Below are 67,438 nucleotides of genomic sequence, written 5' to 3'. Positions count from 1 at the left end.
GTGCAAAATTATTTTTTCCTCTTGCAGGTGACCGATTTTCTCTGGTTGACGCATAAATTGACAACAGTTTCTTTATTTCCAAAACTAGCTAACGTGAAACGAAAAACACCCCGAAACGGCTCGTAAAACAATGTTGCTGCTTAGGAGGCCGTGAACAAATTCTAGCGTCCAGTTTTCCAGTCCAACAATTCGGATCGTGTTAATGTGTGAGCAAATTTCCAGAATCGGTCACAGCATGTAAGCAAATAATTTGAAATTTATGTTTGAAATTTAATAAGCATGTCTCTTTGAAATATAGCCTTTTCCGAATAAATTTCAAAGTAACGTCATCGCTGCAGTAACGCTGCTTCCCATCACCATACAACAGGCAATTTACAAGCGCCTATAGATTTCCAATGAATATTTCCCAACTCGGACCGGAGCGGTCTCCAGCATCAAATATGGGCTCATTCCAGGCGGTTGTTGTCCACCAGCGAACCATGGTTCACGGAAGTGATTGTCATCGCAAGAACTGATGGTTACTCGTGCCGTGATGGTCACTTCGCATGCTAGCACCACATAACACACGGTGGCACCATTCGCCATGAGTATTCCCATGCGTACGCTGGCCACTATAACGCAGGGCGCGATATCAGGATGGGCAATCAATTGCAGAGTGGCCCTCTTTCGCTCGGCTCCAGTTCACCATGGATACCGAAAACGGAACCACTTCCAATCACTGGTTCGGCCGTGTGATGAGAAGCCACCATTCGCAGGAAAGCGACGGTTCTGCCGGAATATGGGATTTTGAAATTGATGGCAGCGCTGTAACGGCAGCGTGAATAATGTGCCCCCCAAGGGCACAGCGCCATGTATCTTTGGGATTGTTTTAGGGCCCTGACATATGAGTAATGTTGCGCACGGAAACGGAAACAATTTCAGCAACAATGCATGGAAAAACGGGTGCATTTTACCCCCTTTTTTCAATAAGGTGTCGTTCACTTCCGTATCTAGCTATAGTCAATGCAACGGAACTCGTTGCAATGTTCAAAAAAGCGCCTTTTGGCGACAAGTTTCATTAAAACTAAACTTTCATTAAAAGAGTTTCAAATGCCAATCAAATGCCACAACGAAATCTTTGGCCATTGACGTTCGATTCAATTTCATACCAACTTTGTGCCCTACAAAATTGGCTTGACTTTTGTTTTTTTTTGTGCGTAATTCACCGACCTCGCTACCACCGATTTACCAAAAACTCTTTCGATGTTATGAAGTAGAGTCCCAACATGACAGTCAATTGTGTAAATTTCCATTTAATAATGGTGCGATCAAATAATAATAATGGATTGGCTGTTCGGGCATATGTCACAGCTGCAGCAGCTCAATCGTTTCACAGTGCTCGGTTTACTTCTTCCCATTTGCCGACCTTTCAGGCTTCACGTCGAGAAACTGAATCCTTTGGAAAGATCGGGCCAACTGTTGGGAGAACCCTCGAAGCAAGGAGCAGTGAGATTTGTCATTTTGATTTCCATTCAATTTCGATAATATTTAAATTGGATCCATTCATTCCAGTCGCAAGCACAACGGAAGCACAAATTCATCCCAACATTAGGAGGATATAAATGTTAGCCTTTAAATCTGCCTTTTGACGGAAGGACGATGCCATAAGCACGGATGAAATGAACGTTTTACACGTTTCGTCTGTATCCCCGAACGCAATGAGAAAACGTCCCGTCTCGACCATAAACGATATTAGATTTCCTTCGCTGTAGGACAGCTTTCGTGAACTGCTGGCCGGCACATGAAATGGTGTAAAAAACACTAAGCGGAACGGCGATGACGACCAATGACGCATTTGAGATGACCTTTTTCATGTCAATTAAATTTACGAAATTGAAATCGGTCTCATGCTTGTGACGGGAGGAATTACTTTTCCGTGTCGGTATGCCACGGATTGAGTACGGTACGGCCAAAATTAATGTTCCCCCGAAACGTTCGATAGCAAAATCCAGATACCCATTTGTCTTCATTTTTGAAAAACCATTTCGTTTCCCAACGCACCAAACATTAACCTGATTCGAGGATATCCAAAGCAGCACCAGTCAGACTTAAAGTATAGTGGAATGGTGGCTTGTATTATTGAGGAAACCGAAGGACCAAAGCTAAATCGAATACCGTTCCCATTTTCGGTCCCGATGAATGGTGAATCGGGACAGCGGTGCGACCTCACCTAAATGGAAGGATCACACCATTCTTCACAACCCAAGTTTCTGGCACCGTAAGTCCCTTGTACTCAAGTTTGAACTGAAAAGAGTGGGTTAATGCAGAACCGAACCGAGCCCTGTTATAGCTTTTCGATCCCGAACCGCGTATGAAGGGCCGACGGTCAAGGTGTGACCCTGTGAAAGACCCGTTTTTGAAATGGAAATTTCAATCGATTCACAGCCCAAGCTACAAATGAGAATCCTCGACGAGCGAGCCTCTCCCGTTCGCGAGCAGCACTCGATCCACTGATTGATTCGCGTAAACTCATCGTTATTCATGGGCCTTGGCATGGCATGCAGCTGCGGTTTATCCTGTTCTTCACAAGAAGGGGCTGCACCTGACCGAGGCCGAGGAGATTATCGGTTCACGCGGCAGACTCGCGGCACTACACTGCTGCGGCCCCGCGACGTGAAGTAGATTTAACTGGGAAGAGCATATAAAATCCCATTAAGTTGTTGATTGATGACAACCCCGAACGGACGAGATGGTGCTTTGTGGCACTTTCTTCTCGCGCGACCCGCATAATGGAACGGCAATTATTTTTTTCAGTTTTTTATTACACCTCCAGATCGGAAGTTAGTTAAGACCCACTCGCGTGAAGGAAGTGTGGCTGACTACTGACCGAGCGAAGTACATCACGTCACGAGAGAACCGCGGTCCCACCGCGGAAGATGCCGCTGGCATCGTGGAAGGAATAGAAAATAAAGCCATTCGTGTGCCATTCGTGGGTCGCCAGAGTGACACCGTGCAGCCAGTGGTACCGTGAACTGTTGATCGTTTTATCGTACGACGATGGAAAAGTGAAAAAACGGTCACCACGTGCGCGAACGATGATTACCGCTGGCTGCCGGTGTCATAAAATGCAAATTTTTCACTCCTATGCTCCGCGCGACGACCGACGATATGGTCGGCGCAAGGAGCTCGGCATTGTTTTCCGCACTTCCGTTATCTTCACTCTTTTTGTGCGGATGTTTTAGAAGCCACCAGGCGCCTCCATCGTACTATCGTTGTCGGATATTAAAAGAGATTTTGTGTCGAAATGTTTTAAATGTCCCCACAATTGTTGAGTGTAATTTTAAACGATCTAACTTTCGCCTCGGGTACAATCCCCGTTCGCCCTAATGTCGTCCCCGGTTCATGTCCGGTTGAAAATTAAATTGAATTTGCATCCCTACGTGCGTAACAAGGCCATGTACATGCTGGCTAAGGATCCTGCCCCGGCACGGGCTGTCTCTTCGCTCGCCTCGTTCGAAAATTAAAAGTAATAGGCATCGCCCTTCACGAGAGCCGGTCCCGTGAGGGCAATCTTCTCCACACCCAGAACATGGTACCGACCATAAACGTTTGACCTGCTCTCGTCGTAAGCAAAGGTCGGTTTGTGTCGGTAATCTAAATTGACATAGTTTTCCACAGTTACACCGACGGTTCCCTTAGAGATCGTGTGGTGGCTGAAACGTCGGCACAGGTCGGGTGTGAAATATTTGGTCCAATTTGCTTACGGAATTCGAAGTGCAATTTGTTTTGCCATTCTTCGGATGCTCCGTCGGGTGGGAGAAATGTAGTAACATTAATTAAACTACTCGTTGCCTAGGAATGTTATCCTTCCAGCTGGAATCAAATCCTGACGCCGATGGTAGTGCATGAGATGGATGATTCTGTCGATGTCAAACACTTAGGAAATTCCTCTCCAAAGGGCTACGAATGACAGTTTATTCACCACGGCTCCGCATACTTTCATTTGTTGAATGGTTACATCATCCGTCGGACGGTGGAGCAGTTTGAGTGAAACAAACCGAAAAAGGGGGCCAGAATTGACGACTTCCCACAAATCTTGTCCCGCGTCCCGCGAATGTAAACACAATCGAAGCTGTGCCGTGAAATGGATTCAATCAGTGCGCTCACCCACGGGACCATCCATTTTCCCGCTGACCTTGGCCCGGAAGCCGTCTTCTTAAGTAATCGATTTACGAGCCACGGCCACCGAAGGAACGCGCACGAACCTTGCCCCAAAAATCAAGCCTCCCGAATGCGTATTTTATTCACTTCTCACCCGCTTTTGGCCTGTCGACATGATTAATGTGGCTTCCGCTACTCGTTTGCATTATTTGTCTATCCGTCGACGACCAGTCATTGTCGACCTCGAAGCATTCTGTCGTTCTGCGATCGAAACTTTATACGTCCCCGATGTCCCCGGTCCCCAACGGGGGCTCGATTCGGTTCCATTTCGAGTGCAAACGTCAGTGTCATCAGTTGGGATTTTTTGTCCAGCCACCCTCACCCAGCGTGGCGGGTCGGTCCATTCGACTAGTCCCACTGGGGAAATGCAAATTCGCTTCCCCAAATGGATGAATAATTCATCCGTCGTGATGGTGCCACTTTATTCCCGGTCGAGATATCGGTTGCCGATGCGATGTTTGCCGACTGGCGGAGGAGTGTTTAGACTTTTCGTTGTGCGCTGGAGACGGACTTCTTCGACGACACCGAAGCGCTCTCGGTGGTTTTGTGGTGATTGATTTACAAGGTAAACGTCCTCCAGAACCGATGACCCACTCCAAACGTCTGTGTCCCTGGGAACTGTCAGTTTAGTCGCATTTTACTCCAGTTTACGTAGCATTCCAATGAACCGCGAGAGGCGAAAGAGCCAAACATTAATCCCCACGTGTTTTTGCAGCATCCAAGCTCTCCGGAGCAGTGACCGGAGCCAGAACAGGGGACCCCGGCCGTAGATCGTTAATCATATGCCGGCCGCGTGGATTGAATAATTTTTAACCCTCCGGCCTGCTGAACTTCGCGCTCCGCGATTCCTCCGCGTAAATCCGCAGTCCGCAATCAACCTTTACAAACAATCCTTAATCCGGCGAGTTTCGGGATCCCCAAGAGTGGGGCGTGAGTTTCCCCTCCTTTGTTTTGCATATCGAACCACGAGGGTCACAAAGGTCCGTCGGGTGCGAAGGTTCGTCATTACTGTGGCAAAAGTGGCGAAGACCATCGAGAGGTCGAGACTATCGGGAGACTTCGGCCTGGTGCTGACATAGGTCTGACAGGCGTCCTTGGGACAAACCGGAACCAGGCGCGTCAGGAGGGAGAGAGAGAAACAGGGATCCATCATCGAAAAACGGAAGAAGATGCAAAACAAACAGAACAACCGATGCCGTCGGCAGGGTCTGGGAACTTACGCATCAGAGACGGTGCGATACAAAACCGGAAGAAGCGACAAAGCGGGCCGGCAAACGGAAACAACGGACCCGCCGGCTTTCACTTCCGCTTAATGAGAAATATCGATCCGGCGAGGCGGGTCGGCGGCTGCGGGTCGGTTGGCCTCGTTATGGAGTGGCATTAGATAAACATTGATTTTCCGATTTCGCAACGATTGTTGAGGGTGGCGTACATGATATCATAACGCTGGGTTGGCGTCCAAATTGGGATAAACCATTTTCGCTGGAATCACTCACTGGGGAACTTGGGTGTTTCGAGTGCACAACTTTTTAAATTATGTGGTTTCGGCAAATTATTCACAAAACTGATCACAGAACTTATTAACAAGTACTTACACCAGCACAGGCCGCTAGAACAAGTCCGGTAAACTTTATCGGTAAACTGGACGTAGGAAGAAAAACCCACGCTTCAAGTGAATTAGGGGGGCAGGGCCTGTGAACAAAAAAGAACTCATCAACAATTTTTCAACGCCTTTCATCGGCCGTGGCTTGGGCCGAGAAAAGTTCATGAATAATGTTAAACACCGTGTTGGCACGATGTTTCCCGGTAGCACCATCGACTCGCAGGACCGCTCGATGGACGTTGGTGTGGACGTTGCGAAAACGCGTTAATCGAAACGAACCAAAGGCGAAAAGTTCTGTGTCTCGTTCTCATCAGATTCATTTGGTTTTCTGTTCCTCTTTTTGGCTTTTACTCATTGACTTCGTTAAAAGGTGTAAAACACAAATTTGCATCCTGCCTTTGGTGCGCAGAAGTTTGCGGCTTGCGGGAATTGACCTGGTGGAGGCTACAAATCGAGCCGGAAGAGGTCTGAAGGACCCTTCCGGGGCGCTACAAGTGAAACCTCCACCCAGTGTTCGAAGTGTTGAAAGGTTTGTTTACTTTTCTAATTTGTCAATAGCTCTTCGTGCTTTCTATTCCAACTTTTTCTTTCGCTTAATTTGTATCGCCCTTTAAGTGACCGCAGCTCCACTTTGGCGTTTGGTTCGCTCGCCGACCGCTCGGACACCGGCAAAAAGAGCACTAGTTTTTAATTGAAACCGTTCCGGGTGTTCAGTGCGCGAACGGTTGTAAATTTGAAGAGCAAACCGTAACACTTTACGATAATAGCCGACCATTAGGCGGCAAGATTCCGGTCCAAAACTGTGCCGTGCCGTACGGTCGAGTGACTTTCTTCCGGTCGGGCGGTGGGAAGCAAGAGTCAGCTTCGGGAGCCATTGGAAAATATAGTTATGGTCAAAAATTAACTTCGATGAAGAGATTATCACCGGGGCTGAGAGTTCGACGTTCCACCGGCTGGCTCTTCGTGTCTTCGGCGTTTTAAGCCGGGCTTGTGGAGGCTGGAGCTCCCGTTTGGAGCTCATTGAAATGTCGAACCATTTTAATCACAGCTTCCGCCGCGTTCCAGCTGTTCGTAAAGTTTCCTTCCCCCAGACAGGGTATCGCTTTTCAGCGGGTCGGACGATTGGTATCGGCAAGTTCTCGGCCGGCTATCGATTATTCAACTTCTTCATTTTCTGTCCGAAACTGGAACAAATGGATTGCTTGGAGCATCACCACAATCTCGGTCTCACGTGGCCGCTTGGCAGCTTCTGCGATGCTATCCGAATGGTCCGACACAACATCATCCGATCCGATTCTTGGACCAACATTTCTTCGGAATCGGAATTCCTGCGATTCGTTTGACATCTTCGCAGCCCACACACTGCCAGCGCCGCTGGGTGTGTCCGTTTCCGGCCCACTGAACCATCCGGACCATAAAATGTTCGGGATACGGGAAGTGAAACGAACCATAAAACGAGCTCTCCGGCCATCGGATGGTCGGATCGCGTGTTTTCTCGTTGCGGTTCCTCCGGCTGGCCATCTTGTCGCCCAATCGACCGGAAGCGAAATGCGGGAAAATCAGTTCGGGTAAAAGGGCCCGACTTAATGGGGAACACGTGCTCCGGGGCTCGTCACGTTGCCATCACCGTGTCACAGCGTTAGTGAGAGAGAGAGGGGGCTTTGAACCAACGGCAATTATAAATCTGACACGTAGTTCGGATCCATTTACCCCGCGTCGACTGTGGTCGGGGCCGAGCACGTGACGTAGTTTTTTCCACGTAAGTGACACTTCATTTTCACTCATTTTCACGACGATCGACTCCGGTCACCCGGTGCACGTTTCTGGTGTCATTGTGGCTGGAGAAGCTTGCAGTCTGGCTGACGAACTGCTGGAGTGTGATGGGAAGTTCAAGCAAACTGAACTATTTAAATAATATTCCGTCTAGTAGATGGAACTTTCAAACCCCGTTTTCCGGCCATGAGCAGAATATTCCAATTATCACCAAATTGCTACTCCACATAATTTATCCCTGTCCGCTGGTCCACTTCGCTCCGACTGATCTTGCTGACTCAATTTATGGACCCTCCTACGGTGGCATCCTAAAACATCGAATTGGGTCCGCAGACCGTGCGGTGATATTCATTTTCGGGGATCGTATTTTCCCGAGCTTAGCCGACCGAAACCGCCATCCACCCGAAGGGCGTCCGTGGCCATGGGAGCCAGAAACACTTGAAAAACTATCTTCCCGCCTTTACCGGTCCTCCCGTGGGTTAGTTTCGGATTCGCAGACCCTCCGTCCTTGGTCGCTCGGGCGAATGTCTTCATCTTCGAAGTTACCGACGCGTGACCATGGCTCGGTCGGGCTGAGTCGTTGAAATATCTTACGGTTAACCCATGGTCATGGTCCCTGGTCTATGGAGGGTACCCAGCTTCAACCTAGAGATTTCACTTGGCGCGGTTGCAGTCGAGTCTTTGCCGGCGCTACCCATCGTAGAGGCCGTCGCGTCATGGACTGTCATTACCGTTTCAACTTTATCGTCCACTCACGATCGTTGGGCCAACGTTGAATGCGACGGGCCAGCAGCCATATGAAAGTAATGAGCGTTAAAAACCTACTCACATAGGCGTCCTGTAGAATGGGGTGCATTTTGATGGTAGCTTGTTGGCGATTCGGCCCAGAGAAGCCGAACCCGAAGCCACTGGCTGACGTAATACAGCCCAATCCGACATTTACCAACCCAACACATTTATAACCCATCTTTTCGGGTGGTTAAATAATTTCCTTAGAAAAGATCGTTAACCTAGCATTGCATCCGTCCCTTAGAGGAGCTTAAAGACGAAAATATAAAATTGCCATTTCACATCTTTTATGTATCAAGCCAACGATGATAAAAACAAAATATTCAAAGGTGTTTGAATAGTTGATGAACACCAATATAATATTGGACTAGCATAAGCTGGAATAGAGTTTTTTCAAAAAAGGTTGAAAATTATTTACACACATTTCTTTCACATTTTCTTTCATTTTCACATTTCACATTACATTTCTTCTTGTTTGCTTGCTATACACTACTAAAAATATCCTCTAAGACCACTGCCTGGTTGAAGAAGTTTTCTTTTTAGCACAGCAAAAATTTTCTCTCTTGCACAATAGTCGTGTTGGGTTTCATTCATGTTCATCTCGGGTTTTCTTTCAGAATTTCGAATCAAACAAGCATAAGCTCGAAGGACACCGGTAAAGTGAACGCAAAGCGGCCCGGCAGACTGGTGTGGCTTGGGAGTATGATGATAGGTCTGACCTTATGCTTGACCCTGGCGCCGGCCGACAAGGTGACAGTGAGATATCACCATGCTTACGGTGCACTCTTGGTATGCTCGCTGCATATTCGATGCGATCGGCTTTCATCCTGTATTTCTCTCTTTCCACGAACACTTCTGTAGAGCTGCACGCCCGTAGAGTCGCTGCAAGGATGCATCCCTGATGCTGCGGTTGCGGTTGCCCTTGCAAATCGGGCCAGATAATCCCGGTTCGTGTGTCTGCTACAGCAGATTATCCATTCAGTAATCTTTCCCCAAACGAACACATCCACACGCACGCACTATACGAGGACAGTGATGATGATGCCGGTATTCATGAGGTACCCTGCCTGCACGCACCATGCATCCCGATAGGTGCATGCGAGTGGGAAATTAATTTCCAACCCCAACCGGCGCATGTTAATTTTTCTGCCATTCAATAACGTCTCGCAAGTGCATCGGATGACGCTGCCAGGTCCGAGGCTGAGTTGGCACGCTTTAATCAATCATCGTTTAATCGATGTCGTTGGTGGGCACTATTGGTGAGTAGTTATGATTGAACACGATAATGGGCTTTGGTGTCCCATTCGTTGGCCACAACGCCCAAGGGCTCCCGAGTGTCAAGTTAGTCTAACCATGGCCTGACATCGCATCAATGGTCGTCTGATTCCGACCCGAAAAAGTTTCCAACAAACCGGACAGCGTGACGGACAGCGTGTCTGTTCGGGATTTGCTGCGTTGGCATAAACATAATTATCAACAAAACCTTCAACGTCCTCCGAGAGTCGAAGAAAGTCGGCCCGTCACGCTCTCGGTTGGCCACCGTCGAAGGATGCCATCTTTCCGTTGCGTGCTGTTCACAAAGTTTACACGCAAAGCTTCGTCATTAGTCATCCGGGCATTGGGAAATTCTTCTCCATTGGGGCAAAAAAGAATCTCGTGTCCACCGAAGCGGGGTTTCAAGAGACCGGCAAGTGATTTGCGTAATTTGTGATGTTGTGCCAATGAAGCTGAGTCTCTTCTGTCACCATCATCGTCAAGCGCGGCCAACGCTTTCGACGAGCGCGACCGTCATTTGTTATCGTCCCGTCATTAACGACACTTTGAACACGCCAAATTCGCCGATAGTTCGACGGTTAAAGTGTTTGCGCGAAATTTAAAGATCTGCCGTTCACGCTTTTGATTCTCTCTCTCTCTCGGGGGTCTGGCCCCGCCACGGTCGGTGGGTTATAAAAAGAAGTTTTTGGTGGGAAAAACTTTTTCTCTCCTTGGTCGCCGATCTCGGTGGCGCCACGGCGACGTGTAGACAGATTGTAGTCACAAGGCATGTCAATTAGTGACACCGTTTGCTAATAAGCGGCGGCCAAGTAGAGCTCCAAAGAAAGCGCCAGACTCTATAAAGTTTACTCCGTGGGCGACAGGGTTCAGCTTGGAGTGGCGTTGGTCTGTCTATTGTTGAGCTTTATTTGCCATTGACAGCGGTGGCCTGAATTCGGTGGCGCTACGTTGGACTTAAATTGTAGAACCGTTTCTGGAGTACCTTTTTATGTTGAGCAGAGACAGTAAAAGGCAGATTGGTGAGGCTTTATTACTTTTTGTAGATAATTAAACGGAGAATTACGGGCCTTTGTGCGCTCGATGCTTTTGGGAAGACATTTTGGCAGCAAACATTCCGCACTTTTAATGAAAGCGAACGTATGTGAGGTTTAGGAGATGTCACAATTCGGTGCGCTTTCATTCAAGATTCCCTTTGAAGACGCCCCTTTTTTTGCTTCAACAATTGTCACCCGGCTTTCAGAGGAAGACGCATTCTTTCCGCTTATGGAGGACGTTTCCTTCGTCGATGCGAACGAAACCCTTTTTAATTACTGTGCTGTAAAGTGTATTTAAAACGACGAATTTGTGAGCCTCCGGTTTGGGCCGGAGTCTTACAAGTTGGCTTTCTCATTAACTTGGCTGGGCTTGCCTGAGATGGCTGTTGGCTGTCGAGGACGGCCTCACGGCCAACAGCGAAAGGATAATGAAACGAGTATCGCAAATCCGACCAAATCCAACAGACAGCTTGGCACCATTCCCGAAGAGCCCACGGATAGGATCCCAAGGATGGCGATAATTGACTGCCATTGCCTCGGGACCTCCGTGGGTGCGCGCCCGATCCGAGGAATGAAGTACGGTTTGAAGTGGTATTTAATAGAACACTCGCAGCGGATTGGTTTCTACAATTCAACAGCGCCTAAAACCGGTAAACATTAAACGCAAACCCCGGTGGATGGTCGACACCAGCGGGTGTAGTGCTTTAATCGGATTAATTTGCACTCCTGACCTCCCCGAGTTCCAGGATTGTTTCCCTTTCGTCGCCGCCAGGATCGCAGCAAATCGATCTCAATAAATTTCACATCACATCAACCGGGCTGGGCCTGTCATGTTCAGGCGTGTTCGTGAGGCCGGACTACTTCCGGAGCAAACGCCAAGATCGTCGGTGCTTGTTTCGCGATCCATCAATTTCGCATCGTCGCCCCCCGGGCTCGGACTTTGACCAGGCCGAAGGGCACCGCAGCGAATCGGAAGATGATGGGAAAATTAATTTAGCTTTACGCTCCTCGTTTCATGTCTGCCCGTTGCCGCACTGCTCTTATTAATATTGATGGTTCTAATATTACTTCCGGCCCGCCTTCTTCGCAGCGGAACTTGCTTGTTGTTCTGCAATAATACTTGGCACGATTGCAGCCGTCTTCGCGATCTTGCTGCGAGTCAAAATCGCGTGAAGCACCAGGCGCCTCCATCGGAGCACAAGTACCGGTGTCTTCGAATAATTCTACACTTTTATACTATTTCAATCGGAACGACGGCTTATGTCGTACTTGGAACAAAAAGGCGCCGGTTCTCAAGTGGTGCCACGCTTCCATCAGCGTGCGGCAGCACTTAAGTAGCACTCCGCCAGGCCATTGTTACTGCCATGCGATGCGGCGGCTGGCATTCCTACTAAAATTACTGACAAAATAATGTACTTCCCGGCAGCCGCTAGGAGCACTCTCTGGGAGCAAAACTTCGTCTTCGTGAGGGTTGATCGCGCCGCAGACAGCACGCTGCTCCATTTCCTAGACACCCGGCCAACGTCTGGGTCCTTTCGGGCGAACCGGCAAACATGACAGCAAAGCACCAACAACCGGCAACACCACACGCGCCAGTCGGCCCTTCGTTGGCACAGATAGTTCCAGTGAAATCGAAACCGAACGAACCGGGCCGGGGAATGGACTCCCTCGAGGGGCCACTCGAGCGGAAACTCTCCTGAAACTACTCTTCACGACACGAACAAACACGACGTTAACGATGTTGCCGATTCATTGTTCCAGGCCCTGTCATAGGCAGGCAAGGCACTGGCGGGCAGACAGCGACTTTCGGTGGTGTGCCGTTGGCAGCATCCGGAAATGCGACTGATTTGTCCCGCCGCGTGCGCCACCAGCTAGCACCAGCCGTGGTTGGTCCATAATTTCCGTAATGAAGTGCCTGAGTAAAACTCGTCCGTTCCAGTCGCACTTCATCGAGCGAAGTAGTAGCAGCTTTGTGTCGAAAGTATCACTCCTCGGTCCTGGGCCCCGAAAACTCACCGTAGTATGTGTTTGTGGCTGTCGGTTGGAAAAGGCGCTGACTCTGACTGAGAAGGATTTGAAGTCGCTGCTCGAAAACTTCGTAGCTTCTTACAGAGCACCTCATTTAAATGACAATCTGTCCCACCCGTTCTGAGGCCCCCCGGAGCACACTGGCTCCGGGAGCGGGAAAAAACCAATTTCAACCCGGAGCGTTTTAGTGTGTGCGAATATTTCCATCGGGTGATCGGGATGGCACCTCGGTTAAGCACACAAATGAAAAGCGTAAGCTCTGGCGAACACTCTGCCACATGCTTAATGGGTTTTCGGGCCAAAGCAATGGGGCCCCAGGCGCCAGGAGAGAGCACTAAACGTAGCTCAACTCATCACCGGATTCGGGTTCGCAGCTACACGTGACACACGCGGCGCACTGTTGCGCACTCCGTTTCTTCGCGTTCTCGCTAAGCTTTAATCGATACCCGTTATCGCCCCGCGGGGAGAGTTCTAGTCCTTAACGTTCGCCGCGCTTCTTTCTGTAATACTGATACCCTCTCTCTCTCTCAAGAGGTTGTTGGACGGTGGAATGAAGTCGATCGGTCGATTTCATTTTCGTTTAACACGACTACGAAGCGGTTGTCGTAACCTGATTGGTTCGGCAACAAGTGAACGTTCCATAACGGCAGACAAGCAGTCGCGAAAGTAGTCATTTAAACTTTTAAACAAGAATTGTACAATTGGCCAACCCCGATGGCGTTTAACGTACTTTGTATGTTCTGGGCAGATTCTCTGGCCAGAAAAAAGATAAATTACCATTCATTCTGCGAACTGCAATTAAGCCTCTCACACACCGACATAATTGGCAATTGGAAACGATTTGAGTGGCGATTGGTATGCCTGGCTCGGACACACGAACTGAATGATACAATTCTGGGTATTTCACTTATATGGTTCCATATTGGATCTGTAATCAGCACGGCTGTCGCTTCCGGCTGTTTTCTCGGTTCAGTGTGTGACGACCACCAACAATTATCAATCGTTTTCCATACCAGCCATTATCAATTAACCGATTTCGCTGTTCAGCAGTTTCCGAGAAGTGAGATGTTCGGGTTTGTAATCGAATAAATGTAATAAATGTGGCCGGCACCTGTTTCGGCGTTAGGTATGAGTGGTTGCCGCACTCGCACTCACGGTGTTGAAGCCATAGTTAGGATCAGGATCATAATTATATGTTCTCGTATTGCACTAATCACAGGACTTGCAAGTCCCACCTTCGGGCTAGTCTTTGATGTTCGGCTGAATGAAAGAACTCGGGAACAGAAAGGCCTCTAGGAAAGCTATTTGATAAAACCATTCAGACAACCGAATTCGCCAACAATTTCCAATCCAGCCTCAATCTTGGCCTCATAAGCCGTAGAACAAAAGCGGAAAGTCAGTGAAAAGTTTCCAATGCAAGCGTTTCTTTTATCATTCCCTGTGCACTTCTTGGCTTTCTGTCGCTCTTTTTTACAAACTCCAACCCGTAATGGTATTGCCATTAGATATTTTCCTCCATTTACTTTCTGGCTTCCTTTTTACACACTTATCGAGTTTTTTTCCACTGCCCCTGGTTCGCAACAACTGCGGCCGCTGTTACTTTGGGTGTAATCACGATGAAGAAGTTCCTATCTTTGGAATGTACACTGGATGCTGCCCTTCTAGAGTATCCCGTGCTAATGCTTCTTTCTGTCATTTTCTTGTGAAAATTCCAAGCATTTTCCGCTTTTCCTTCGAACTGGGGCAACTTGCTTGAAGTTTTTTTCCGCGCCGATCGCCTTCTGTCGGGATCACTTCCTTTTTTATCTTCCCACACTGTACTTAACCTCCTGTGGCCACTTTCGCACTTTCCTGTTTGCTACCAGCCCTCACCTCCTATCGTTTAGCCCCCCACGTTTGATCAACCCGTTTGTAGAGAGAACCGGGCAGAAACAGAGTGTTTTTTGTCTGTGCGGCTAAAGCATAAATCATTATAAAACTTCTCACCTGAAAGGTGCCTGCGTGGTGCCGTGGAGAGCGTGAGAGAGTTCTGTGTTCCCGGAAACAATTTCTGTGGAACGTGGCAGACTTCTAGAAATGTGCTGGAGCAAAAGTTCGCAACACTGGCCGGCTCTGGGAACAAGTTCTGCGAACACGAACAGCAAACATGCAGAGCCAGCCGGCGACACCGTTCGGTGCAACAAGTTCACGGTGCGGTAGGGTCCAATCAAGAACTGAGAGCTTCAAATAAAAGAGAAAAGTAACAGCAAAAAACTGTGGCCTTGTTTTGGAAGAATAAAAATGTACGACAATTTCAGTGGGCAGATACATTTTTAAAATACAAGCATTCGACAAATGGCCAAATGCCAATCTCATCCAATCTCAAATTTATTACAAAATGTCACAACTTATCAGAAGGTTGTCGTGAAACGAACGGCAAAATCGCTAATCAGCATCTCTGCATTATTTCAGTCCTTTTAAAAAATCTTATTTTCCCCTTTTTACGCCAAGCTGAGCTAAAGCATCCGGTTAATTAAAAATAAACAACAGGAAAACTGAAAACCCGACACTTGGCCGGCAAAAAAGGCGTAGAATAAAATGCGAACCGAGCTCAGCGGGCCCAGCCCTGCCGTTCATTAACCTTTGCGCAGGCGGAAAGGCCCTCTAGGCTTTCCATTTCCTTCCCGTTTCGTAAGCCCCAAGAAATCCCGCTGACCGGAAACCCCTTTCCCCGTTGCTGGCAGGCGTCGTATCTCTCCGCGGGCCAATCAAAGTGTCATCGCCTGGCCAATCCTTTGCCGAAGCCCTGACACCAGCAACGAAAATCCCCCGGCGGGCTCCAGTTAGTTGCGGTTGCGGTGACGATGATGAAGGACACCGAGATGGCGCATTTCGTTAAATTATTTGCGACATTGTACGAGGACGACAAACTTTCGTACTACTTCACGCGCAAGGACCCGCAGCGACCCGGAAGGGGCTGGGCTCCTCCTCCGCTGTTCACACCAACGGCAGAGGGGCATCAATCCGTGAAACAGAATTTCGTACCACTTGCCCAAGACAGCCAACGAGGGCAGAGGTAACGGGGCGGGGGAGCAGCAGGAACAACCACTCCCACCGAAGTGGCCGGCCCGTTACCGACACTAATGGGGCACACTTTTTCATTCATTTACCGACCGCCAAATGTCGCTGAACAAGAAACCCCTCGACACGGAGCCTGCGATGTCGGCGAGACAGCGCAAAGGGTCCGTAATGTACTTCCGTTTTTTTGTTTGTCGGCCAACTGCTGCTCCCTTCGCGAAAAGACGGTGACGAATCTGACGGCGGCGATGGCGGCGATGGGGAAATGTAATTTGTAGAGGATTACTGGGGGAAATTGTTTTGTCCGTGATTTTTCGGCTCTCCGAAGCCCGGGGCCGGGCAGACCGGCAATGTCATCTGGTCGGAGAGCAACAAAAGTTTGGCTTTATGTGAGCACTCGCCTTCCGTTTCGTCCTGTTTTTTATCTGTTGTTTGTTTCTTCTTGAGCTGCCCACCATCCATTTGATGGGGCGTAAACTATCACCCCCGGGATGCTACCTTCCTGTCGGTGTAATGTATCACGCCGGATCGATAGCAAACAAGGAGCTCCTGCCAGTCCGGAAGAAAGTTGCCATAGGAAACATTTTTCGGCCCTTAGCCATCTGCCACCGATCGAAGCGTCTCGAATTCAAACGACGTCGCTTATCGGAGCCACCAAAAGGACCCATCGATTGTTTCCGGCGAAGGCGTTGTTAGGTTTCTGTGTCCTCAGATCAGCGCCCCGGTCCGCTGGTCAGCCGGAGGCCCAATTACGCCGTCCTTGCGTGGCAAGGATCCCGCGCACGGCCACCGTTGCCACGTCGCGCGCCCGAAAGGCCAATTAACTCAATTGGGTCTATTAATCAAATTTAATGAAGTTTTTCCGACAATTTACGACCCCACCCTGGCCGGCTGTCTGCCGGAAGGACCCCCGGCCCATTAACCCCGGCCCAGCGATGGGCAAGATTTGACGCGAGACATGATTGGTATTGTGCTATCCGGAGCGATCGCTGTTCCCCGTTTGAGGGCAGTAAAGGCAGTAAAGGGTGAGTGTTACAATTTAAGTGAAGTTTTCTTAAATTGTTTCCATCGATTGGTGGCCCCCGGGGAGGGCTCCCCTGCCCCGTTTCACCAGGCGTCAATCCAATCGGCGAGCTAATGGTTTGATATTAAAACCCGGCCCCGCGGCAAGGGGGATAAGAAGAAGTACTCACCAACTCACACTTACGGAACCAACCGATCGGCGGGGCGCACGGACGAAAGGAAGCGAGAAAACTTCTACCACTGGTGCCGGCGATTGGGTGGTTTACGATGCGAGCGATAAGCGTTTTATGATTTTATGTTCCTCCGCAGGGAACACTCTTAATCCGCTTGTTCTCTGCCTCTCTCGACCGATCGATAGGGGGTCCCAATGGGATAAAAGCGCAAAAAAAGGAAAGGAATCGAAAGTTTCGGAACAATTGTAAATCTGGTCAGCAATATTTTATTGATGTTCATGCCTGTGTGTATAAAATGCAACCTGAATGTTGTTGCCCACTCTTTGTCGTTCCGTAAACGGACGTTCAACCTTCCACGAAAACGGTATCGAATTTCGTCAGTTCAAAAATGTACCAACAGTTCCTATTGGTTACGACATTTTTCTTATTCAACCATTATTCCCTCATAAGCAATCGTGTTCTCGTCAACCTCTCCGTGTTGGTAAAAGTTACAGGATAAGAAAATTCCCCCTCAAGGAAACACGCAGAGGACAAGAGGACACTTGTTGAAGCGCAACGGATCCTGCCCGAAAGACAAAAAAAATCCTCATCTACCTTTAAAGCATCGCACGAAACACAGGAACGCCTTTCCGTGGCCATGACGTTAAGGCTCGGCACCGTCGAGGTAATAAGGACCGGTGGTACTCAGTCAGGCTCAGTCTCTGCCCTCCCTTGGCTGGCCTCTTCGTACCTGAGGCCGGGCGAAAACGAAAAATACACCCGTAACGGCCCACACCGTCAGGATCAGCATCTCGCACCGAAAATCGCACAAACAAACCGCCAAACGCTCGGCGCTTGTACTAAAACCGAACTGCGCCGGCTCAGAGCTTCGTGCCGAGTGAGTGCCGGGGAATGAATTAAAACCGGCAACCATCGACCGTGGCTGGTTCAGTGAACATCGGGCTCGCCAGCGAGGAAAAGCCAAGCCAGGCCACGCTCCGGTTCCGAGATTTTCCGCGGTCGCCAAGTCGTCGTTGTCCACCCGCCGGACGGGAACATCTCTCTCTCTCTCTCTCTCTATCTCGTGTCGTGTTCGTTTCGTTGGAACAAATAATCAATTATTGGTGGGTGCTTTTGGTTGTTCTTTTGGGCGACACCGGCTTGCCTGTAAGGATGTCACCGGCTGCGATTCCAAGACATTTCAACGCATTCCGATGTCGGTGAAGCATCAAAACAATACGCAAACGACGATTTCGTCCTCGTCCGCGGTGTGTGTTAGTCAAAATTGAATTAGAAACTTGGCCGGCCTCTCTGCTCCGAAAAAAGAAAACCGTGAAAGGAACCTCCAGAAAAGGTGTGTCCGGTTGATTGCGTCCGGTCCGGCCACCAAAACTTCCGCTCCCTTCTTTGACTGGACTATGGGGGAAAGGGGCCACCGGATGAGGGTGGATCGATTCCGGGTGGCAGATAGCGCCAGTGATATATAGCGTCAGAGGAGCACCCTCACGCGAGTGATAAGAAGATAAATTGCGGTGCCATTATCATATGCGTGGGGATCCTCAATGAGTGTGTTTGTTGTGGTGGCCTACTAGAGAGGAGTTCCATATCCGGTGCTATTCGTGACCAACCAACCCGCCCCGCCCCGGATGGCAGTGCGAAAGTGCTACTCGTGTCGGCAAAATAAAGGTCCATCTCTAGAGTCGAGCCCCAAATAAACCGGAAATGATGGGCGAAGCCACATACACACATGCACAGGACCTCTTGTGGAGCTTTTATTGCTCCCGGAATGTGGCAAACATCACCGGGTGTGCTGGTTGGCAATCGATACAGTGAGCCGCTCCAATGCCAACATAATTATGCTGCTGTCGTCGCCGGCTATCGAAGTGTTAAAAGACGTCACTTTATCCCCAAAATCAACACTCCGAACCGAAAATCGTCGACAATTTTTCCAATCATCAGCACCATCGGTTGCCATCAGTCGACTCCCAACCCCCCCTCCGGCCGTGGCTCGGATGACTTATCGCTTCGTGAAACGGAACGGTTTGAAAAGTAAACGAAAGTTCCGTCGCTCCTTCCAGGGGCCGGCCTACTTTCTAGCCATGGTGGCTGGTGGGTGTATGTTGTGATAAAGCTAATACTTCCGCCGAAGGCTTCTCGCGTGAGGCTTCCGGCACGATTCGTGGGGCTGACATTTTTAACCCGCACGTCAAAAACAACCAATAAAAAGCAAAGGATAAAAAAAAGCCTGGGGTCCCCCGGTCGAGTCATGTAAGTGGAAGACAACATCCTGCGAATCGGAGCCAAACGCTCACCCAGACATTAGAGGGTACACGTTTCTCCGGGGAGCTGCCTTAGTGTTTCCCTGCCGCGACAGGCGATGCTTTTGGGTGGTGATGCTTCGCCTTTCATCTCTAGCAGGGTGCCCTCTGCGCCAAAAGATGCTAACGATGATGATGTTAACGGGGGATGACAGTGATTCCGTCGGGCCACGGGGGCCATGGTTTATTGAGGATGTCACCCGTGAGATTCCGAAATACCTGGCGGGCTTGGATCGAGAAACGATTTGATTTGAATTTCTCGGATCACTAGAACCGATAGCCCGGTCCAACGTAACGATAAACCTTGCGGTTATGACTTCATGTGTTCCCCATGTTGCCGACCCCGCTCACCGGAAGCCGCCAGCCACTTTAGGGACTTTAAAACATATTAACTCCACACTCCGATCGATCGGGGCTACAACGGCTTCCGGGAGGGGCAAATAAAGTGCCTCTGGCACGGAGCCGAACCTAGCTCTGGTTTTGTTTTCCGGTCGTTACTCCGTGCCCCATCATCCATTCCGCTGACACTGACTGGCGGCACCGTGCCAAACCGCAAACAGGTGGTCTGTCGCTCCCGTCCCGTCGCCCGCCATAGTTTATGCAAATCCTGCCAATTTTCAGCCGAAACCATCAATCATGCGTAATAATTCAATCATCGTGCACCATGCCCCGTGAATTGGGAATTTGGTCGACTCACGTGCCTGACCGTGAAGCGGCGCAATCCTATTTGATCGGTTTCGACTCGGTTCCGAACGGATCGATTTTGCTCGGTCTGGTAATGTGGCTATTGCTTTTGGGGAGAAAGTGCTCATCGTGCGTGCGGCACATTAATCGATGTTACCGGTATGCCTCTGTGCTTACTCTTAAGCCATCAAACATCTGAATAGATTGTGCGTGCCAAATAGCCATCTGACACTCTGCTCTTTGGACATCAGTTCTGATAAAAAAGATTGTGCTGTTCTTACGAGATACCGATGAACCAGGCAGTTAGTGGCAAGGTTCTTACAGTGAAATCATCCAGATTTATAAACGGCCCCACCTCGAGAATTAAACAGCTACAGTCGCTCCGACAGCCAGAGAACTTTAAACGAGACTTTAAAGTGGATATACCATTGATGGCTCAAATTCTAGCATTTTCTGTGCTTAGAAATGTGCTAATGAACTCGTATTCAAGACCGTCAACAAGATCACGGGTACGGATCATCCCTACAAGGGACGGTTGCTTGTCATGTCGTTCCATTGTAGAATATATATTTTCTTTAAAAAAACCCTTCGATTACCTATAGACCTTGGGACAAGCTTTGCATAAAAAAGCGTTCGCTGCTGGCCTCTCTTATCAAACCACTCCATTTATTAGCGCTCGCTGGTCCGAACACAGTGGAATTGATTGGATTATTATTGGGGACCCTTCGCTCTTAGCTGTCCTTTTCACAACATATTTCCCCTTTTGTCCGGTTCAGGTCCGGTATCGTACAAAAAGTGGAATAAATATGGGATTATTTCGCGCGTCACGCGACAGCCTTCAATCGATTCGTTGATGTTGTTTCTTCGCTACTAATGACTTTTGTGTTTTGTTTGGTTATTTTTTTGTGTGCCTCCGTGAAAGGACCTGCCTCGTGCAGGTTTCGTTTGACAGCAAAACTTTAATCCCGATTGCCGGTTGCATGGCCCGCTCGCTGTTGGTTCTTCGCCGCGCTGATGACCTTCCCGTCCTGTGCGCTGCAATGTTTTCTTTTCCCGCATCCTTCGCAAGCAGACTCAAACTCCACGCGGATTCAGCGGTTCAGGCAGTTCCGTTTCTCCGTGGTGCCCTGCGGAGCGGAGAAACGAACCGGCCTAACGCAAATAAAACACCCGACAACGGCCCGGCCCGACCATGTTTGCGCCACCGGTCTGTTCCGCTTCTCGCTTTCCTCCCCGAGGGTTCGTGCGGGAACCGGAAATCGTTTGGGCTTGGAATTGGTTTTTCGGGTGCGAAAAAGATTGTCCCTCCCGGCGGCCATGGCGGCTGGGGAAGGAAATAAAGGAGAGAGAAAAAAAAACCATGCCCAACCCTGAGAGAGATATCAAAGAAGGGCCAGCGTTAGCCGAGACCTCAGGATCACCTGCACCGTAAGGTGTTCGTTTTGCTTTAGTCAACAGTTACGATAAGCGAAAGCGAGCGCAAAAAAGGCCCTTAGGGTGTTATATTTAAAGGATGTAATGCAGTAAAAACCATGGCCGTCCCTTGCCGATGGCTCGTTTAGAAAACTATTAACACAAAAAATACATCATAAATTGTGCTCAATTTTAAGCTTTATCTAACGTCCGCCCGGAGTTCCCGGGAGGGCATTCTTTTTCTCATAACACAAAACCTCGCCAACCAAAAACCGAAAGCACGGCCCCCTGATCGGATGATAACGAATCCAACGCCCCTCGGGGAGCCTTGAGGTGCATAAAAGTCGTCTGCAAAAAATTACGACGATTCCCCGATGACCCTCCCGGTTTAGCCTGCAATGCAAAGTCGCCCGAGATAATCCCGCTCAGCCACGGTTATAGGACAGCCCAGTGAAGCGTATATTTTCTACCTTTTTCGCTGGAGCAATCACAACTAACCTGTGAGCCACCGGGACCGAGCCCACAACTTTCACCGTGACGGCTATGGTCAACGTAACTAAAGTTTATCATGTTCAACCCGTGAAGACGAAAGGCCTCCAGTGCGCCATTTCTAATTGCTCTAGAGACCCGGTGTGCAGCAGGCAAAGTCCTGCCACGCTCCGCGGCACACCGTCAAAAGGAAACTTTGGCCCAAAGTTTGCCGGAAATTGATTCCCGTTCCTTTCGGCCCCTAGGCTCGGTTCCTTTCGCTCTGCCCTGGGTTACTTCTGTTTAATCGATACGACTTGAGTATCACACGGCACGGACCCCCCGGGCGGTGTCAGCAAAACAAATTTCATCTATTCGGACGTCCACGTCCGAACAAACCGGACGTCGGGAAGGTCACTGGCACCGCTTGACCACCGAACACCCGTCACTTTCATTCCGGCGTTATTGCCGGCGGCTTCCGGCAGTGGATAGACACCGGTACGAAAGAAGATACGGATTTCCGTCCCTGGAAAAACCACGGCCCATTCCCAGTGGTCGGTGAATATCCGGCGGCGCGGACGAACAAGCGAAGGCTCGATTTCATCAGCGAATAATACATCCTGTCATGGCCGGTGTGGGCTGCCACGAAACGGAACGGGTGTGTCCGGTGCTGCTGCTGTGAGACCACAAACACCACCACGGCAGCCCTGCAGGACGTGCCCTCGGAGTCGATTCGTTTCTCCTTTCAACGCCGACGTGGACATCGTCGCCGGCTTTCAACACCCGCCCTTGAACTGGAGTCTTCCGCGAACCGGCCGCCCGGAAAGTGGGGAGCGTCTTTGGGGACAATTTTGAGGTTTCATTTCGGTCGGCTTCCGAGGAATCCCTCTCCCAGTGGGCCTACTCCGTGTGTGAGTGTCCTTCCAGCGGCACCCAAGTATTTTCATTTTTAAACGCCCGTGTCCTTGGTGTGGGTTCTTCTAGGAAAAGGGGCCCAGGAACGGTGCGGTCCGGGAAGGATGCGCTGCGACTTGAACATGTTTGCCGTGGTGAAGATTTTGTTTACATTTCGCAATGCTTGATTCCCCGCACCGGGAGGACCGGCCCACCAGCATTTCATAATTCCCTTAGTCAACTTCACTCTCTGGGACGCCCTGAGACGCTTGAAATGGCTTGATGACAGTTGTTGACTCGTGCTTGTGCCGTGCTTCCAGGTTCGCGCTGGCCGTCCACTCACATGCGGGCTGACCTAGCTCCCCGATAACCCCGGTGACAGCTCCCTCGACAGGCCAAAGGATACCGCTGGAGATGCTCTCGTTTCGGTGGTTGCCGTAAACGTTTTGCGGTCGCTCTTAAGTAGGGCAGGGCTACGAAGAAACCCACAACTTGGAGCCTGACTTCGGACCAAGATTCCGATTGATTGATGGTGGCCCTAATTGAAATCGATTGCGCGTGCCAGCGCTGTCCCGGCTAGACCTTTTCGAGGCTTCAAATGCTCCACATGAGCCAATACTTTAATGCCGAAAGCATCGCACGTTAACAGCTTTAAATTGGGCTTCGAAAAAATCCATTATAACAGCTGGCAAAAGTCAACCGTTGGCCAAGCCTAATCGACGCGCCCGCGTGTGTCAATTGAATTTGCAGTAAATTATCGGCTTTGCCCGAATGGCCGCCAATGGTGGGCCCGTGCCTTTCACCATGTGCCTGCCTCGCCAGACATGACAAATGGCTGCAAAATACATCCTACCCCGCTCGGCCGTAGTCACATTAATCGCCATCGGCCCGTCGTCCGTCTGTTTCGTTTATTATCCTCGCCACCGGGATCCAGGGATCCAGGGATCATCGGCCCTGCCCTGGAGTGCCTCGAACTTCCTTCCCGTGACACAAACTGGTGCTGCACTGCATCACCTCGCGTGGAGCGCACCATAAATCTTGCATGACTCTCCCGGACTGGACCGGCGACCGGTGCCCGGAGCCCTAAACGCATCCCGGGGATACCCGTATGGGGGGTGATCCAGCTGTCCGGTCGAGTTACCGAGCCGGAGCTTCGTAGCTTGCTGATCTCGCAACCCAATTTATTGACTCTGACCGACCCACCCGACCCCGGACCCAGGCGAAAGGCATGCGTGAAATCAAACCAGACCAGACCGTCGGATTCGTGGGCGCCGGATCGGGGCAGAGTGGAGGTTATGTTGACGATGCTGGCGCAACATTTCCAATTTGTGTACGTTTGACAGTGAACCGGATAATGGGAGCAACAATACGGTGGTCTGGTACTGACAGGACACGTCGGGCGCGTGTGTCGTGGCAACAGTTGAATTACATTTCCGATTTCCGTCCACACCCAGAAGAGTGCAACTATTAAGTCGCGCGATTAAATACATTTGACAATTCTTTGAAACAAGTTTTGAGTAGGTAAAGCGTACGAATTCCGTTCCGTCCAGACCAGATCCGGAGCGATCCACGTTGAGCACGAGCGGATGGCTTCTGATGTGGAACGTTGGTTCCATTTATCAGAAAATGATATCTTCCATCCGGAACTGCCCGGATCCGACATCGAAACTAAGCTCGTAACTTTAGGTTCCAAAGGATCCTGGCAGCACAAACGATTTCTGCAAACACTGCACAAGACGAAAATTCCCCGAGCGCGCTCGCTCGAGTAGTAAATCAACAGGGCCGAGGAAAAAGTAATTGCTCACCCGACGGCGGGATAGGTCCTTAAACCGGGCTGATGAGTTTGATCGAATCAGTTTGAAGTGGCGCCGGCAGCACCCGACCCGTACATGCGAGCGACCGATCGATCGGCCGAACGAACGGCCGCATAGAATTTCATCCTTTTTCTTTCTGCCATTCCGCCAAAGCACCGAGATTGGAATCTTCGCTCGAGCAGTCCACTCCTGATTTGCTTCTGCCACTTTGTTGCACACATGCCAGCGCTCGCTCGGACAGGGTTGTGGAAGGACCCTTAAGTATGGACCCTCTCGACTCAAGAAGAGGCGCTGCAATCCACCAAATGGATGGTGGAAGTCGCCGACACAAACACATACTACCTGGGGCATTATTTAAAAGGAAGGCTCGAAAATGTGATCAACCGGATCTGACACGTGTGGCGCCGTAACTTTGTTGATGAATGGCACCAACTTTGCGTCTACTCCATCACTCAGCACAGGCTCAGGACGGCTTTTTTCCCCCCTGGTGGAAAGCTAATGCCGTCGCGTCCATCCATCATTCTGTGCTCATCTGGGACGGGACACTTTGGAGACCGGACCCATCCATTCAAATTCATCACCTTTGCTGTGCGTCTTATCGTTGGCCTTCGGGCCAAACTTCGATAGAGGTAAGAAATTCATAAAAAGGGTCTTAATTTAATGGACTTACTTGAGGCGGTGGCACGTCTGGTACCGTTTTACGAATTAATTTGGCATTTTATATGGTTTGTTAAGAGAAAAGAACTATTCAAATTTGACTCGGTTCACAGTGGCCTGAAGAGGAAGAAGTGTGTGTTGAAGTGCCCAAAAACTTTTCCAAGAGCAACAGTCGAGAGCGTCGGAGTTAATTAAAAACTTTTTCGGAGCCGAATGTCTTCGAATGCAGACGCTCGTGAAGATTTTTACATAACTTTATCATTCTTCTACTATGCTCTTTCGTTTTTTTTTCTTTATCACTCACCGTCTGAAGGAAAAAATTATACGAAAACCAAACCTGGGCCGCCTTTTTTTATAACTTTCGACTTTGTTTCCGAGTCAGTCCGCCGCAGGTGAGAGAAAGGTTGGTGGAAAAGGTGTCCCAAGTTCGCCTTTTCGCCCCCTGATCCCGGAAGTACGGTGATTTGAGGTGATCGCAAATCGCGTTCCGGGCGCCCGAAGCGTTACCAAGAAGAATGGATTTTTATTGGGTCACTTTACGTCCTTATTTCGTCGTTTCATTTGCCGGGGCTTAAAATGCTCTGTGATGTGCCAGCAAACTTCCCAGCCCTGGAAGCTGGAGAGAAAGGGTAACCGGTTTCCGGTCATCCGCGGTGGAGATAGAGATAATCTCGCCCGGTGCAGGATCAGCTGTCAGGTTTCTCGCGGTTCCTCCCCGCAAAAGTTACTTCTCAACCAGTTGGGAACTAAACCCGGCACCACCATATGTCGCCGGTGGTGCACGGACAGGGGAAGGAAAGCCAAACCAACACACGGCTTCCTTTAATATTCGTATCCCGCATCGCATGTGAAAATTTTACGTCACGGTCCACGGCGTTCGTTTTGTGGTCCAAAAATAGAAAAAGGGTGTCCGCTTGAGCCCTCAAAGCCCACTTCCGGACACTAGGACACTAGGGGCGGATCGTTCGTATATATTACGGGGATATACCGATGGACCGATGGATCCACTTCCCATGACGGCATGGGGCTGAGATAATCCAGCTGGGCCAGCTCCCGGTGGGAACCGATTGGTCAATGAATCGGCCTGGAACGGTAGTTCTTTTTTTAGAGCCCTTTCGAGTGTGAGAACCTGATATCCGTCACCGTAGGGATAGTATTTTGGATTACTTGTACCGTTTGTGTCAGCTCCGGTGGAGAGCACGCCAGAAACGATTTAAGGACCCCTGTTTGCTGGTGAGGAGAAACTAAAACTTCATTTCAAAGCTAGATACGTTAACCTCGAAAAATTCCATTGAGTATTCCAAACAATTGTCCGGCTTTTTCACAAAATCCTGGTCCCCTACAAAGCGCGAACCAATTAATTACAAACAAAAAAGTCGTCGTCGACTCTGCCTTGCTCGAAACTTGCTCGAAAGCGAATTGGGGGCTTGACACTTTTGCCGGGCCCGCCAAAAACTCGCTCGGCACCATTCATTATGCGAAATGCATAATTTTAAGTCCTCCCCCCGGCGAAAAGTATCTACCAAGGCGGAAAGAAATCACCGGAGGCCGGCGAGGCTTGAATTACCATTACCTTGCACACATTTTTCTGCGGAGCCAACGTTCAAGGACCAACGTTCCGGGGCCACTGGGGCCCAAAGATTTTGTTGTAAAGAATTGTGTGTAAAGATTTTTTTTTGATCTTCCCCTCCAGAAAATTCAATTATAAAACGTGCGGCCTTATGGGGAGTTGGGTATATCCTTGTGAGGGTGTCGAGTTCGCTACCATCGGCATCTGTTTCGATAACAAGCGATTGCGGATAATCTACGACACGTTCCGCGAATTCATTACTTCCACTAAACCGCCAGCCAGCCACTTCAGTTAGTTCGGAACCACCTCACTATGGTAAGAAGATCACGTTCGGTTTAACCTCTCGCTAACGTTGTAGTAATCGAATTAATAATAAAACACCCACCTAGACACTACGTGGGAGCAGCCGGTTAACCGGTGCATTTCCGGGATCCTCCGTCACGCTACAGTCCCTGTGCCTGAAGCATGCAACTTCGTTCGGTTGAAAGTTGTGCGGGGCTTTAATCTACTCACCGGAACTTACAGTACTCTAGCACCCGGGGTATAAAGTGGTCTTTAAGAGGGTCCCCGGTATCCGATCGAGCGGCACGCAACGGGAGGTCATTATTTGTGCCACGTTTTAGCTTATCCAGCACATGGTGCCGGAAGTCAGCGACGAAAGGAGCGTGCCCTCGACACACGAGTATTTATGAGCCGTTCGAGGCGCTCTGTCCGATGGGCCCCTGTGTGGCATTATTTAGACATTCCCCCGTCGCGTACCAGCCTGCCAACCTCTTCATTCCAACGGTTTGCCATTCAAAGTTCGGCTCTTCAAGTTCGGCTCTTCAATCCCAATTCGCCAAACAAACGCATTGTTAATGCCCGCGGTGGCTGAGGCTTGTGCCGAGTGCCCCGCCGTGGGAAGAATGGCTTCGGGTGGCTAACCATAATACACAACAATATCCCCAGCCTCCCACACCAGGAGCCTTGTTGGGTCGGCCATTTTTTTGTGTTTTGTTTTCGGCGCTGGTAAATGGCACCACTGGCGCACGCTATCGGAATGGAATTTGACTTCGCGAAGCATTTTCCGTCCTTCGATTTTTTTTTTTGTGCGGGTCGAGTGAAAAATTTTCGCGAGAAGGAAAATTGTTTACCATCCCTCGCGGGCAAAATTCATTTCGCGGTTACCAAGTGATTAAGCCGACGGTCCTGGGCCACGTGTCGTTCGCTTGCGCGCGCGCTCCGTGTCACATTTTCACATGGGCCGCCCGGTGGACTTTGGTGGGTGGTAAAGTTTTAAAATTTAACACCAATCCCCGTCCACACGGCGTGCTGGGCAAAGGACCACGCTGCAAGCACGCTTTCCCGGACCGGGTTGGATGTTCGAATTCTCACGCCACGTACACGGCCGTTCCTGCGATGCCCCCTGGTTGATGGGCCGTGGGCCGGCGTGGCCCTGCCCGTGTGGCCTGTGAGTTATTTGCTTAAATTAGAATTTATCAACCAACAACAGCAACAACAATGATGATGGCGGAGGGCCCTAAAGTGCTCGCTGGAAGCGTGGCCACATACACGTGGCAGATTATTTTGCAATCTTTTTCGGGTGCGCGGCCCCTGATTTATGGTGCCGAATCTGGAATATTTCAACCCAGTTCACGAGTCCTCAGGAGGACGCACTCTACACTTTAAAACCGATTCTGCGACCGGCCGAGCCGGTGTGGTGTCCTTTAGCATTCGGTTTAGAAAACTGTTGTAGATCAGAACTGAAATAATGCTTTAAGCAGATGTCAACTGCGTCATCAAGTACGTCCTGTTTCCTAATTGAACCGAAAACACGTCACATCCACGATCGATCCGATCGCTTATGCCGCTTACCGTGCCGTGACGTCAGTCAACGCAGCTCACGGTGACCTCGGAAAACTTTTGCCTCAATCAACCTTATTAACTCACGATGAGAAGCTACACGCCGGGAGTGTGTAGTCTACACTGCCTGGCCCCAGGGCAAACTTTTCCCATCGTACGTCACTCAGCTTCCCATTTTCGATCCGACCATCAATCAGCGGTTCGGTGTAAGTTTCCGAATTCATTTCTCAACCGCCGAAACCTGTTCCTGTTCTTTGGTTAAATGGCCACCGGCACCGATCCGGGTCACAGCCCAAAAAAGAGTTCGATCGGAAGGCTTTTTTTCGCTGCACACACTCCTTTACACTTCCGTCGACGACAAATTCAATCAATTATTATAATTTTGTTTCTCCCTCAAACTCCCTGGCTTCGGCCCTCCGGAATTAGAATCTATTTTCATACCGCCGCCTTGTTTCCGCCTGGCAGTGCGCTGCGGCTCCGGGCCCTGCCACAGAATGTGTTTTCCGTCGTCATCATCATCGGTAACACGATTTTCCACGATTTTCCGTTCTCATTTCCAAGCCGCCCTCGTCGTCGGTGGTCCTTTTGAACACGGCGAAACCCACAACATCAACACTGGCTTGTCGCTGGCAGAACGGGCTCGGTCGAACCGGTTCGCCCGCAGCCTGAACCGTCCTGGCTGTGAACCGGATGTGTGCTGTGAACTGTAAAGTGTCAACCCACACTGCTGCTGCTGCTGCCTGTCGGGTCGGGACTAAAATGAAGTGAAACGTCATCTGCAGCGACTAACTCACCGGAAAGCGCGGAAATGCGGAAAAAATGGGTCCCGCGCCTCCGGTGATAAATGAAACATACCCATAGAAAGAACAGTGTCCCCGTTGGAGCCAAAGTACCGTCCAACGGCTGTGAAACTTTCGTTTGTTTCGAGCTGATGCAAAGCGAAGCTCGCAGTGTTGGCGCAGTTAGTTAATTTACCCGCTCCTGACAAAACCCTGTCCAACCCACGTTCTTAAACTTTCGTTCGCAGTTTGAACCCTGATCCTGGCCCGCCTGTTGGGGGTGTTAAAAAGAAGTGATAGTGAGTGAAAAACTTGAAACATACGGAGTAAACCAGGGAAAATTAAAAGAGATTACACAACAAGCGAGCGTTGTGTAACTCATCACCAACCCAAGCCAAATAGTGACCCCAGCGGAACGGAAAAACAGCAACATAAACCCGTAAAAGGTGGAGTGCATTCGAGCAGAAATGAGCATCGTAATTAAGTTGAAATGCTGAAGCATCCTCCCGCGAGTGACCGCGTGTGTGTTTGAAACGAAGACAAGGACATTTCGCTGCCACCACCCTCTAACGCCCTAATGCCGCTACTATGAAGCAGCAACAGCAGGCCGCCGTACTCGTAATGGCAGCTTCGGCCGTCCCGGTTCGGTCCACTTTGGCCACCGAGCGCCATCGGCCATAAGTGGGCGAAAGCGTGTGGCCGGCTTGCAGTGCTTCCAGATTTTTCGTGGCCAACCAGAACCAGCCCAGAGCTTGGGCAGAGCTTTTTATTGCGTTCCAGATCGTTTTGCTCATTAGTGTGCTCGGGCGTGTTTTTGCGGGCGAACTACACTCCACTAAAAGTCAGCCGAACGAAGAACAAGCTCCGTCGACCAGCGCCATGAAATCCGCCATCCTGTACCCGTACGGACCGCTGCGGGGGGCAAACGGGTGCTGCCGGATGCTGCACGCCAAGCATTTGGCCCTCACCAGCGCCATCTACACACTGGTAAGTCGGTAGCCGGGTGCTGCCACACGGCTAATTAAGCAAGAACGGCTTCGACTTCGACTTCGGTCGGTTCCGGGAATCCACCCGGGCGCATAATCTTCCCGTTCCTGAAACGGACGACGTACCATTTTCCAACTGAACGATCCCGATAATGTTGCCACAAACTTCATTTTGAAAACCATCCCGAATAGGGTCCCCATGGCTCTGGAGATATCGCTGCTTCAGCCATTGGCTTCGATTGGCTCCAAACAAATCATAATTTCAAGTGGGTCCTACCTTAGGTAGTTTTATTCATTTACTAATGACACCGTTGAGCTAATGGGCGTCACGGCTTAATCAAGGATACATAGTTGGTGAGAAGTGGACACTCCGACTCCGGGTTTAAAGCACTCGTAGCTGAAGTATCCACTTTAGGGAAAGCGTTTAGTTTACAAATTTCTCGAGAGCTTTTCACGCCGAGCGACCTGAAGTTGTCCCCATCGTCGCAGAACGAATCACCGAGATCACCGACCAAGCGGATCGTGTTACGACATAAGGATAAGCTCGGTATCGGATTCTCAGCGGAAAAACCCGATTTGGGACACATTTCGTATGCTGCCCAGCGCGGCCGTCCCCCGTAGGGAGATGATTGAGTGTGAATTAAACCTCCACCACCACCACACGGATCATCGGAAGGAATGACGACGGCGATCCCAAGATTGCACGGCTCCGGCCCCCGGGTGCCACTTTTCCCAATAATCCCCTCTTTCCATTCCGTTTCGTCCGCAGAACATTTCCATCCTGGTGGTGCTGCTGTACTCGTGGCGCATCAGCGTGAACGTGAAAAAGTACGGCGACCTGGAGGACGTCTACTACGGTGAGTGTGTCCTGTGTAGTGTCGTCTACCGAACCGAACCTGACGGTGGTTTCGGTGGTTTCTCTCTCTCTCTCCCGCAGGGGTCCAGATAGCGTACTTTGCCATCATCGGCACGCAGTGCTCGATGATTCTGCTCAGCGTGGTGCTCATTTTCGGCATCTACCGGGTAAGTCCCGACCAAACCCGTTTATCCCCCCCCACAGGCTAACGGATCCTATGCCCGCAGGAAAACATCGGCCTGGTGGTACCGTGGATCATCGGGTTCATCACCTTCATGGCGCTGGAAGCGGTTGCCATGGTGTACTCGAATGTGCTGCGGGACCACGTCAACCGCCAGTTCGATTCGCTCTGCAAAGCGGAAGTGGCATTCTTCGTGGCCCGTGCCGTCATCAACGTAAGCACCCGTGGATCCCGAAAGTGTGTTGTGGTAACTGACTAGATTCGGTCCCTCATTCGCAGATACTGGCCATGTGGGCCGTCACCCGGTTCTACAACCTGCTGCGGGCCGGTGTCACCTGGAAAGGACCGGAGCTGATCGAACTATGACACAACTCGAACGAGACGGAGAAGACGCTCGCGTCGTTCCGCGACGAGACGCACCTGATCGTGCGTATTCCGGGCCCGGACCCGGACGACGCGGACCCGCGGTGCGATGGCCGAGGCAGAGGCGACGACACGGATGACAATATGCTCGGCAGTGCCGCCCATCCTCGCTGGACGGCGGACGAGGATGACGACGACGACGGCGATGACGGGGGGCGCAGTGCGGCGGGCAGCGGAAGCGATGAGGACGACTCGCTCCTGGTGGCGTACGACAGCAATTCGGTGGCGTCCGTTTGACAATATCACAAGCTCCTGCGGTACGCCACGGTCGAGTTTCTGCGGCAGGCGGACAGTGCCGTGTTGTTGTTTCTGATTATATTTTGTATCGAGGTTTACGCGCAGATTTATATATTTTTCTAAGGCTGCAGAACTCGAACGCGTCGGAACCGTCGGGCACAGGAGACGCTGGTACCCGAGATTAGCAAAATTTAGCAAAAACCAAAGAGACAGAGTGGGAAGCAGAAGGTGTTACGCAAATGGGGCGACAGAGATAGAGAGATAGACCTATAGGATCGAAAGTGGGGAAAGAAACTAACAAATAAAACTATTGTAACTATCGGTCCCCGGCAAAGTGGCAATACCACGGGCAGCTTGTACATAGGTGATGGACGGCAAAAAAACGCTAAAAGATACAAACTATTATACATACATAGATATACATATATTGAGCTATCGTGTAGCGTATGTTTAAACGTGCAAAAGTTGTTAAATCACGAAGGCGAACGAGGACGAGGCAAAATAAAGCAGAATCAAACAAGCGAAAGCCAAAGGTTACATCAAAAGAGAAGCATTTTGTATGGTACGTCAATCATTTAAACCGAAGTTTCCAATTTAATGGTGTCCAAGTCCACTCAATCGATGCACCATCAAAGCCAAATCACCCATCGCCCGTAAAGAAAGGATTGCCAAATCGATCGGTTCAGCACTCGAATGCACTCTGATCTCTGGGCCACCCGGAGTGTGGTTGTCCCGGACAGGACAAACTTATTCGGGGTAGGATTTTCGGGTGGCACCCGGGTGGCTTTTCACGAACACCCAAAGTTTCATTAGTCCTGTGCCTGGTGTTTCCCCTTAAGCCGATAAGGAGATCGTAATTAAACAAAGCTCGTGTCGGCATCTGTGCTCGCCTTGCCGAATAATATTCGCCTCTCGGGACACTGCTGCTGGCCGTCGTCATTCCAGTCGCTGCCGGGAATTTGTAATACTTCAACCTCACGACGCAATGATGATGCTGCTTGGCATGCATCCTGGAGGCACTTTGCGTGTTGCAACCGATAAAGCGAACAACACCAAAGCACCATCGGAGTCCGGTCCGTCCGGCCAGGCCGACCACAAGAACCACAACGGGCTCAGTGTTGGTCAGTAACAAATTACAATGGTGCACTGGTTTCCGCAGCTCCACTCTCGACTTCTCTCTCGTTCCGAGACCGTCTCCTGAGGGGTCGTGTTCTATCCCGTGGCTTTGATTTGCTTCCGTTTTCTAACCAGGATTGCCCAGACAGTGCTTTGACTTCGAAACGACTGGCTGTCGGGTAGCTACCGGCCAGCTGTCCGAGGATGTATTAAGGTGTTGGACAGGACAACTTTCGACAAGTGGAAAACTCCCAAAAAACTGAGATCGGGATCGAGTGGCACACTTTCTGGAGTGGCACGCACACGGGTTAGAGAAAGTTGTGAACTTTGGGAACTGAACGAAAAATATTGTTATAAATTCATCATGGCCGCGAAACGTACACCGAACGAGCTACCGAGCGCCATTCCGGATACGGATACCTTCACTCGACGGTTCGAGGAATTCGTGACAGGTACCGGTGGGCGCCAGGATCCAGACATCCCATCCCCAACCCAGCAGTTGCCCGGCAAACCAAGAGTCAACATCAAAATAAAATTTAATACCCTTGTACACCACATGGCACTGGCTGCTCCAGGCTGAACTAGATGTTCCGCCGCATCGACGCCAGGCCTCCTGGGCCACACGTCAGAGCCTGCGTCAGCTTGTTGACAGACCAATAAATTTCCACCGACCGACCGACCCGAAGCCGTTTGCGAGGCCCCGCCTCGAGCCTGTGGCCGCAGGACCCAAGCTGCATTCCGGGCCATCTGCATTTCATTTTTCACCGATAACAAATGAATGCAGACGAATGCTGACTGCCCTTTCGCCGAGGCACCGAGGCACTTGGTCTGTGGACGGGACGGGGCCAATCTGAGTGATGACTCCCTTTTCCCGCACGGGTTCCGACATCTGGGGAGAACATTACGGGTCCGGCGAATGGAGGACCGTAGTTTCCATCGTCGAACGAACGCCGTGCTTTCGTGTTCATTTCCATTCATGTTCCATGATGGATGAGGTACGTTTTACGGCCACAGCGCCGGCCCAAAGACACGAGGAGTGCACGAGGGCAAACCACAGCAAAGTTCTCACGCAGAACGGACAACGGCACGTACGGCACCGGTTTCCCAGAGCGTTGTCCCAGAGAGCACAGCAGACTTGGTTTTCTTCGGCGATAAACGTGGAAGAAAACTCCGACCAACATTAAATGGTGCGCCATTATACATTAAGATTCCGGTGGGGGAGAAATAAAGAAAACACTCATACCAGCCTCCGGAGTTACAATGCTGCCACAGAGCCCCATTACGGGCATTGTTTCAAGAAACAGGGCGCCTTGTGCCTGGCACTCCACTTTAGATTGAAACTCATCAAGGTGAAGATCCCGGCCCAGACGGTGGATACTGAAAAGAAGCACCATCGAGAAGACAGAAAACCCCATTAGCAGGACGGCTGTTCCTACTCAAGCCCGAAGCCAGGTGTTGGCCTGGACAGAACTGGAGCAAACTTCGGCATCCTGCGTCACAAACTCTCTCGGAGCCGGAGCACTTTCCGTTTCTTTTTGCCGATGACGTACGGTAAGGAACCCCGACGACGCCATTCATGGTTAAGGTCAACAGCAGGTCCACCTGAGGCCGGGGGTTCAGCGCTGCTGAATGTTGAATGTTTTAACCCAAACCACAAGGCCCGTGAGAACACATCGTGACTCGAGTGCCTTGAGCCGACCGGTTGTAGTTTGCTGTGTGCTGGCCCTGTCCTGGAAACTTTTACGCCAAAAAATATTGAATTTCCATTCCCACGCCATTGACGACATTAGAAAATTAGAGCTCGCCCACGGTAAAGCAGGGCCGGGGGCCGTTTTCATCGACAAAGTTTGTTACCGGAGCCTACGGCACAGCAGGAACAACATCTGAAATCTTTCCCGCCCAATTTCCGGGTCACTCTCTGACCCGCAGCGGGTGTTGGTGTTTCTTGCTGGAAGTTGTTGAACACCCTTCACGAGGTTGCCCTCCCGTTTGGCCCCTGCCCAGACTGATGAAGAACCATGCCCTCAGCTGCTAATGCTTTCGATTGAAGCACCGTGTGCGGTGAGCCTTTTTGCTACCGACTTTTGGTCCGCGTCTTCGGGTGCCCATCACCCATATCACCGAAACGTGTCCGAAAACGGCACGAGCCCCGAACCAATGCCCAGGGGAAGCGTGACCACACTTCGATGTGGCCGCAGGCACGTGTCACGACACGATATCTTCTTACCGACCTCCGGTCCGGTCCCGGCGGACGGTGCTTGGAGTGATTGGAGCCCCAGTGGTGAAGCTTTTGGTGGACAAAAAATGGGACACGGCTCATTATCTACTTCCGGAACGTGGAGCAACGGTCGGGTTGGTCGTCACTGCTTTAAAGCTCGAACGTAAAAACTCGATACTATCTCGCCGCTACGTGCCCTCGTCGGGTTGCCGTGCTTCAAATGGGAATCGGCTCTCGTATGGAAGCAGTCACTTCGCTGTTTACCATTTAGTGGGCTTTAAGGGTTCCATGACCATTTATCGGGTAGGAATGCAACAAAAAAAACCCAAAGCCAATTAATTGCAGGCTTTTACGATAAATTGGAATTCGTAAAGAGTGAGAGATACACTGAAAGTCAACGAAGAGCTACCGCGGACCAAACGGCCAATGTTATGCTAACGAACGATTCAGAGCCGAGAGCCGGCAATAAACCCTGGACGAACAATATTTTGTCGACTGCAATTTGGTACACTGCGTTCAGGGGCAAACAGGCTTTACTCCAGCCGCTCGCGAGCTCGAGTGTATCGTCCCACGAATGCTCACGGTGGAATCCATAATCCTCGCGAAGCCGGGCTCGACTTACCGTGGTCGTTGACGCTCCTGGTAAACGGTGGGATGTACTCGGTCGGTCACTCGGTTCGATTATGTGAAATTTTCGGCCGGATAACTGGACCACTCGAGGCGTTGCGCTTTACTCATCGCTTACAACCGTGTGGTATCCGCCGTGTGGTATGTGGTTGGGGCCACGGGGCTCAACAAGCCAACGGCGATCGTTATCGATAAATTGAAGGCGACAAACAGTAGCATCCACAGCGTGGACGACCGGTTCCAGGTTCGGTTTGGGGTTTGGGACGGGACCGACTTCGTCAACAGATAGCCCAGCTCTAGTAGCGCCGTCACCGAGTGTAGCACAATGTACGGGCCCACCAGCCACCGTTGATCCTGTTGCGGTGGATGGGATACGAAAGAGAACGTTATAAGTCACCGTGGGCTGCTGCGAACGCATCCTTTTAGTTCTGCCACACCGTCAGCACACCGACCGCACTGGCCATGTTCGCGTAAATACTCAGCAGCGATACCGACAACGCCAAATTGATGCGCAAGTCCTCGGGAATGTGTGGCAACCGGCGCCATCTCGTCCGGTACTCCCAGCCGGCTGTCGACAGTAGCCCATGCAGAAGCAGCACCTTCAAAAAAGGGAAACGGATCACCCACCAGATCTAGTTAAAACCCAGCCCTCAAATAGAATAATGAGTTTACGCGACTTCCGGTGACCTTACCGATTCCGTGACGTTGATCAGAACCGTGTACCAGCGCAGGGAACAGCGAGCCGTGCTCCACCAGCTATTCGGTGGCCATTCCGCAAACAACAACCCAGCCACCGACCACGTCCACGCTTCCAGCCAGCGCTCCGGCGGTAACCCTTGATTCGGAAAGCCTCCCGTCGGCACGTTCCACTCCGGGTGCTGCGATACGGTGGTCGGAGGGTACTCACAAAAACAATCGAACATTGTGTGGGGATGTGACCGCCCACCCAGAACGGGGGCCGGTTGTTGTTTTGGGGACCGATGCCGATATTGACGACCGCCAGCCTTGGGGAGGTTTCGGAGAATTTCGATGCGATAAATAGCGACCAGCGGCCGACACTACACTTTTGAAGTATAGGCAGAGTTGTTTCAACGAGCGTAGGCTACTGCGGTCGGTGACAATGCAACAATGTACAGGCAACATCACCATTACAACAGCCCCATCGACGCAAGCTGCGGCTTTTACTCAAAACTTTATTTTAAACGACGTACACATGTAATAAGCCTACCATAGGAACCGTAACAGCTCTGGCACTAATGAGCTTTCCATTTCCGTACGGTCGACTGTTTCGTGCCCGGCCGATGATTCTCGGGGAGTGTCCGCTTCGAAGACGATACTTTGTAACGGATTCACAGTGCTGCCGTCTGGTGCTTCTTGGTTCGTTTCGCAACTTGCCGTTCCAGTGTTGGTCACTCGGTTGATATACAGTTCTTCTAGATATTCTAGCCGCCGCACCAATGACACCGCACGCTCAACTATCGCATCCAGGAATGTGAGAGCACTGCGCAGGGTTGACACTAAACCCTCGCCAATGCCCGCCTCGATCGGAGGAGATGGTTCTGCTCCAAAAGCAGTGCGGAGTGTTTCCTTGGCGACGGCCGGAAGGTTGGCTGGCTGTGGTTTATCACTTGACGACGGGTTCTTCGGTACTTCCGAAGCCAGCGATCCGATTGATGCTGTGGGTCTCACGCAAATCGCCAACTGTCCGTTGAACTCTTCGCCCGGAGCGCAGCGATTCTGGAGAAACCTAGTATCGGATCGGATTAGTGCTTCGGTTCCGTGAAAAGCCACCCTTCGAAAGGTCTTACCGGCCATCGTGATACGTGTAGTACACAGTCCGATCCTGTGTGTCACCGAAACGGCTGTCCAGGTGGTGGACCACCCGTCCATCGGCTACCGTTTGGCGGAGTGCTCGGAACAGCGGAAACGAACCCTTGTCGCACACGTTCTCCGCATCGTCATAGTTCAGCAGCAACAGGACACCTTTCGCGTGCACATCGCGAGCTTGGGCAGTCCGTTTGCGGACCGTGCCCTCGTTGTCGTACACGATCGCTCCGTTGCCACCGAACAGTGAGCACGTGGGACGCAGCTTGCTGCTGGGAACGAACGCTTGGCCACCGCACTTGGCCGCCCGGTCGGTGAGCAGCTCGCAGACCTGACCGTACGACAACACTCCAACCCGGCTCCGTTGCAACGATCGGGTGGTCCGATAGTTACGCGGATCAAACACGATGCCAACCGTGAGCACACTGAGTACGATCTTCTCAATGCTTAGCCCTTGACGCACCAGCCAGTGGATCGGTTCCACTGAGTAGTCTCGCAAACTAAACTCGCTACTCGGCTCAGTTGAGGCCACTTGGTCACTTGGTTTATCCACCCCTATCACACTCACCACATCCAGTTGATCGTTGATTGTGCTCAGCAGGACATTCCCCGGGCCCAGCGAGTGACAGCCAATCGTGGTGCTGATGACGTACTTCACCCCCAGTACGGACCTTAACTTCCGGAGAAACTGACCGTACCGTTGCTGTCCGGACTGATCGAGTAACGCCACGTCGTAGTCAAGATCCACCCCATCGAGGCCGTTATCACGCAGTGCGATGCTGATTCGATCGGACAGGTTCCGGTGCGACAGTGTCGTAACGCTCACCTCGAAGGGCAACGCGATCGTCAACAGAATATCCGCTCGTGGGTTACACCTTTTCATGGCGCTGATTCGGGACAGTTCTGAACGTAGCAAAAGGATCGCTGTTATTTTGTAACGCCACCTCGTTACGCTACTTACCTTCATTGCCGAGGACTGTCGATTTACCGATATCGAACAAAGCGCTGCCGACGATGAATGTGGTGCAATGGCAAAGCTGCTCAGCCATCCGGACACCGATCGGCTGGTGGAGTTGAACCTGGCAAATGATATCCAAAGCCAGCGCGCCCTCGAGCACATACAGTGCGGTCAGTGTGACTGTCAGAAGAGTCCGCATCGTCGTCAACCTGTCCCGGAGGCTGGCCGAACGGCGCTTCTTTTATAGACTTCACAGAAACGTGGAAAGGGGAAAGCAAACCTCGCCACAGATCGATCCGTTTGCCCGAAAGTGCCACGTTCTCACGTGCTCTAGTGGGCCAGCAGCAGATACGGCTGCCGCGATGTCTTCTGCGGGGCACGGTCGGAACAGGCTCGTGCCCAGAGTGTTGCCCCCCGTTCCCAGAGCCAGTTGCCAGAATCAGTTGCTCGGTGTTTGGCGCGGATTTAATTATCTGTATCACTTTTGGTGTTTCCGACCGAGAATTGTGTGCCTGTCCCTGTGGTTATCGCCTTGAACGATTTCGGCCCACCGCGAACCAGGCCCGTAATCCGTAAGTCGCTTGGCCACATAAATCTTGCCGACCCCTCCCTCACCCCCAGCTCCCGAGTTCATGTGTCCAGGTTCAGCTTCGTGAAGGACCAGCATCGCCAATACTGGCCGATGGCCGAGTCTTTTATTCATTTGATCTCGTCCTTAATGAAATGAAACCATTTCATGAATATTTAAGCCGGTGCCCGTGTCGGTTCCGCCGGTTCCGCCGGTTCCGACACACCACCAAGACACCCCGGTGCCGGTTCGTTGTTCGGATGTCTGAGTCGGACGAAAATTTCAATTGGAAAGTGGTTTATGAGTGAGAGTATTTCGTTTCGCTTTATCGAACATGGCAATCGGACAGAAACATTATTCATATACCACCCGCAGACCGTTCCATTCGCATGGCGGAATAGATTAAGGCGGCGGAAGATTGGGCTTTTCATGAAAGTTATTTGGTGCTTCCAGTTCTTTGCTTCTCCTTCGCCGTGTCCAGATGGTATGAAACAGTAAGGGAAGGACTACGGATAAATCGAGGCTGATGCTACCCAACAGACGAAGGTTTTTTGTTGAAACTAATTAATATTGCTTTAATCAAATAAACTATCCTACGCTCTATCGACCAGACCGAGCCTACTACAGGATGCCATCGAGTAGCGTAGGAATTGTCACCGTTGGCAGGGTAACCGTCGGAAGGGTAATCGTTGGCAATGTGACGGTTGGCAGCGTGATAGTTGGTAGAGTTATCGTGGGTATAGTGATCGGCGGGATTGTTATGCCCCCGGAGCCCGAACCCGAACCTGAAATGAAATGAACAAGCAAATCAGAAAGCATTTCCCAGGAATCCAACGCATCTTATAGAAAGTGATTGATCATGTTAGAATGCAGAATAGGATAGTTAAAGTAAAAAAGCGGAAAAGATAATGGATTCCCATTCCCGTGTTGAACCTACCGAGCAAATTCTCCAAAATCCCCGTTAAACTCGATACCAGAGTTCCGATACTGGGAAGACCCCCTACAATGGTGCCGCAAGAACAAAATGGAAGGCATTTGAGTTAGAACCCTTTTCGATGCCGCTCAAAAGGGCCAAGTATCAAAAGAAACATACCCAGCAGGCTCTCCAGCAAGCTCAACACAACCGGCAGCACTCCACTCAGCAGCCCCAGATTGGACTGCAGATCGGCGAGGATGCCTAGCGCTGACGTCGGCAGAGGAAGCGAAGACAGTGTCCCCAGCAGCGAGGGCAGCAGTACTTCGGACCGAAAACGAGACGAAAAAACAACCGAACAGAACGGGCTCGTTGGGATGGCCTCTTGGTTAAGCGCTTTGCGGGGGCAACCTACCGAGAAGCAGTGGAAGCAAAGTGATTAGCGCCGGCAGCAGATCACTGAGCAGATCCACGTTGGCCTGGACCGATAGCGAAATTCCAGTGCCACCCGAACCCAAACTCGGCAGCGTTATGGAGGGTAACGTTATGGCCGGCAGCGTTATGGCCGGTAGCGTTATGGCCGGCAATGTGATCGGAAGCGTAATCGGGGCCAGAGTAACTGGTGCTATTGTTACGGGCGATAACGTTACTGGCGAAAGCAATGACCCAGTACCTTGGAAAGAAGGACGAACAGACTGTAGATTCGGAACTTTGAACGGGCATGTTCTACCAGCACCTTACCCAGTAGGCCCTGCAGAAGATTCGAGACGATCTGAAGCAGCTGCTGTATTAAACCCAAATTGGTCGACACCGCAGTGCCACAAGCTCCGGATGGTTGGGAAACGATTGGTGAAAGCGTTATGGAAGGCAACGTTGGCAGGGTTATCACCGGTAACGTTACGTCCGGTAGTGTTACAGTTATCGGTGGTAAGGTGATGGGCGGTAAAGTTATGGGCGGAATCGTAATGGGCGGTATAGTGACCGCGGGTGAAGAAGCACACTGCAGCTGCGATACGCAACCTTTCGGGTCAAGGATGAGTAGTGTCGAATAAGTTATGAATGGGTTGAAACTGAAAGACAGAATCTGACTTTTGTACTCCACTCACCCAGAAGGTTCTGCAGGAGAACCGTGATGAGCGCCACAATCTGCTGTACCGCACTGCTGCTGCTCGTTTGGACGGAGCAGGTCGGAGGTAGCACCGTTATGCCAGGACAGAGCGGCAGCGACTGTCCACCGGTTAGTATGGATCCGATTCCGAGCGAAGAGCTTCCGCCACCTGCACGAGAGATGCAGGGTAAGGTAAGTGTAACCTCTCCGAAGCAGCTCACAAGTCTCTTCAAACGCACCTAAAAGTCCCTGCACGGCTTGACTTACGACCTGCAACAGATCCGGTACGACGCCACCGGTCTGACCCAACAAACCACCAAGTGAAAGTCCCTGCAAAAGCGATCCGGTTCCTCCAGTAAGCGATCCCAGGCCCAGGGGAAGCGAAACCCCTGCTACTCCGCTGCTACCACCACCTGAAGGAATCCGAAAGTCGCATTGTTTAATGCTAACTAGTGCAAACAGGAGCCAACTAGAAACCTTACCGAGAAGTCCTTGTAACGCTTGGCTCACGACTTGCAGAAGCTCCGGTACTACGCCCGCCTTTTTCAGCTGTCCCAACAGTACGTTGATGGACGACAGAGGCGATTGGGCGATCGGTAGAGTTCCGCCCGTCCCACCTGAACCCAGCGAAGTGAACAGAACAGAGGACAGAAGATTAGATCCAGCGGATCGCACAGGATCGGAACAATTCTGAAATGACGCACCCAGCAGACCCTGTAGAGCTTGGCTGACCAATTGCAGTAGATCCGGAACGACACCGTTGTTCTGCGGCTGCGCTAGAAGAATGTTATTGACGTTGGGCAGCGTTACACCGCCCAGCGGCAAGGCACAGGCCACGGTGTTGCTTCCTGCATGATCGCACGGTTGAAATGCATTATGAAACACGATTAGAAAGAACGCGACGAATATCTGCCGAGACGCAGTGCGACATCGACGGAGAAGCAGTACAAAAAGCATAAGGACTACAGAGAGAGAGAGAGACAGGCAGAGCGAGAGCGAAGGTGGACGAAAGAAAACCAGACGAGGTCATTCAGGATCCTGCTAGCGACGATTAACATCGTAACACACTCACTCCGCAACCTACCTGTGGTCGTCTGCAGGATTTGAAAAATGATTTGCAACAGGCCAGTGACGAGACCGTCGCTGGTTTGGGGGCACTGACAGATGGGACATGCGGCCGGGCCCACAGTCGGGCCGATCGGAAGTGTGACTGTCGGAACAGTCGGTAGCGTGATCGTCGGTATGATGATCGTTGGTATGATGATCGGTGGAATCGTTATAGGCACCACTACCGGCATCGGTACCGGTATCGTTACTGGCGGAACAGCCACCGGACAAGGAGTGTTGCATTGCGCTAGTGCTTCGAAAACGAGAAGATAATGTAGGGTACTTTAGTACAAGACTTGCAAAGGATTCGGAGAAAGAGATACTGTACCGCTAGTAGGATGGCAGGCATAATAAGGAAAGAGTGGCAAGACACAGAAAAAACAGTGGTAGAGGTAGGTAGTAGTATTTTTAGAGCTTTATTTGTAGGCTAGACAGGATTGTAGCATTTAAAACGGAAAGATATAAATCAGGTAAAGTAAAGTAAGGCCGCTCCCTGTTCGGTATCAATCCCCTTCCCGGGGGCAAATGTTGTCACTGACGCTACCGTTGTGAGGTTTGGAGTGTTTTGGAAATAGTGTTTCCCGGAATTGGTGCAGTGCCTCATATCTTGCCCCATTAGCCGGTGAGTCCACCACCTAGTCCACCACCTAGTCCACCCATAAGGTTACCACTTGCGCCTTGGGGGGTACCGCCTAAGCTACCGGTGAGGCCACCCGCTAGGCCACCCCCTAGACCACCGGCTAGGTCGACGGGACCACCACCACCACCTGAACCTAGCACATTGCCAACCAGGGAATTCAGAATTTTCCCAACCGTAGCGATTAGTTCAGTAAGCAGATTGGAGCCGTTCTGCAGGTTATTCAAACTGTTCGTGGTGGAGTTGACGGCCCTTTGGCCAAGCAGAAGGGTCGCCAGCAAATTGTTGATCGTTTCGACAAGATTGTTCAGTGCCGGTTTAAGATCCTGCAAAACGTCCGACAACACGCCCGCCGTATCGTCTACCCCGATATCTTTGAGCAGCTGAATCAGCTTCGAGAACTGGCCCGTACCGTTGATGGCGATCGTGAGATTCTTCAGCACGTCGCAACAGCACGCACTGTTGCTGGTGTCGTTGTTGTTACCACCGCCGTTGTTGCCGCCGTTATTGCCGCCGTTGTTGCCACCGGTGTTGTTCAGACACAAACAATTCGGGTTGCCGTTGATCGGGAACGGAATCGGGTACGGAATCGCCACCTGGCCCGCGGGAAGGCAACCAGAAACCGTACACGTCGTTTGGTTGCAGTTTACGTGCATAAACGGAGCGCAGCTGCTCTTGCACACATCAAACGAGTACCCAGGTTGGCAGTCGTACGGCTTTTTGCTGCGAACGAGGGCAAGGAGAAAAAACCGTGTGAATGTAGCAAGTTGCCGAAGGGCGGCTTGGTTCTCAAGTAAAGCGATCCTCACTATCCCTGTTCGCAGGAGTAGTACCGCCCGCAGTCACGGGTATCGCGCACGAATCCCTGGAAGTTACACTCGGCGTTCCGGCAGAGACGATCCAGCACCATGCGGAGCAGGGGGAATGGACCGTCGCCGCACACGTTGTTCACATCGTCCCGATCCAGCTGTACGACCGCGCCGAACAGATTGTGCTGCTCGACGTGGCTCAGCACGTCACCAACCGAATGTTCCATATTGAGCGGGCAGTTGATCGACGTAGGATACGGAACGGCCAACAGCACACGGTGCCGAGCCAGCCCGAACATGAGTGCACTGGTCAGGGTTGACGACTGTGTGAACGGACAAACGGAAAAGGGTTAGTATTTTGCGTGCTCTCGCAAGATCTGCTGGCTCTGCGCCATTCTACGCCCAGGCCCCTTACCTGCACTGCGGAATCGATTGCGACGAAGTCGACGGCACGGTTAAGCGCCTCAATCAGCTGGGGTTCCGGTTGGCAACTAGCCATCGTCACCATGATGACGTACGTGTTGCCCAGGAAGCTACGCAGCTGCTGGATAAACTCGGCATAGGTGTGCTGGGAGACGTGGGCCTGCGACGGATCGCACTGCAGGTCCAGCCCCTTGAAGCCACTCTTTTGCAGCTGTTTGCGGATCGTTTCCACCAGCGTGTCACGGCCCTTCGCCGTCTGGATCATGTTGCCAAAGTATTCACAAGATTTCGGTCCCCCGTACAGCGAGAAGAGGCGATTGCGGCTGTCGTGGCCGCCGTTGCTTTGGAACATTGGTCCGACCCCGTTCTGTGTACTCTCGACCGGATACACCTCGTACAGGCACTCCTTCAGCACGTCGCTGTTGCCAACCGTGAGCGGATCGCGCACCCGGCAGATGACGCCACACGTTTTGCCCGCACTGACCCCACTGCACAGCACCATGGCCAGCGCCACCAACGGAAGTGCCAGTTTCGGCACCAACACGGGAACCATTTTGTCCCCTGCTCAGGCACTCTGTGTCGCACTAGCACGCGGTCCGACAGGTCCACTATTTTCCACTACACGGTGGCCACTCGGGAAGCACTGCCACAAATGGTCGTGAAACGAAACCGTTGCCACACTTTTCCTGGGAACTACACTTCACCGCTGCTCGGTGCGCTCTGTACACCATTGTGACGCACGACGGCCATCTTATATAACCCGCGCCCCCCAAAATTTCACCCTCTCCCCGAAGACCCATGGGTCTCCGGGTGGATACCGTGTGCCCACCAAACAATGGTGATAGTGGTAGCCCTCTTCGTTCGGACCTCGCTTGGTCAGCTTCGGCCTTATCGGTTTTGGAAAATTCAACACCGCGCCCGAGCCTGGAACCTGCGAATTTTCACGCATCTTTGATAAAGGCCCCTCCCGGAACTTGACCCACGGAGTCCGCCGAAACCCTCAATCGGCCTGTGCTGCGCTGGCTGGAAACAGTAAGCTTTCGAGCAAAGTCTTTGGGTGCTTCGGGGTGATGGTTGCTTTTTAGCTTATTTGCGTTTACCTCAGGGCGGACGTGATCTTCAAGCAATGCGACGCTGATCGGCACACACGGCGGTGCCTTCAGAGCACGCCGATTATCACACCCAGCGGTGTGCAGATTAGCCCGTGGTTTATGTTACCGCGCAGCGCTGGAGCCACGAATCGGATAGTATCCACTGCATCTCAGTGCCCCAGGCCGACGCCACCGTTCCCGTGGGACGAAACAAAGGTCGCTGCACCAAGTGGAGCGCGGAATTCGACGATCGTCGCGTACTGCCAGCATTCCAGCAGGGCCAAAAGGCACCGCACCACAAAGTCGCGTCATCTGCACGTGCAAAGCATTTTTTGCGCTCCTGTTGCTGCTGATTGCGCAATAAGCAGCGTCGGGGTGCGGTTCCAAAAACGTTGCAAAAGGGCACGAACCATCTCGCACTGGGCACTGGCCGCGCCGAAGCTCGCGAAGCTGGTGAAGTTTGCTTTTGCCGTTGCGACAATGTTTTGGGTTTAAAATTATTTTCAAATAAACAGACCCACCGGAATGGCACCGCTGATTGGGGACCGCGTGGAGCGTTGGAACACCATGTGATTAAAGCTCGCTTCCGTTTCCGGAACACGATCGGACGTGGGGCGCATTTTTTAGCGTAATGAACGATGTGATACTTGTAATCAAACCGAGCGAGGCCGTGGAGGGCGAATTAATTTCGTTTATATTCCAGCCCTTAGATGAATGCATATGAAACACGTAAATTCTTTTATTATTATCCATTCAACCGTAGCATACATTTTGGCATTCTCAAGCTATGCCACAAAACAATAGGGCTCACCACTTGGCTTTCATATCATTGCTGGCCGCTGCGGCATGCAGAGGTTGTAGTACGAGCTTTTGTTCCAAAAGTCTCCGCCCTTCCAGCCGCACCAACCCTTCGACAACACCGGCCCCAGTTCGTCCACACCGGTGTAGTGTGGGTCCAGAATGAGGAACTTGGTCTGTCCCTCGTCGGCATCGAGTGACACGCCAAGGATGGTGTGCGCCAGCACTCCTCCGCCAATCATGATCGGTGTGCCCTGCAGCTGGAAGTGGTGCACCAGCTCCCTGCCACGCATCGCCAGCTCAGCCCCGGACGCGACGTGCATGATGCGGGAATCGACTCCAACAAACTCGTTCAAACAGATGGACACCTCCGTCGAGCCGATCCACTGGCGGGAACCGATAAACGACGGCTGTTTATCGCCAACACGCACCAAACACTTCTGGATGTCGGCGTGCGAAGGAATCGTGTGGTCAGTGCTGTAGCCCTGCCGATTGAACCAGGAGATCAGCGTCTGCAGCGAACGGTACGCACAGCCCCAGCCATTGTCGTCGAACTCGTCCTGCATGTAGTGGTGATAGGTGTAGACCCCATCGACAACCGCCGTCTGTCCATCGGGATCTGTAACCAGCGCAAGGAGCCGAGTGTGTTAGGTTTACGCAATGCCTTCCATTGTGAGTGATCAAACTTACACGGCACGGCCAGCGTTTGGTGAGGATTTAACAACAGCTGCTTGTTGTCATGGAAATGATAAGCGTTGCCTTTCCGAAAGAACGGTCTGTTGGTGGGGAGCGCGAACTGTTTGTGCAACGCGGCCCGTTGCGCCTGCAGGAAGGGATCCGTTTCCGGTAGCTGATCGCCGTACGGGTACACGCAGGTCACAAAGTGACCCAGCTCGCGGGGCAACATGTGGAAACACTTCGGGACGAAGCAGCGCTTCAGTTCTCGGAGCTGATCAAGCAGTGCCAACTCGATAAGACCCAGCGAACGGAACACGGTCTCCACCATGGCGAAAAACAGTCGTGAAACCTTTGTGTCCCGGTGCAACATCGCGAGGCAGTCAACCTGAATCGGTATCTTCACCGTCTGGCCCTCGTTGCGGTTATCGATCGTGACGTTGCAGGCTTCCCGCCGTAGCTGCTTGTCCGAATCGTCGATCGATTTCTTCAGCAAAACTTCCACATCCATCACCCGGTACCCAGTCAGCGGGGCGGCGGGTTTTTGTGCTTTTTTCGCCACCTTCACTGGTGCTCCGGGTACACCGAATCCATCGTCCCGCTCGGCGGCCGGGGCCGTCGTTAAACGGTGCAGCGATTCGACGTTCTCCTCACAGCTAATGCCCGCCGTACGGTGTTGGTTAATCATCACGTCTGCGGCCGGCGTACGCACGCTGAAGGCCACGTCACCCATCGCCACCCGCCGCCGCAAGCGCACCGCATTTTCACTAACAGATTTTTGTGACTGCTCACAAAACATGGCCAACGTACACTGGATGCGCAGGAGGTAGAACTCGTCGAAGAGAATCGTTTGAGGGACCGATTGACACTCTATCTTGGTCAGTTTGCCCTGCAGGTAGATGTATGTTCGTAGCGACGTGCGATCACACGGGGTTAAAAGATGCAGAAACACGGGAAAATCCGTAATATCTGCCTCTTGCGGCATTTGGGCTAAGATAAACTCTTCCACGTCTTCCAGCGGTCCGACCTTCACCCAACCATACAGATCCATCTCGCACGGAAGGTTCCGCCGGGCGCCAGTCCTCATGCCATCGTCATCCGGTGGTGTGTCGTTTTCGGGCATCTTGCAGAACCCTAAAATCGTTGGCATTAAACTGCCGTCCTGCGACCCAAACAGCTGCCCGGTGCACGGTTCTTTAATCGAAACAATCCGCTACAAGTGGAGAGAACGCAATTAGATGCCTTGCTCGACGATTGGAGCACTTGGACAGCACTTGGAACACTTGGACGAGTCAATATTACCTTCAGGACATGCTCGGATACTCGCAACGTATCCGTCATTTTATTGTAAAAGATTAAACCTTTGAAAAAATCTAAATGCGAATCGGAATGCGTTTTCTTCACAATCGGCCAAAGGCTACTCGACGTAAACACTACGTGTCAACAAATCTCTCCTCGAGCAGGAAAAACTATTTGACAGTTTGATCGAAATTCGGCCTCGTTTTTGACAGCGGGTGTCCGAAATTTAAACTGTCAGTTGGCGTCCAAAGAGTTTCAAAGGATTTCAATTTAAATGCATTTTTATTCTCTCAATTCGGCAAGTCAGTATAAACTTAGAATAAAATTACAACCTATTGGTGTGGTTTAACTGAGCTCGTTTAAGTGAAATTATTGACATTAAGCGACAACCTTAGTTCGTGCACGATGCGGCATTCATTGCTGCTGAACTGCACTGTTCGACCTCTTCGCTCAAGATCAGTCCGGGTGTTTTTATCTCACACATTTGCACATCAAACTTCCTGTTGTGGCACCACCGTCTTATCGGGATGTCCCGTTGCGTCGCGCCAGGCAAGTACCATAGACCCGGGGCTCTTAGCCACTGACCGCCATCGCTCTTATCGCTCACAGTAAGGTCGCCTGCATATCCTCGTCGTATGTTTTAACATATTTTTGATAGGGTTTCTTGCCGCTCGCCTTGCCGCTACCACTGTTGGCCGTCGGTTTGCACGCCGGTCCGTTCGCTGGTCCGTTTTCGTCGTCCGTTGAATCAAGATCTTCGTAATCATGCTCATCGGACGCCTCGTGTTCATCATCGTTTGCATCCCGTCGGGTACGGCCAGTTTCTTGTTGAGTCAGTTTGGTAATTTCTGCCGAATTTTGCTTACTACGCTTTCGGTCGGGGCTTTCCGCTGGCTCGTCCTCGATCACTTCGTTTCCCATGGTGATGTTAAAATCCAGATCCTCATCGCCCGCCAGAAAGCGGATGTCTTCGACAAACTTCTTCTGCGATTTGTCCTTCAACCGGGCGAGCACACCGGACCGTGACCGGCGCACCTGGTACACCGTAAATGTTAAGATGGCCATAAACAGCAGGGTAGCCAGTACAGCGTAGAGGAAATACATCGGCACTCCTTTGGAGGGTGGAATACTTTCCGTGGCGAAGGGTGGAATTGCTATCGGTAGAACTTTCACCGAGTCGGCAGAGGTGGTGGCTAGCTCGACAACGTCATTCTGTTCAGGAACTGGTGTGGAAGTTGTTTGTTTCGGTCTTGTCGGGCTAACTGTCGTTTCGTACCACGTGGTTCCAGTCACTTCATGCATTCGTTTATAATTGACCAGCCCAACGAACGCAGGTTTCTTCGATGGTGTACTGGACGTCGGGATAGTTGTTACGGCAGCGACAATTCTGGGTGGTGTGCTAGCCTTAACGGTGGTGCTCGCCGTCGATGCCGTCGTCGGAATGGGAGTAGTAGAACTGGTGATTGTCGAAACTATCGTAGTTGTAGCACTCGTAGACCTCCGTATCGCTGGAGCTCTGATCGTTGTAGATGTCGAAACACTGATGCTGGTCACATTCGCCACTACCCCAAACACACACCGTTCACGGTAATCTGGACAACATGTATCACTCGCCACGCACTCATCGTGGCAGTCGCAATGCACGATTGTGTCGTTCGCGTTCAGGATCGTCGACATATTGCTGCCACAACGATTTTCACACGACTCAATTTTTACCGGCACCTTTTCACTGTCTGTCGGCGGTTCTTCGGGATCTAGCCCGTCTTCGACTGCCACCCGACAACTATCACCCTGCAACAAACTCACATCGTCGATCGCAATGTCGCTCTTGTACCGGTTGCCCAGTGAAGCTTCCAGGATGATCTGAAACCGCTCATCTTGCCGCGGTATATCGATGTGTCCCTCGTGCCACACGTTCTTCTGGTTGCCCTCCTGCAGGAACAGGGGCTTCAGATCGTACAGATCGCTGCTCATTGGCTTAACGTACACCCGCAGCGAACCGACGGTTTCACCGTACATGTGATAATAGAACTGAAAGCACGCTCCAACTCCGTACTCTGGTTCGAACAGTGGTGACACGAAGCGCGCACTTTCGTTGGTAAACTGTTCCGATGAGTCTACGACCATAAAGTGGCCCGCTTTCGGTTGCATCGTCGTGTGATCGTACTTCGGACCCGTCCGTAAAGCACGTGGATTGAGCGTTCCGTCGCTGCGCTTCCAGTCGAAATCATGCAACACATCGTTGGTCCAGCCACAGAGCGATTCCGTCTCGAAATCACACATCGTTGGCGTCAGCTGGCCCGTCTGGCGACAGACACCCAGCGGGCGGTCCCAGTGTGTGCCGTTACAGTAGGTCTTCTTCGAACCGGCCAACTCCGTGCCCTCGAAACACGACAACCAAGCGGATGCTTTATTCAACTCGTACAGAACGTATCCCGATTCAACCTTCGGCAGCGACTCGCAACCGGATTCTGGTTGGTGAAACGAAAGAAAAACACTCGTCAGACTATTGCGCTGTCCCTTCTGAGATTATCAGACACTTACTGACACACACCGGAACCGAAGTGTCCCACCGTCCATTTTGGCAGTTGGAATACCGATTACCGACCAGCTTGAAACCGTTCGTGCAATCGAACCGAATCATTCGTCCACGGTTCCGGATTTTGGCTTCTCCGTTCGGAAAGTAAGGTGCAGCACACTGCATCACTATCTGGCGTGTCAGAGGACGTCGAACACCGGCTCCACCGGAAGCTGTTGAGTAGAAAGCATTCGAAAGGTGATAAGTTTCTACAAAAGCTCCAGACTGTATTGTTTTCGATTGCCTCACCTCCATATCGTCTTCCTGCGGACTGCTGTGTCACGGTTGACACTATTGGCCACAAAAAGATCAGCCATATCACCCATTTGGGTCTTCTTAGCATCGTCATTCTTCAATAAGCTAACGCGATCACGTTGCGAGGCACATCCGAGAACTGCGGTCGGCCAACTGAAAACTAAATTCTACGCTCAAAGCCACATAGCCCCGGTTCTGCGATAAAACTAAGATAGATACGTGGTCTGTGACGGAGTGAATGAATGGACTGAATCACTCGCTCCCATCTACAAGCCAGAAAACAGCGCAAGCCGTCGGAGCAGCGATAAGGATATCCGACATGTGTGCGTTCCAGCATCCAGCGTACGATACAGTGGCAGGGTACATAAGTATCCCGCCAATTGCCAAGGGATCGGTGGGAGGCGCTGCGCGACGGTGGGTTCCCCAGCACACCGGAGAGGCTGGTCGCGGTGATGCTGGAGAGTCCCGCGCGATGGACGGCGATTGCGGCGGCCTGCCGGGAGATGTTGCGCACGCTACAGGCGGAGTGGCGCACGGAGCAACGGACTCTGGCGGCCGCCCTCGCGCGGGACAGGCGGAGGGCCGATGCAACGGCGGCCGAGGATAGTTAAACATGTAAAAGAACAATAAGACTGACCACACGAGGTCACGGTTCCCCCCGCGTGCGAAATCCTATGGCCCGAGGCAGCGGGGGGTTCCGCAGCGCCGGCTTGGCCGGAATTGAATAAAAAAAAAAAAAAAAAAAATTGCCAAGGGATGGATAGATACGCTTTGCCCGACAAACCTGTAGAACTTTCGGATTTATTTGAATCATTCATGCGTTTGCTTGGCTTCTCGAGTTTGCTATATTTAAACGGGCGTTTCATAATCACTTACCAAGTAGTTTGCCAGCCCACCTCCGGTGCACTATCTCAGTCCAACCATTCACTAATGTACGTGCAAAGCTTGGGTGTAACTTCTCCGCAGTCGGAACAATTTTTTATCACCGGACAGATACCGCAAGGTATCTGCACTAAACCGGGTGGTTCAAGTGGAGCTTCTATCGCACGGTACAGAAACTTTCCATCGACCTGTGCAATCCGCTCGGCTTTTCCGTCGTACACCACTGTTTTGAGAATGGTTTCGAGGTCGTCCTCGTCGAGACTTATCTTGCTGATCCCGAGATCGGAGATAAACCGGTGAACGTCCGCCACGGAGCATTCCGAAAGCTTTTGCACCGCTAGCGGCCCATCGGTAGACGTACGCGCTGAATCGCGCTTCATACGCAGAAACCGAAGGCACTGTTGGTTGAGCACATCGACGAACTCGGCCTCAAAGTCCTGATCCTGATACCAGGCACCGCCGGTGATGGATCGATCCGGTTCCAGGTTGTACAGCATGTACACTTTCTTTTTGCTAGCCTAAAACGACAACCGCGAGCCGTTTGGTCAGGTCAGCTCACGAGATGGGTCAGGGTTCATAGTCGAGACTCACATTAACAGATTTCACCGCTTTGATCAACTTTTTGTTCTCCAACTGTTTCAGCACCTTCGTCAGCTGGGTCATGACCAGGTTGGATTTCACGCGAATATCCCGTATCCAGATGCCCTTGTTGCCGCCTTCCTCCACGATGTTGTAGATGACCCGTTCCTCATTGTCGATGTCCTTCGGGGCGTTCGACTTCTTGCCCGGGTCCTTCAGCCGGTAGACCAGCGTGTTGCCTCGCTTCAGTATCTCCAGCACACCATCCACGAGCAGCTTGTTTACTGCCTGCAACCGTTCTTCCACCGGAACCGATTGCAGCGCTTCCGAAAGATCATCGTTGGTAATGCCTTCCGGTTTATCCCTCACAAGCGCTATTATTTGAAAACCAACAGTGGCGATTTCGTCCATTGCGTTTACCGGCAATGTTTGGTGTTATGTTTTGGTCGCGCGCGTTTGACGTTTCACGGTGAATACATGCCAGCATGGTTTGTTGCTCAATTTGCCCAAACCCGGCTGCTTGTAGGTACCTTGAGCGCCCTGATTGAGCAATTACGAACCAATTTAAATATCACATTCCCGTTGCTTGCACAATCTGTGGCTTCATTTTTATGCTAAAGATTGATGAAATGGTGCAAACGTTACTTACCCGTGTCCGTTGCGGAATGTACTCGAAATCTGCTCGAAATTGGAACGTTAGAAAACGCGCTCGTAGAGTAAAGTTCTCTTGTACGTTGAATCATTGTATTTTACTATGTTTAGGTTCCGTGTAGTATTTATGCTTCGTGTGTATACAGTTATCAGCATTTGCATGCCCCGTTAGGTATTTTGTTTCTTTTCATAAAAACAAACTGTTGCTTATTATTTTACTTAACGCTCGCTTAAGGATTGAATATTATTACAGCCTCGATCTCGATCACTCCCTTTTCGGTGAAGGAATTGCCGTGCCACCTTTCGGACCTTCTCTTTATGTCGCTTATCTGAATTATTCTCCCTCTAGTATTGATGTGTTAGTGTCCGTGTACTTTCGTAATTACTATCATTTGATTACAAAATGATTATCAGTCCTTTCCAGTTTTTGTCACAGTTGTCGCTAATGCACATGCCCCCCCGCCAGAAGCAGCGTGAAGCTCCTGCTACCATCGCTAACTATCGATTCAGTTAACGTTACTTATTCCATAACTGTTCCAGGATTTCGCCTGGTGCATACACGCTCGACGTAATGTCCGCAGCACTACCGAACCTACACTCCGAGCTTCTAAGTTCATCACGATGAGGATTATTAACTTGGAAGAGGCATATCTCACTGCAACGCAAACCAAACCAAAACGGAAACGGTTGCCTACTTGCCCGCAGTTTAAGCGTGATTATGGTTAATGCTGTATACCTTCGGCCACTAGTCGTTCCGCGATCCCGAGATCCACGCGTTCACACTACCGCTATTTACAAGCCGAACCGAAAAGGCTCTACTCTCTACGCAACCACCGATGTACCCGATGGATTTCTACTGCTGATACTTTTCCATCTCGAGCAGCTGCTCGTACAGATTGTCTTGGTTAGGCAGAAAGCCGACCACTAGCCAGCCGAAGATGGCACCGACGCTGCGCGCTATGGACAGGGCGTTCCAGATGCTTAGCACTTTGTTCGTCTCCTGTGAAGTAAGTCAATGGTAAGAAGGTGCACTACAATACACCATGGCGGGCACTTACCAGTTCCTCCTCCCAGATGGTCACGTTTAACGTGGAGGTCAGATACAGCCGCTCATCCATCGACCCAGCCGACAGGCTCATGATGATCGTCATCATGTAGATCATAATGATGAAGATCGAGCGGAACGAAACGTTGGAATCGCTACCGTGCGCAATATCCATACTGCAGGAAAATCCGAGATCCATAAAATACGGTCTGCTCTCGTCGGTTGACGATCCACCCGCCAGTACTTACCGATCGAAGATCGAGACCATGCAAACGATGGCCAAGCAGTAGAACGTATTGGCGTACACCTCGGCGAAGGCCGAGTAGTGCCGCATCGAGGCGTCCACCCAGTCGTACGGTCTGGTCGTGCTGATCAGCAGCAGATGGGCGAACGCTAGGCCTCCGAGCAGCCCGTGGCAGATGGTCGACAGAAGATGCCACGTCCGCTGCACCGCACAGGACAGATGCACCGATGTGCTTATTGTGTTGCTGAAAGGATACGGATTCCGTGCTGGTGAGCTACGGTTACGCTTGGTGGCCGCCGCGCATCGCCCCGTACCTATTGCTTTCCGGATCACCGCCAATGGCCAGAGCCGTGGTCTTATGGTAGGAGTAGGTATTGTCAACTGGTCGATAGCCGCTTGCAGTCTGTATGTACATTTTATCGATACGCGTGGGCGCCCCTTCCGTAGTCGGCGAAACAACCGGCGTGAACGGGTTGTAGATCTCACCGTGGTAGTTTAGTAGATCATCGGCTGCAGACGAAATCCCATTGTAACGTAAATTTAGTAAACCAAAAAAACATTGTGTATTGCGTCTCATCATTTGGCAACAGAAGTGGCGTGCGCTTTAACGGCACATCCTTTAGCGGAACTCTTTAAAAGCTTAAAGCTATCGTCTCGGCTCTGGCCATCTCCTTCCGAAACCATCCAAGTAAATGACGCGCGAAAGGAAAGCAAACGATTGCTTCTGCACCGAAACTAATTACTTCCAGTCGCAATCGCATCGCCTGATCCGGGCCGGACAGGCAGTGGAAAATAATCAGCAAACGGGCGTCCAACGAAACCGACGCACCTATGATGATGGGCTATGGTCCCTCGAATAGGTCAGATCCTGTGCCTCGGGGCCGCCGCCACGCCGGGTGGAGAAAGAGCCCCGACTTCTCGATCGTCTCGAGCAAATGTCACCGTTTGCTTTCTCCGAAGCCTCCGATCCCTGCGTAAAGGTCAGAAGCGAGACTGAAGTTCAAGGCAAGAAGTGCCATTTCGTTTCTACGCCTCACAGCCGTAACCGTTGGCCTCGCTCAAATCAGTTACCGATAACCCCGGGAGAGGAAGACACGAGATGCCTGGCAGAATGGAATCAAATGCCAATGGTGGAAATAATTGATTTCCACAAGGAAAATCGTTCCGAAACGCAAACAAACGGACGCCGCACGAGAGTCGCTCAAATGGCAAATGAATATGCAAATTCTGAAAGGAAAACTTCAAAATCACCCAAAGGTTGAACGACGTCATCAAACAGATCACAGTGTCAATAATCGATTGGCAGGTGGCGATGGCAAAAAAGCACAATAGCGGCTCTCCAAAAGAGGCCGCCCGAAATAACTGTAATCTTGGAGGAAATACGAATCCTGCCTCGTCGTCTGTCCACCACTCTCTCTCTCTCTCCTGCTCCTGTCTGGGCGGCGCCAAACGCAAGCCATTCGTCCGGCTCGGTTCATAAAAAAATCGGTTCCACGAACACCGCACAACTCTGGCAACGGAAGCTAAATTTGGATTTGGAAAATGTGGAACGCAGAGAACGCGCCCAAAGGCGCTCTGGGCGTGCGAGTTTCAGAAAAGTGTAATTCGGGCTCAGGCCCTGCCGGGCAGCCAGCGGCACGGAGTGGCCAGAGATGTAACACGAAAAGAGCCACATAATAATATTGATAAAACCCTCTACTGTGGTCCGCCCGCAATGCCAGTGACGTCATTGCGTCGCTACCGAAAGCTCTCTCTCTCTCTCTCTCTCTCTCTCCCTGTCTCTCTGTCTCTGTTGGTCTGTGGTGTCCGCAGAGTACGGTGGTGGCACAGCAATCTCGAATCCTTTCCTCTCGGCCAAACCGCAACCGCTTCGCCGGGGACGAAAATCGTGACACCATCCCGACGATAGAACCCGAACGGGACGCTAGAACTCACACAACGGTACGGTCCCCAATCCAGTCCGCCCACGGTCTCAGGCCGTACTCAGCGCTCGATTCGGGAAGCGCGGTCCCGCGACCGGAAGCGAGGGGCCGAACCTGACGTTGAGCTGTTGAGCCCGTTCCGGTCAGTGCTGCCAGACCGCTCGAATTCACGCAGCGTTCAATCATTCTTTTTATTTCGATCGATTTCCAAACAGCGTTTAACCGCGGGGTTTTGGAATTCGAACCAAGAACCTATCAGGTTGCCACCCGGCAATCAAGGACCCCGGCAAAACAATAATCAAGGAGCACGGGCAACACACAGCAACACAATAATCAAGGTGACGCGGAATGCGTGGTCCAGACCCAAGAATGCCTATCCTGGCGGCTAGTAGTTTGCGTTTGGCTACTAATCTAATTATCTCCAGTTACCGCATCCACCGCGAAGAAATCCCCGGCGGCCGGCCGACCGTTCCAGGCTGCACGCATTCAATTAACTGGCCACTGACTAGGGACGGCTCCCCCATAAGCCTGCCCATAATGTGGCACCGGATTATGGGTGCCCGCAAGTACCGGCTTTTTTTCTCGTCCCCGAAAACAATGTGGAGATACATGACCGAACGTAGTACCTATTAGTAGCCCTCCACGAAAACGCGATCGCGATTCGCGCCCACATCTGCCTCGGAAAAAAGGGACACCCAAGCCCGAAGCTTTCGTGCGGTTCTGCGATTTCCGAAAGTTGGTTCTACCAACAGGCGAGCGGGAAAATCGAAACCACTCGACCAACGCCTGGCCGTGGCGTCCAAGCGCGGGCGCTTCCAAGGGCTCCGAAGGGTGATGATCTAATTTTAGAACGCAACCGCTCCTGCCGGCCAGGTCAATCGAACAACCTTTAACGGCGGCGGCCTACGCCTTCGCCCGCGCACCTCATACTGACCATGGGACCGACTGCCCGGCACTCCCGCCCGGCTGTCCGGTTGCAGCTGGTGAAGTTTACGCTCCCGCTGGGACTTGGTTTTCCGGTGGACGCGCCGGTCCTCGAGGTGCTCCGGAATCTCGAGGTCCCCGGACAGCGAGGCGTCGTTAAAGTCCGAGCACTGCTTCAGATACCGCATCAGCGTTTCGTTCGCCTGCCGGACCTCCATCTCACCCGCGGCCAGGATCTTCCGCTCGCGGCGCCGCCGCGACTCGGACTTGCTGCGCTTCCGCCGGGGGCTCTTCTCCAGACTGCTCCGACTGCGGGTACTCCGCTGGGCTGGGCTCTTCTGCGGGTCCGACAGCGACTGGACCTTCAGCTGGCGGTCCATATAGCCGAGGATACCCTTCTGCAGCTTATCATCCGTCGGCCCGGGAGCCATCTCGCCATTCCCGTCGGCCGCCAACCCAGCCGTCCCAGGTGCCTCGCAGGTTCCCTGGCCGACCGGTTGTGTGGTCACCACGATCCCACCCGGTTCCTCACCGTCCCCGCTGGCACTGTGGTGGCCGTGTTCCTGGCCGTTTGCCAGCGAAGTCGTTGCACTGCCACTGCTAGCATTGGTCGTTGTGCTGCCACCGCTCTGCTCCGGTGTATCTGGTCGACGGACCACTCGGGATCTATTTTTGGATCCTTCGCCGACCACCGGCCCGGTGGCCTGATGATCTCGGCCATCGGCACCGCGAACCGCCGACTGCTCCAGCTGCTCGAGCCGCTGCGGGGTGGCACTACGACGGCTGGGCCGGGAGCTACGCTGCCGTCCGGATGCCGGCAGGTGCACACGGGCCGTGGTATCCATCGGAGGGACCCTCGACACCTGTCCGAACCTGTGTCGAATTCACTCGGGGAACGCAAGGAATCGGCCCCCGCGGAGGGTTAGGGATTAGGTATTTACAAGCGCGTACGCCACAAACAACACGGTTTTCGGTCCCTATTCCGTGACATCAACTTTTACAGCGACACTCTTCGGATCCTTTGGGGAACGGCAGCACAGAAAACATCAACACGGGAACACTGCACACTCGAGAACAGAATGCGCACGATGAAAATGGCATCAGATCGGAGCGACAGGGCTCCTGGGAACTGACATGGTAAGGATGGTGGGTGGTAGTAACAGGACACCCACACTACACGCACTCTGTCTCGCTCTGGCGTCGGGGTGGAACCGAAACAAACACAAGCTACTGCTGCTGCTGCTGCTGCTGCTGCACGCCACCACTAGTCTCGTTTATCGACTGGGCGTCCGACTGCAGGCCAGGACTTGGCACGGCACGTCCTGCTTTCGGAACGCCGCGTGCAGTTATTGCGTAGTGCGGGCAATAATTCTTGGCCCAATACCCAGTATCCTCGCACAGTCGGTGCCGACTCAAACCCGGAATGGGTCCTCGGGTGCCGCCAGCTCGGCATGCGCACTGGAACGATGCTATCGATCGCTGGCCTTCGGCTTCTGGCCGGGTCCCGGAAGGCGGGTGGGACGCAACAAAAACACGCCACCCTCCGCCCGAAACGCAGGACCGACCACGTCATCGATGTCACCGCGGAGCGCACAAAAACGGGGGGACGAAAAAAAAAAAGGATGACAGCCATTAAAAACCATACGCCGTCTAATAAGCGCCGCTCAATCGAAGTAACCAAGCGAACTAGAAGGAAAACAACGCAACCTGCCCTTTTGCTTGCCTCGTTGCTATGGTAAGCGGCGGCCCTGACAACAACACACGCCGTCATCGTTCGAGCCCAAGAGGGAGTCCTTCTGCGTTTTGCCAATCGACTTCGCTGGCCATTTAAGCCAGAGCTCACCCACGCCGTGCGAAACTTGTTGACGGCCGGAACGGATTTCGGACCTCGCCGGAGTGGCGAGAAGGGCAGAGCCGTAGCGAGGGGTAAGCATATACGTAATCACCGTGCGGAAGAGCGTATTTGCTGCCCCTTCCAGCAGAGGGCGCTAGCGAACCGCTAGCCGGAAGTAGGGGAAGAAGAGCGTAACGGGCGCCCTCCGATCCTGGCTCTCGGGGTGTCGATGTGTGCGCGCAGCGAGGGTGAAGCGAATGAATGAACCGTAGTAAAAACCCCTGGCACAGACTGCTGCTGTGCCCGCGTTCCCGGCCCTTCCGTTGGCCACGGTTCGGTGCATATGTAGCATTCGGGCCCATTCGGGACCGTGTGGCCGGTTCGTCCTTATGACGTCAACTTCGGCCGATGACGTCAATCGCGAATCGGCCATCCTTACCGTTGCGATTTGCGACGTCCTCGCTGCGCGGGTTGGGGAGGACATCTGCTTCGGGCTCTCGGGTTTCAAGTTCGGCTTTTTCGGGGCGGCTCTCTCTCTCTCTCTCTCTCTCTGTGGGCCGCTCGGGCAATAAATCTGCGGGGGGGGGCGCATTAGCATTCACCGGCGGTAGGGGTCGCACCCCGAGCGAGGATAAAGTCCCAACACAACACATCTGCCACATCTAATTCTTTCTCCTACATTACTGCCATTATTATTCTGGGCCTTTTCCTGGGCGAAGGACATAATACTTGGGGAAACTATCGGCGTCTCAGGATTTGGCCAGGAACTCTCGCATGTACCGGTTGACCAGCTCGGGATTGTGTTGCTGCAGGAAGTGGTCAACGCCGGGCACTATCTTAAAGTCTAGGTTTTCAAAGTCCCGCTGCAGCAGGGGGCCCGTTTCCTTCGACACGTACGCATCCTTCTCGCCCAACAGATAGAGGCCCGGTGCGAAAGTCTTTGGTTTCGGCGGCGGACCGCCTGCGAAGAACCGTAGATTCTGGCGGTAGTAGTTGATCGGGTAGGTGAGAGCGTTCGGCTTGGAGAAGGTGTACTTGTAGGCCTCGATCACCTCGTCTCCGCCGTGCTCTCGGAACACGATCTTAAAGATGCGCAAATCCATCAACCGGAGGAAGAACTCCGGCAGCCAGGGCATTTGGTAGAAGAAGATGTACCTGCGGGTGATTCGATGGTTTAGTATTTCGTGAAGGGACCTCAGCCGGGATCACCACTTACCAGGACATTTTGAACTGTGTTTTGCTGGTGGCAAACAACTTCCTCGCTACCCGCGACGAGGGAGCATCCATCATGATGTACCGGTCCACCAGATCCATGTGTTTGGTGACAAAGTGCCACCCAACTACCGCACCCCAATCGTGGGCCACCAACGTAAACTTGGGTCTTCCCGGAGCTGAAAGTGATGCAAACGATCGTTATTCCGTGCGTTCCCTTTTATCGACCACGAAACCGGCGTATAACGTAATGGGAGTTCTTCTATGCCCACTAAACAAAAGACCTCGAGGTGTTAATTTAAAATTCACGACCCCCCCGACACGTGCCCGACACGACGGATGCGATCATCGTGATCGTCGATCGTACAAACGCGAAGCTAGTAGGCCGATGGCGCAGCATCCACAAACGTAAGGCCAATATGCTTAGCCGACCCGATCGAGCGTCCGTAAACATTGTCCCATTATGTAACGCCGCCGGGTCGCACGCACTCGTCAGCGTCACTGCTCACTTTATCACTGGCACTGCCACTTAATCGCCAATTCGATGGCCACGGTCAAGGTTCAGCTGGCATCGTTCGCTTTATTCTCGGATCGCATCTTTTGACACTACCACGAGGGGCCTTTTAGCGAAGGTTAAACCCGGCTGATTCCTATTTCTTCTTGCGGTTGGATTGGTGGAATTCTGCATTTTAATTGATCGTAAACCGTCCGCTGCCCCGAAACCGATCAGTTAGACGATCGGGGCGACAAGATCTGTTAGCTGCCGAGCGAAGCGCTTCGATCGTTGGATGTTTTGGGCTCGAAGGGGCTCCCATAAACTGCTTCCCTTTTTTGCCCAAACCGGATTCGTAATTCAAACAAACGACACACCCTTGACGCATTTCGACATCATATGCCGTGTGCCGGACGCCAGAGGATGACTTTGCTTATTGGCGTTTCTTATCAGCGCCCCATGTGCCCACGCTTGAGGGATCAATTTATCACCTTTTTGGCCCCGGGGCTTACCTAATGCTCGCACCAGGCAGCGGATGTCTTCGGTCAGATTGTCGATACGGTACGCGTACCGATACTCCGGCTTCTCGGTGTCGCCATAGCCACGCATATCCAACGCGACGACCCTGTGAATGTGTCATCCGTCAGTTCATCGTCCCTTATCAGACCCATCAGCCCGGGGCCCTACCAGTAATCTTTGGAAAATTCCTTCAGCTGATGACGCCAGGAGTACCAAAACTCTGGGAACCCATGCACCAGCAACATCAGCGGCTTCGAGTGGTCCCCGCTCTCGACGTAGTGAATCTTGATGCCCTGCGATGACGGGCGAGAACAGAAATCGAGTTACACGTGGTCAACGCAAGCCGCAAGCGCGAAAGGCCGGAACGTACGTTCGCATTCTGATACTTGTGCACCCCGTAGTCATGCTGCTGCAGACAGGGCGGTGGCACCGGCCGGTCCTTCGCCTGCCAGAACTTGGTGTGCGCCTTCGTGACAAACAGCACCAGAATGCCGCCCAGCACCGTGAGGCTGTAGAACGCACAGAGCACGTACGTCACGACGAACGAGATCGACTCGCGGATGTAGTAGTTCACCGTGCCCATCTCGTCACACACATAGACACTGTGCCGGGGGAGATGTGGCGTGCGCGACTTCCGTCAAATCACTGTCCACTCGGTCGCGAACCAAGTTCTCCGTAGGTGCGATAAGCGCCGGGCTGAGAGCGATGATCGTCACCGGGCCGCGCTGATGGGGAAGAGAGCCAGCGGCAAGAGATACTATTTTTACAGTGGTACGTCATAAATATTGGTGTAGATCGATAGATGAGCGATGAGACGGAGGGTTCAGTTAGCTCCGCACCTCCATTGGCAGAGCAGAAAACATATTAGGTTGGCTGAAAAGAAATTCATTATTTTTGCGTGAAATTCACAACTATATTTATCTGGTTTCCAGTGCTCCGATTTGCGTCAAAAATGGACCGTTTTCTTGGAAAATTTGTTGCCTTTACAATGGCTCTTTTATAGAAGGTAAAGTCGTTATTGGTGAAAATCTCGAGCAATCCATTTTCACGAAAGCAACTCATAGTAAATGATTCCTTTCAAGTCCCACCATATACCCAGTAGAACCTTCCTGGCCGTTAGATTTGGTTTTACCACTGGTGAAGCTACTTCACCACGCTTATACCACGATCATTTTCACACAGTATTATCCTATGAATCCCATTCCTCATCCCCAGTACCCAGCTGTTTAAGAAATGGATCGATTTCGTCCCGTTTGACCAGAACTTCGCAGATGGAAATTCAAATTTTCGCCTTTTTCGGTCAAAAACTGTAAAATGTACCGAACTTTAAAATGTACCGAAATGTACCGTGTAAAGTATTAACTTTAAATCGGGCCATAACTTGAAACTGTACGATCGATACTTCACGAGATATCGATCACTAAAGCCATCCACCAAGAAAATAATGGATTTCTTTTTAGCCAACCTAATTATTTTACTATAGGTGAATTTTATGTGAGCCTGACATCGTGCGGAAATAAGTTTTTAATATTTCTCAATTGTCTGCAATCGTAGCCATTTCGTAAAACACTTTTGTGGTTTTAATATTATCAAACATCACAGCCCCGATAATTTACCTACATTTTTGCAACGAAACAATAATTAAGCACTGCACTGTAGCGCTGAGCCGCCGACCGCGAAGCTGGTTTTTATCAGCATCAGGGTGTTTTGGACTTTGCATCGGCGGATCGGTGAGACAGGAGCCAAGACCGTCACCGCCGATATCGGGTCCAATACTCCCGGCCGGCCGCGGTAATGATAGCATACGAAGCGCATCCCATTAATGATGCCGCCGATGATGATGAGGATCGCCACTTCGTGATACGCCCGACGGACGCTCTTCGGTGTTGCTGAAGAACGGTAGCTGGAATTATGGTACCTACCCCGTGGCATGATGAGCAATTCTGTGCAATCGATTCTAGTTCCGCGCAAAAAAGCCAATAGGCATGACTCATTATCAACTGTTCTGTCTGTCCGTGGCTTTTATTCGTGGCCCGCTGGGAACAACAATCATCTACCAGTGGTGGGTTCCCAGGCTTCAACGTTGATCCCGTTGATAAATTACAGCTCATGACTTTTTATTATGTACGGCTAAGAACCGGGACTCAGGACCGAACAGTTCCACTGATGGTGAACCTACCGCCGGGTAAGTTTGCCTCGGTGATCACTTTGAGTTTTTTCAAATACTTAACAAACACATCCGAGTCGCGGGGCCCAATCTGCCGATCGATAGCTTCCAGGGCCCACCGGAAGCCATCTTTGCCACTGGCCAGAAACGCGACCGTGGCCACCTTATAGAAAGCTCCACGGTTCAACGGTTTGTACTCCTTCGTGCTCAAGTCTTGCACCTGAATCGAGACGACGCGCTTGTAGGGCCCATGGTCCAGATTAGCCACGATCTTCAGTCCCGACACTTGCGCTACGTTGGTTCGCTTCGCCGCACTCCAAACCACCGAATGCTCCACGAGGTTCCACAGTGCATCGCCGCGCAGCGTTAGCAGATCGATCGAGTTGGAGAATGGAGACGCCCCGATCGCATCCTCGTTGGTAATGTCTGGCAAGCAGAGAGAAGAATCAACCAATGTAACGGCGTATGCATGGGTGCGTAACGCCTTCATACCTCCCTTGGGGATCGCCGTTCGGAAGTTGCCCGCATTGACCAGGGCCACCGAATGGAACGTCGCGTTCGTGAAGTGATCGGCGATCGCATCGGCAAAGACGCTACCCACGCGGCACTCCCTAACCCGGCACGACTCCTGATCGAGATCGATTCGCGTTTCGGCGATCTTGGTCGAACCGAACTGCTCAACCTGCTGGCGGTACGGCCGTAACGCTTTCACCACATCCTCACTCGGCGTCACGTTATTCGCCAGGTACACCGGATACCCTTCCCAGTACTTGATTTCGCCGGCCGCATCGAAATATGTCGTCAGGCGGCCAATATACTTACCGTACGCGTACGCCTGCACGACTAGGATCTGCCAGGATTCGAACAGGAGAGACAGTAAAAGGACAGAAACCGCGGAAAACTAGAAACTAGTACCTTTCTACCGTTGGCATTCTGAACCACCAACGGGTAGTCGCCCAGAATCGGGTCCTCCCGGTTGTACGGCCGCCCCGACCTGGGCGAGAAGAGAAAGGAATGCGAATGGCCACCGACAATCACATCCACATGATCACCGGCTTCGCGCGCCATTTGCTTGTCCACCTCCAGGCCACAGTGCGACAGCACGATAATGATGTGGACACCTTTCTCCTTCAACTTCCGCGCCCCGTTACGCACGGTGGCGATCGAGCTCGAAAAGACGACACTCTCCGTTTTGGATACTTCCTGCGAAAAATTCCGATTGAGTATTCGTCGAAGGGCCTCGGGACCCACGTGGCAGACACGTACGTTCGTTTTGTCGTACACTACACCGATGATTCCTATCGAGCGATTGTTGCGGTTAAGGATCATCCCTCTCGGGAGCCGAGGCAATCGCTGGGAACGATCGATCAAGTTGGCCGCCAGTGTTTGGATGCGTTTCGTTCGGAGGTGCTTCAGGTACGGTACCAACCCGTCCAAACCATCGTCGAACTCGTGGTTTCCGAGGGTCTGTAATCGGGAATGATGGATTGCACGGTTGACCGGGACAGGGCACTATGGCTGAATCGTACCATCGCATCGGGACGCAAGAACTCCATACACTTGGCCACCACCTTCCAGCGGTGGTAGTTGTACCAGATCGTTCCCTGGTAGTTGTCACCCGCGTTGAGGAACAGTGGTGTCCGATCGTGGTACTCTGACCTCAGCGAGGTCACGGTCGTGTGAATGCGTGCCACACCGGCAATGCAGGTGTCGTCCTTTTTACATTTCGACGATTTGCTCGAGGTCTCCTCAAACCTTCCAGAGAACGAGAGACAGTCAGACCGAGGTCAGTTCCGATCCATCAACGAGACCCTACGGTTACCTGGCATGAAGATCATTCATGTGGATGATCGTCACGGGAAACAGTCGCTTCAGTTCCCCGCGATCCTGGGGCAAGTGATCCTTAGCACTGCACAGCAGGTCCGATACCACAACCAACAGACAACCTATCACCACTCGCCACATCTTCTGGCTATCGAGAGCTATCAGCGCGCTTCTCCGGACGCGGACCTTTTATAGCCTGACCTTCATCGTTTGATAGGCTAAACAGGTGCATCCTGCAGTATTTGCCAAAGGTAAACCCTCGTTCCCTTCACTATGGTCAATGGGTGCTGGCTAGCGAATCAAGGTTAGTGGTTCGAGTGCGTGCTACTGATTTTTGCGCCTCGAACGCGAAGGCCGAACGGCCCAAACGATCGACGGACCATGACGACGGACGTATAAATAGTATAAATTCAATTGGGACGGCAACGTTCACACTCCGCAATGGACACACTGGTGATCGGGTGCTGGAACCGGGCGGTGGTGTTGTGTGGAAAGTTCTGGCGCTGTTTGCTCAAGTGGTGCTACCTGACGTGCTGGATTCCGACGGTGAAGCGCCCGGATACTCTACGGCCCGGCAAGTGGGGAAAGCATCGGTACATCGAAGTTCACGTAAGTTCCGCGCAGGGACAGCCCGCCGGGCCGGTGTTCGCCGCTATAGCAAATGGAGATTGTTTACAGAACCGGCAGCTGCACTATGTGGAAAGTGGATCCAGTAGCCAGCCGTTGATGTTGTTCCTTCACGACATTTCTGACTTCTGGTACGGCTGGCGCCATCAGGTGGCGGAGTTCTCGGGCGACTACTGGACGGTGGCGATCGATCTACCTGGCTGGGGGCAATCCGATGAGTTAGCCACCGGTGTCCCGTATACCATCGACAACCTAGCGCACTCCGTCACCGGACTGTTGGATGCGCTCGGGAAGAAGCACTGCGTTCTGGTCGGTCACGGTTTCGGAGCGCTCGTAGGATGGCATCTGATCCGTCAGCATCCGGATCGGGTTTCGAAGTACGTCATGATGAGCCTGCCCCCGCTGGGCGTACTCCAGGAGCTACACCGGTGTGGAGCCATTCCGCTGCGGGTGCACCTGAAAGCCCTGCTGCTCTGCACCCCCGGACTGTCGACGATCCTGCCCGGGGCCGAACTGGCCGATCGATTATTTAGTCATTTCGCCCAACCAGCGGATCTTGAAGCGTACAGGTACGCCTTTTCACAACCGGGGTCCGTGTCCCGGGCGCTACGTGCTTTCCGCAATACCTTGGTCCACTTCCTGCAACAAAAGTATGAGCGGGACGTCCACAAGGCGGCTCCCTCAACGGGTCTGTTCCTCGTCGGAGACAGTCCACGGGGTGTTCCGTTGGCCCACTACCGAGATCTGCTGCACCATCAATCGCTTGACGTTCAGCTGGTGCGCCGAACCGGTTGGTTCCTGGCACAGGAAAACCCGGAAACGGTTAACCGCTTGATGCGCCAGTTCCTGAACGGTAAAGCGCCAGCGATAGAAGTGGTCCGCAAGGAACTGTGCATAGAGTGTGCCAGTGCACCGATGCCAGAGCACCGTCATGGGCACGGTTGTGCCGAAAGCTGCGATGGAGAAGAACACTGGGAAATGCGATGCAAGGTTAGGTTACCGATTCATTCCTGAATTCTCCACAGCGGGTGTTCAATAAATGTTCCTTTATTACACGTGCTTCATTGTTGAGAGCATCTCTACCAAAAGTGAGTACCTTTCGGGGGGGGCTACTAATTTAACGGTGTAGCTACACTTCTATTCTCAAACGATCACTGAAAGAAAAAAAAAAAAACAACACTGCACCACGGGATACCGGAAGCCCTAGTCCTCGTCGGTCAGTTGCCGCAGCACGAGCCTTTGCTCTTGCTCGCGAATCGCTTCCCGGGTCTGAAGCGATCGCTGACGCCACAAGCGTGCCGCACGCAGCAGGTTCTGGGGATCGTCTTCCGGTTGCTCGCCCTCACGCGATACCGCCGGTGCGTGACGACCCCGGACGGCCATACCGACAACGCCCAGCTCCAGGTCGACCATCTTCTGGGGCAATCGGTCGGGGAAATCTTTCGAGAAGGACGA

The 67,438-nt window shown here is 51.9% G+C and overlaps 10 protein-coding genes across 10 annotated transcripts in view; 1 reads left to right on the top strand and 9 right to left on the bottom strand.

Moving 5' to 3' along the window:
- Positions 1–30,252: 30,252 nt before the first annotated feature.
- On the top strand, positions 30,253–32,572 carry LOC131216734 (uncharacterized). Its single transcript, XM_058211294.1, has 5 exons — positions 30,253–30,360; positions 31,129–31,216; positions 31,297–31,382; positions 31,443–31,610; positions 31,676–32,572. The coding sequence occupies exons 1-5, from the start codon at positions 30,253–30,255 to the stop codon at positions 31,760–31,762; spliced, it is 537 nt and encodes a 178-aa protein (XP_058067277.1). The 3' UTR covers positions 31,763–32,572.
- A 7,416-nt stretch (positions 32,573–39,988) lies between these two features.
- Positions 39,989–42,686, bottom strand: LOC131206395 (uncharacterized PPE family protein PPE24-like). The gene is made up of 9 exons (XM_058198934.1): positions 42,473–42,686; positions 42,093–42,236; positions 41,871–42,005; positions 41,628–41,801; positions 41,387–41,557; positions 41,022–41,300; positions 40,696–40,905; positions 40,461–40,604; positions 39,989–40,152 (listed from the first exon to the last, which is right to left on the bottom strand). Exons 1-9 carry the CDS (start codon positions 42,684–42,686, stop codon positions 39,989–39,991), a joined length of 1,635 nt encoding a protein of 544 aa, XP_058054917.1.
- Positions 42,687–43,110: 424 nt separating this feature from the next.
- LOC131206348 (uncharacterized) lies at positions 43,111–44,917 on the bottom strand. The gene is made up of 3 exons (XM_058198875.1): positions 44,357–44,917; positions 43,942–44,264; positions 43,111–43,855 (listed from the first exon to the last, which is right to left on the bottom strand). Exons 1-3 carry the CDS (start codon positions 44,915–44,917, stop codon positions 43,111–43,113), a joined length of 1,629 nt encoding a protein of 542 aa, XP_058054858.1.
- A 1,330-nt stretch (positions 44,918–46,247) lies between these two features.
- Positions 46,248–48,327, bottom strand: LOC131216201 (ufm1-specific protease 2). Its single transcript, XM_058210625.1, has 3 exons — positions 48,231–48,327; positions 46,944–48,141; positions 46,248–46,872 (listed from the first exon to the last, which is right to left on the bottom strand). Exons 1-3 carry the CDS (start codon positions 48,267–48,269, stop codon positions 46,277–46,279), a joined length of 1,833 nt encoding a protein of 610 aa, XP_058066608.1. The 5' UTR covers positions 48,270–48,327; the 3' UTR covers positions 46,248–46,276.
- Positions 48,328–48,513: 186 nt separating this feature from the next.
- Positions 48,514–51,154, bottom strand: LOC131206313 (zonadhesin-like). The gene is made up of 3 exons (XM_058198831.1): positions 51,055–51,154; positions 50,772–50,978; positions 48,514–50,698 (listed from the first exon to the last, which is right to left on the bottom strand). Exons 1-3 carry the CDS (start codon positions 51,152–51,154, stop codon positions 48,831–48,833), a joined length of 2,175 nt encoding a protein of 724 aa, XP_058054814.1. The 3' UTR covers positions 48,514–48,830.
- A 768-nt stretch (positions 51,155–51,922) lies between these two features.
- LOC131216560 (probable DNA-directed RNA polymerase III subunit RPC6) lies at positions 51,923–52,932 on the bottom strand. Its single transcript, XM_058211080.1, has 2 exons — positions 52,534–52,932; positions 51,923–52,460 (listed from the first exon to the last, which is right to left on the bottom strand). The coding sequence occupies exons 1-2, from the start codon at positions 52,930–52,932 to the stop codon at positions 51,972–51,974; spliced, it is 888 nt and encodes a 295-aa protein (XP_058067063.1). The 3' UTR covers positions 51,923–51,971.
- Positions 52,933–53,292: 360 nt separating this feature from the next.
- LOC131216136 (uncharacterized) lies at positions 53,293–58,368 on the bottom strand. The gene is made up of 5 exons (XM_058210549.1): positions 57,318–58,368; positions 54,776–54,971; positions 54,466–54,705; positions 54,231–54,393; positions 53,293–54,172 (listed from the first exon to the last, which is right to left on the bottom strand). Exons 1-5 carry the CDS (start codon positions 58,150–58,152, stop codon positions 54,026–54,028), a joined length of 1,581 nt encoding a protein of 526 aa, XP_058066532.1. The 5' UTR covers positions 58,153–58,368; the 3' UTR covers positions 53,293–54,025.
- Positions 58,369–59,819: 1,451 nt separating this feature from the next.
- LOC131216122 (epoxide hydrolase 4-like) lies at positions 59,820–61,996 on the bottom strand. The gene is made up of 5 exons (XM_058210534.1): positions 61,736–61,996; positions 61,534–61,658; positions 61,359–61,471; positions 60,358–60,532; positions 59,820–60,296 (listed from the first exon to the last, which is right to left on the bottom strand). The coding sequence occupies exons 1-5, from the start codon at positions 61,946–61,948 to the stop codon at positions 59,891–59,893; spliced, it is 1,032 nt and encodes a 343-aa protein (XP_058066517.1). The 5' UTR covers positions 61,949–61,996; the 3' UTR covers positions 59,820–59,890.
- Positions 61,997–63,421: 1,425 nt separating this feature from the next.
- On the bottom strand, positions 63,422–65,497 carry LOC131214638 (apyrase-like). The gene is made up of 6 exons (XM_058208977.1): positions 65,355–65,497; positions 65,062–65,287; positions 64,799–64,999; positions 64,448–64,735; positions 64,025–64,382; positions 63,422–63,958 (listed from the first exon to the last, which is right to left on the bottom strand). The coding sequence occupies exons 1-6, from the start codon at positions 65,495–65,497 to the stop codon at positions 63,510–63,512; spliced, it is 1,665 nt and encodes a 554-aa protein (XP_058064960.1). The 3' UTR covers positions 63,422–63,509.
- A 1,689-nt stretch (positions 65,498–67,186) lies between these two features.
- Positions 67,187–67,438, bottom strand: part of LOC131205368 (uncharacterized) — a 1,579-nt gene continuing 1,327 nt past the window's right edge. The window contains exon 4 of the mRNA XM_058197441.1: positions 67,187–67,438. This exon is cut by the window's right edge and continues 137 nt beyond it. Coding sequence (XP_058053424.1) covers positions 67,187–67,438 — 252 coding nt within the window.

The sequence above is a fragment of the Anopheles bellator genome, chromosome 1 (genome assembly GCF_943735745.2).
Source record: "Anopheles bellator chromosome 1, idAnoBellAS_SP24_06.2, whole genome shotgun sequence".
NCBI classification, from domain to species: domain Eukaryota; kingdom Metazoa; phylum Arthropoda; class Insecta; order Diptera; family Culicidae; genus Anopheles; species Anopheles bellator.
This window is presented reverse-complemented; position numbering and strand designations above follow the sequence as displayed.

Excerpts from the sequence above, each read along its gene's own strand:
- LOC131216560 (XM_058211080.1), bottom strand. The coding sequence starts at position 52,932 with ATGGACGAAATCGCCACTGTTGGTTTTCAAATAATAGCGCTTGTGAGG. Across the intron at positions 52,461-52,533 it reads AAGCGGTGAAATCTGTTAAT|GCTAGCAAAAAGAAAGTGTA; the intron begins GTGAGTCTCGAC and ends TTGTCGTTTTAG.
- LOC131216122 (XM_058210534.1), bottom strand. The coding sequence starts at position 61,948 with ATGGGCACGGTGAACTACTACATCCGCGAGTCGATCTCGTTCGTCGTG. Across the intron at positions 61,659-61,735 it reads ACAAGTATCAGAATGCGAAC|GGCATCAAGATTCACTACGT; the intron begins GTACGTTCCGGC and ends CCGTCATCGCAG. Across the intron at positions 60,297-60,357 it reads ACACAGTTCAAAATGTCCTG|GTACATCTTCTTCTACCAAA; the intron begins GTAAGTGGTGAT and ends AATCACCCGCAG.
- LOC131214638 (XM_058208977.1), bottom strand. The coding sequence starts at position 65,497 with ATGTGGCGAGTGGTGATAGGTTGTCTGTTGGTTGTGGTATCGGACCTG. Across the intron at positions 65,288-65,354 it reads ATGAATGATCTTCATGCCAG|GTTTGAGGAGACCTCGAGCA; the intron begins GTAACCGTAGGG and ends GTTCTCTGGAAG. Across the intron at positions 63,959-64,024 it reads AACGGCGATCCCCAAGGGAG|ACATTACCAACGAGGATGCG; the intron begins GTATGAAGGCGT and ends TCTGCTTGCCAG.
- LOC131206313 (XM_058198831.1), bottom strand. The coding sequence starts at position 51,154 with ATGACGATGCTAAGAAGACCCAAATGGGTGATATGGCTGATCTTTTTG. Across the intron at positions 50,979-51,054 it reads CGCAGGAAGACGATATGGAG|CTTCCGGTGGAGCCGGTGTT; the intron begins GTGAGGCAATCG and ends TCTACTCAACAG. Across the intron at positions 50,699-50,771 it reads TTCGGTTCCGGTGTGTGTCA|AATCCGGTTGCGAGTCGCTG; the intron begins GTAAGTGTCTGA and ends TTCACCAACCAG.
- LOC131216201 (XM_058210625.1), bottom strand. The coding sequence starts at position 48,269 with ATGACGGATACGTTGCGAGTATCCGAGCATGTCCTGAAG. Across the intron at positions 48,142-48,230 it reads TATCCGAGCATGTCCTGAAG|CGGATTGTTTCGATTAAAGA; the intron begins GTAATATTGACT and ends CTCCACTTGTAG. Across the intron at positions 46,873-46,943 it reads CCAAACGCTGGCCGTGCCGT|ATCCCGATGGACAGACGGCG; the intron begins GTAAGTTTGATC and ends CGCTGGTTACAG.
- LOC131206395 (XM_058198934.1), bottom strand. The coding sequence starts at position 42,686 with ATGCCGGTAGTGGTGCCTATAACGATTCCACCGATCATCATACCAACG. Across the intron at positions 41,802-41,870 it reads AGCGTTACAAGGACTTCTCG|GTGGTGGTAGCAGCGGAGTA; the intron begins GTAAGGTTTCTA and ends GGATTCCTTCAG. Across the intron at positions 40,153-40,460 it reads CTTGCTGGAGAGCCTGCTGG|GTTCGGGTTCGGGCTCCGGG; the intron begins GTATGTTTCTTT and ends ATTTCATTTCAG.
- LOC131216734 (XM_058211294.1), top strand. The coding sequence starts at position 30,253 with ATGAAATCCGCCATCCTGTACCCGTACGGACCGCTGCGGGGGGCAAAC. Across the intron at positions 31,383-31,442 it reads TCATTTTCGGCATCTACCGG|GAAAACATCGGCCTGGTGGT; the intron begins GTAAGTCCCGAC and ends CTATGCCCGCAG. Across the intron at positions 31,611-31,675 it reads TGGCCCGTGCCGTCATCAAC|ATACTGGCCATGTGGGCCGT; the intron begins GTAAGCACCCGT and ends CCTCATTCGCAG.
- LOC131216136 (XM_058210549.1), bottom strand. The coding sequence starts at position 58,152 with ATGGATACCACGGCCCGTGTGCACCTGCCGGCATCCGGACGGCAGCGT. Across the intron at positions 54,706-54,775 it reads GGTGATCCGGAAAGCAATAG|CAACACAATAAGCACATCGG; the intron begins GTACGGGGCGAT and ends GTATCCTTTCAG. Across the intron at positions 54,173-54,230 it reads CCATCTGGGAGGAGGAACTG|GAGACGAACAAAGTGCTAAG; the intron begins GTAAGTGCCCGC and ends CTTACTTCACAG.
- LOC131206348 (XM_058198875.1), bottom strand. The coding sequence starts at position 44,917 with ATGGTTCCCGTGTTGGTGCCGAAACTGGCACTTCCGTTGGTGGCGCTG. Across the intron at positions 44,265-44,356 it reads CAATCGATTCCGCAGTGCAG|TCGTCAACCCTGACCAGTGC; the intron begins GTAAGGGGCCTG and ends CCGTTCACACAG. Across the intron at positions 43,856-43,941 it reads TACTCCTGCGAACAGGGATA|CAAAAAGCCGTACGACTGCC; the intron begins GTGAGGATCGCT and ends CCTCGTTCGCAG.